Source organism: Heterocephalus glaber, unplaced genomic scaffold (assembly GCF_053883595.1).
Source record: "Heterocephalus glaber isolate CG9 unplaced genomic scaffold, H.glaber_assembly_v1.0 deba00001481, whole genome shotgun sequence".
NCBI lineage: Eukaryota > Metazoa > Chordata > Mammalia > Rodentia > Bathyergidae > Heterocephalus > Heterocephalus glaber.
In genome coordinates this window covers 5,566,288-5,627,235 of record NW_028258317.1, presented here as the reverse complement: position 1 = coordinate 5,627,235, position 60,948 = coordinate 5,566,288, and the positions used below count along the sequence as shown (strand labels likewise).

Here is a 60,948-nt window from a genome sequence, read left to right as displayed (position 1 = left end):
TCAGAAAAAGAGAAAAATGTCTAAATTCTAATCATGCCTCATGTTTTAAAAATATGCGAGAAAGAGCATGTAAAGGTTGGACTATCATATTAGTGCCACAAGGCATCCATTTATTAAAAGCTTGCTGCATGGTTCTTTAAGTTCTATACTATCTGGCACATTCCACCAACCCAATCTTGCTGCCATGCCTCATTCCTGGTGGGTGAGAGTCTTCGCCATTCTCAGCATCTGCTCTGACTTCTGCATTGTCTCCTATCTGCCTTTCCACTGACCATTCCTCTGCCTGGGATGTCTTTATTAATTTTTCTTCCATCTCTAAAGCTTTTCCAATGAGTGAGTAACCTCTCCAAGATATCCTTCAATCTCAAAGAACTAAAAAGTTTCTTACTGAGATCCCACTGTGTTCCTCATACTCTGTTAGGAACAGAATTAGGTAGGATATGGAGAAAGATGTATAATTATATATGCCAAGCATTAAAGTAGGTCATATGTATTAAGCATTAGCTGGATAAATTCTCATTCCTTGAACAATTTCTAGTTTGTAAATAAAGAAGTAGTAGTTATCCACTTAGTAAGTGGAAGACCTATTTCTGGAATCCATCTTTATCTGACTTCCAATTCTATCTCCTTTTATTATTATACCATCCAGCTTATTTCATTTAGTTGGGGTGCAAAATAGAAATATGTGGAGTCATTAAATATTATAATCTCAAAGTTGGGAAGGTTTTTTGACATCATGTAGTTCAATCCTCTTCTGGATATTGAATATTTTGTATAATATCATAAATATAAGAAAGTACCTTCTATCAGAAAGACTTAGTGATAGGGATTCCCTACTTGTCATGTTGGATGAGTGGGTCTGTGTCAAATTTAAATTTGTCTATATTGAATGTCATTTTGTCAGCTTTGTTTCTTTTTCAAGCCAATTCAGAAAATTTTGTAACTTTATTTGGTCATTCAATATTACTATTTTTCTCCAAATTGTATATGTTCCCAGGTACAGTATGTTATAAATATTACCATCCTGGCATTGACAAAGATGTTCTTGGGATGGACCTCAAAGCATACCACTAGATCTCTCCCCACTGATTGGTGGAGATATAGATTGACCTTCTTTAAGTGTAGTCATTTGATGATCTAGAAAGTCATCAAGCATATTACTGTCCTTAAATTTGAAGGAAGGAGTGACTTTGTTAAACACTTCATGAAATGCAGAGCATTGGACTCCATTTTCCTATTTGATTTTATTATTTTTTTTTCTTAATTTTTTATTTTTATTTTTATTTTTTTTTCATTTTCCTATTTTAACTTTCTAAAGTTCCAGAACAAAAATGAATTAAGCTAGTCTAGTATGGCCTGTTCTTAATGGGATCGGGTTAGCAACATGGCATCTTTTTATTTTTTTTTTCCAAGTCTGCATAAGCTGCCTATTTGATAATATATTCTAGAATTTGTCCAAAAATGATACAGATGACTTATGACATCCAAATTCTTGAAATTTGAAAAAAAAGTATACTGAAAAAACAATAAAACAGTGTTCTTATTACAGTCTATAATGTTTGCAATGAAGCACAAAATTATTTGATATTGATCCTATGTACTATGTACTTGAACAGAAGGGCACAGTGTCAAAAAAGTCTTTACAGAAGAGGTAAACATTGGGGAATGCTTGGAATTGAGTCAGGAAGTGAGAAGATGAAAGAGAATTCCAAATGAGCCATGGAGGACTAAGAAATGAATGAATTTGGCATTTGTGGGCTAAAAAAGACATTATTTTAGCTGGAATGGTGAGTATATGTTGGAGACTATCAAGTAAGCAGCAGGATGGGCATGGTGAAACTTGTTTGTGGGATAGTCTTACGTGATACAGACAATATTGGTTCTGAATACTGTCGTAGGATAAAAGGTACTGAAGATTTTTTTGAGCAGCAAAGTGATCTGGCAGGGTAACATTGAAAGAAGATGATCGTGTCTGCTATATGTAGGAGTGTATAATGTGGGGATGCTCCTGGGATCTAGGAGCTTAATTGGAACTGACACAGTGATCCTAGCACAAGGATGGAAGAATCTTGCTTAATATAAGGATATTGGAATCACATAAGCATAGACTCAAAAGAAACCTCAGTGAAAATTAGGCCACAATACCTGGTTTACTAACCCAGTGATGGAATGGCTGGTTGAGAAGATAAGAAGGAGGATGGAGAGTATGAGTCTAAATAAGTTAAAATTGTCCAGTCTTAGGGTCTAGGAGGATCCTGTTGTCATTAAGAGAAATAGCATGAGCATGTATACTTTGGTTACAAAACTGGGTTAACTGAAAAGGAAATCCTGTGCAAAAATGTTACTTTCATGAACATTCTAAATACCTCTCTATCAAAACTTACATTTGGAAGTGAGTCCATTGTAGATATCTCTTTAAATATATATGCAGAGGCAGCAAAATAACCTCCACCTAGAATCTTTAGAGGAAATAAGAGGCTCTGTAACTATTGAGGAAAAATACATTCACCTTTAAATTATATTGTTTTAGAGGTTAAAAGTATATAATTTCCCAAGGAACACATTGTGATTCAGCCTGCCGGGAGGCTATTGCTGAATTACTCTCAGCAGTGGCGAAGGTCCCTACAATTCCTTTAACTTTGTTTAAGCTGGTGGGAGCAGAGTCCTTGCCCAGGCTTCAGGCTGACAGGGCAAATTTGGGCCAACAAGGTATGTGGTCCTGCCCCTAAAGTCATGGTCTCTCTGCTCTGATATGTCAGGAACCTGCCTAATCACAGGTTCCCTGTACAGGTGGCCCTGGCCTCTGCTCTTCAGGGATGTTAGATAATTTGTCTGGCTGGCATATCCCTGGGCATATTCATGTACCAGGCAGCATCCTATGGGTATGACCAGGTGGGAAGATCTGTGGACTTTCTTGTATGTGTGAAAAGAGCCCAGATCTGGGATCAGCTGGCTGGAGGAGTTAGGATGACTGCTGGAATGACCCTGCATTTGCAGGTGTAGACTCTGTTACCTTTAACCCACAAAAACAAGATGAGCTGCAGACAGACTCAGCAGGCTCCAGCCTGAAGAAACTTCTTACAGCCACGGTTACTTGTTATTGGGCATTATGTGGGTCTGTGGCCATCTTAAATTTTTATTTTTATAATTTAATAATTTAGAGTCTAATGGCATCACATGGCATAATGGATCGTCCTATGTTTTTACAGGAACATGTGTAGATCATCAATACAAAGAATGTCTTTCTATATTATTGTCCAGGTATATATCTTGATGCTTTGAAAAACAGAACTGCTGAAATTCACTTATCTGGGATTTTAAGTCCATCTTTATTCCCACTGCCCTTCTTTAGTTTTGTCAGGTTGAATGTCACTTGGTATGAGCAGAAAAAGTGCTTGACCTGAGAAAAGGGTGGAGAAGAAAACAATCCTAGTAGGAAAGTGGTAACTGTGTGGGCCTGGGAAGCCTCATTCTCTCACATTTCATGTCTCCTGTCATTTCCACTAGCAATCCTCAAAAGATTGCTGGTTAAAATTCTGGAGAAATATGCAACCTGAAGAAATCCTCTGTAATGCATTCAAAGGTGATTCTGGTCTGCAGTTTAGATTTCAGAAGAGGATCACTGGCTCCTGTTAAAGATTTATAAACAGACCTCAATGTCAGGCAAAGGCAGAACCTCTAGAAAGAGAAACGCTACAATCTTTGACTCTTCAAAGAGCATATTCCAGCTCTCTTCTTTCTTTCTTTCTTTCTCATTGTCTTTCTTGGTAACAAGCAGAGTTTGGAAATTGTTTTTTAACAAATGCATTAGAGGGAAGGTGGAAGGGAAATGACACATTGACAGGTGACTGAGGAACAAGGCTAGGAAAGAATGGTTTAAAAAAAGGTGCTGAATATGAGGGCCTCCTGAAATCCCTTCCAGGTTTAATGGTAGGTGTGTGGCTAACCCATGTAAACTGGAAAGTGCAGAGAAAGTGGCCACATATCTTTATCCCTTGAAAGCCAAACAAGTCTTAAAACAACCCAGTAACAGAAGCAGCAGGCCAGCCTGAATTATTCAAGGCTTGTTTTGACAGTTTTGTCTCACTGCACTCCATCTGCAGGAGTTTATGGATCTCCACCCTCCACCTTTGTGCAGGTTTCCTCTATCATCATCATCATCATCATCATCATCATCATCATCATCATCGCAGTAGGTAACAATATCAGTGCTTAGTTGGTGCCAGTCACTGTTTTCAGGTATTGTTTCTTCCATGAGGTAAACTTTTAGAGTAGTTACTCTAATTATTTCCCATTTTATAGAAGGGAAAACATCTAAATTCAATTCAGGAAACTTGTTGCCAGAGCCATTATGTTCTAAATGAATATAGGGATGAATGAATGTAAGGATGCATAAATGAACAAATGGATGAATGACACTCAGTAGGCTCTCAGGCAGTGTTCTCTTTTTCCTACCTTTGAAATTCATAAGACCAAAGGGAATGTTTGTTGACATCCCTACCTGTGGGACCACCATTCTCTAGTTGGAGTATATGCCCCCCCTTTTCAAATGTGTAACCCTCCTGGGACAGGTTACAGATGCCTCTGGTTACCTAAATGATCTGTGGGCAGGCTGTGAGATTTCCTAGGAACTCCAGGGGAGGGAAACATCCTCTTCATGCACCTTAAATCTCTTGGTGGCACCCACATTCAGAGGGACCAAGGTCAAACATTTTTTCATGGGTAGCTATACCAAGAAGAGGGAAGGACCAAGTGGTAAATCTGATCTCTCGAATCACCAAATTTTTCTCTAAAGACATCCTCTGTAGTGGGTTGAATTGTGTCTCTGTCAAAAGTTATGTTGAAGTCTTAACTCATGGTACTTATGAATGAAATTTTATTTGGAAATAGGTCTTTTTCTTCATACACATTAAGATGAGGTCATAGTGGAGTAGGGTGTATCCTATATCCTGTGTCATTATAGAAAGAGAAGAAGCTACATGAGACACACAGGGAGAAAGATCATGTGAAGATGGGGCACAGACTGGAGTGATGCAGCTACAAACTAAGGTTTGGCAAGGGTTGCTGGGAGTCCCGAGAACTGGAAGAGGCAGGGAGGGATTCTTTCCTAGAGCCTTCAGAGGGAGTAGGATTCTGCAGCAACTTGACTCTGAGCTCCTAGGTTTCACTTTGATTCTGTGAGAGAATATATTTCTATCGTTGTAAGCGCCCAGTTATTGATAATTTATTGTAGCCCTAGGAAACATATATTCCCTCCTTATCCTCCTCTCTTACTTGCTTTCTGTGTTAGCATTCAAAGAATCGGTCACTTCTTTTGGTATTTTCACCTGTGTGTGTCCCATCATGACAAGGTCTTCACTGGGTCTAGCCTTTGATGTTCTGGATTGGAAGGTGATCTGGAGAAAAAGAGGGAAGTTTAATGTTTGGCATAAGAAAACATCACATTACCCATTTGCACGTGGTGTTGTATAGGTGGTCAGAAGTTGCCTAGTGAATCAAAGAAAGACCGAATAAAGATTCATCTCATGGAGCATAGCTTTCCAACTCCCACTTACTTCTCACTAACTACTTTCAGGAATGGATTTTTATGAAATAAAAGAGATGATTTGTTTTAGCTCTTCTTTAAAGTATAGAATCACTTACTTTGGAGTTTAAGCCAAGTAAAAGTACTCAGTGCATTAGTATTAATTGTCTAAATTTGAGAAGATAAGTGTGTACCAGGCATTATGCTAGGTTCTGACTTGCATTGTCTTGTTTACTTGCTATAACCCAGTAAGGTATCTACTTATTATTATTTAATTGATTAAGGGACTAGGAACCAGAAATAATCAATAAAAATATTAAATAACAAACCAGGCATAGTGTAGTGCATGCTTATAATCCCCACACTTTGGTAGGCTGAGCCAGGAAGGGAATCCGTTTAGTAAAGCAAACACATTTTGAGTATTTATGCTACATGCTAGGGATATTCCATACATCATTTCACATCATGCTTCTACTGACCCACTGTGGTTCATTCTATTATTTCCCTCAATTTTATACAGAGTCTGTGAGACCCATACCATGTTGCTTAGTGCCATGTTTATGGTCAGTACACACACACACACACACACACACACACACACAGGCACTACACACACACAGTGTTTCAAGATGTGTCTTCTGGCCTCTTGGAGTTCACAATTCAGATGGGAAGCCAAATTCTCTAGTGGACTGAGGTCCAGGCTGGCTTTGAGAAGAAAAAGGGAGGCTTAGTGAAATGGCTCAAATTAATTGTGTTGGAGGGTTGCAGAAAGACATAGGGCCTGGCAGTGGTAGGTCCTTAAGATTTATAAGAAGGTCCCCTTCTGAGAGGGACAGCTATACACATCAGTGCAGAATGAATGGGCTTGGCCATCTTTGTAAGAAAAGAACTAGAATCTGCTACTTAATCTCCATTAGAAATGTTCAAGTTGATTGAAAAAATCAACGTGTGACATTAGGTGTGTTGAGAATCCACTCTTCAAACATCTTATTTGTGGCAGTATAGCTTATGAGGCTACAATCTGAAGACTTACTCTTGAAAATTTTCTAGATGTGGAGCCTATGTCATTTGGTGTGGCCCTACTCAAGTGCTACATCACTCAGAGGACTTCAACACCCCAGCATTCAGTAAGAATCTCTTTTCTCTATTACAGTAATATTTTCTGCTTACTTTTGTCCTAATGATTATTATCCTATTTCACAATTATTCATGTCTTTTTCCATCTCACCTACTGTGAGCAAGTTGGTACTGAGACAATGCAGTCTTGTTTGCAACATTTTCATCCAGCACATGGCCCATAACAGAATCTCCAAGCATATTTGTTGACTCCAATTTTAAAATGGCCATTTAGTTTTGCTTAATTGTACTGTGAACCTAAAACTGCTTAAAAATAAATAAAACAGCAAAAAGCCTTTTAAAATGTCAGATCTGCTGGGACATCAGTTTGTTTAGAATGCAAGGTGAATGGCAAAATGTTTTCGGGCCTAAACAGCTCAGTGTCCTTAGATACGAGGCCCAGTGAGGTCCAGCTGATGTCAGTCGCTCCTTTTTGACATTCTCGTTTTTTATATTCAATGGGGTTTGAGGCTGCCTCTGTCCTGTCGGTCTGTGGAATTTGCAGATGGTGCTGGCATATGCTCAAATTGGTGCTTCTCTTCAGTGCTTCTTGTTCCTCTACAAGTGGCCACTGCCTGTCAGGCTTAAGACTGGCAGAGGGCTGAGAGCCTGAGGAGAGAGGCCCAGAATCTGATGTTCATACATAGGAGGAAAAACTCCCCTGGGGGCATGGAGAAGGCATTGGACCCTCTTTGAATTGCCTGTGCTGAGATGGTTGTGGTGCTGCCAGTTCCTTCTGACCCTGTGGAAAAGATTGCGGGCAAAGGCCTTTTGGCTTTACTCATTTTCCATCTCCAGGGTAGAAATATCTCTTGCTTCCACCCTCAGAACCTTTCTCTAAGCTTCTTTGTGAGGCATTTCTGAGAAGCGCCTGCATCCCGTTTCTGGTGGTGAATTGATTTGGAAGATCCTTTGTTGATAGTCCAGCTTCAAAAGCACTCAAGCCTGCTGTTTATCTTCTTTCCCCTTCCAACTGGGGAAACCCTTCTGCCAGGGAGAGAAAAAGTATAAAAATGCCCTTTTTATGGATTTATAAACTCATTAAGCCCTTTCCACATGTTTCTCCTCTGTTAAATGGAGGGTAATGGTAAATCAAACCAGTCTGTCTGCAAAGAGTGAATTTTACATTAAATGTTTATTGTTTTCTTTTGTTCTAGATGTTTATTAAATTTTATTTCAGCAGTCAAGGAGCTCTTAATGTGTGTTAAATGTAGATAAAGTGAGACCCACAGTTTTGAGGAAGCTCATGAGCTACTAGAAGAGAGAAGTAAAGAAACATCTGTAGTTTTGAGGGTCACCTGGGGTGCCAAACCTTTCCATCTTTAGCATGGAGGTCATATTTCCTCAAGAGCACTATGAGGGTGTAAATTCTCTTTACATACTCCCAGATTGCATGTATTTCATGCATTTAGCAGACATTAAGTCAACATTTACTGAATGGATAAATAAGTTAATGAATTAAATCTTGTATCTTTTCATTCTCATATTCTTTCATAAGGATGACATGTTTTCATGACTTGCCCCAAAAGAAGGTTGTTCAATTTAATATTAGTTGCAGTTTTAAAGAAAGCATGTAGTGATATGTGAATTCTGTTTAGCAAAGAAGCAGAGGGTGGCATTTACCTTGGGGAATTTTCTACAGCTCCAGAGTTGGATTTTGAGAATTCAGATATTCAGTGCTCAGCCAGCAACACATACAGAAGAAACACTCAAAGGGTGAAGTGGAAGATAGATTCCAAAAGTGGCCCCATTTCTCAACTCCCTAATTCATGCCTTTATCAATGTGATCCTATAACTGTTTCTATGGAGGGCTGGAGCCTGTTTCCCCACCCCTTAAATTTGGTTGATCTTGTGATTTGGTTTGGCAAATTGAATGAGGTGACAGTGGTGGTATTCCAGTTCAAACCCAGGCTTCAAGAGAGCAGGTACACTTCCGCTTCTTCAGATCTTTGCTGTCATATGAACAAGTTCTGACTAGCTTACTTTACTGGATGTCGAGTCACCCCTGCTACCCCAGCCAGCAGCCAGCCAGTTTCTAGAAACTAATGAACATTAGCCACATGAGTGAACCACACAGCCCTCAGCTGACCTACCAGCAGATTGTAGACCACGTGAACAATCCCAGCCATGCCTGGCCTAGATCAGTAGAACCATCCGGCTGACCTGTAGAGTTGTATGCAATAATCAGTGCAGGTTGTTTTAGGCCACTGACTTTTGGAATAGTTGGTATGTAAAGATAACCACCTTATACTGCAGAATTCCCAGTTATTCATCTATGTGTGAGAAAAGACTCTGCTGCCCTGCCAACTCACTCATGTTTATTGGCTGGACCAGAGGATTCTGTCCCCTTACTAGCTCAGAGGGGCCCCAGAACAAGGATTTCCTCATGCACTGGGGTTCAGGACAAAGGGAGGTACTTGGTGGGAAGACTGCAATGCTCTGAGGCTTTTAGCTTGGATGCACCCAGTTAGTGATGTTGAAAGTTCAGCTGTACACAACTGCATAATTCCAGTACAGGTCACTATATTGCCTGGAGTCTTAGAGAAAAGTACATAGAAACAGCCACCTAGAATGTCAGGTTTAGAGCCATGGCCAGGGATAGGCAGATCCTGGAGATGATCCCCTTTGTTTAAAAGAAAATTTCTGGTGACAATATTGTCTTCTGATTTACACTTTTTCCCTCAAGAATGTAATGTTGGAGAGGTCCTTGGCCGGCTGGACCCCACTTTGGCCGACTCGTCACACCCACCTGCAACCAGCGAGATGGTGAGGACCACTCAGCAAGCCCACCAGCCACCAGCTTAGTGCTTGGGCTCCTGGAAACCACCCCCCACCCCTGGCCTCCTGGTTGTGTCGCTACCTGGTTCCACACTACAGAGGCTCAGGGGGCATAAGGGCCATTGTCCTGAGCTGCAGAAGTGAACAACAGATAGAGGGCCTCTCTCAGGCTCCTTCATGAAAACTAAAGCTGACTGTAAAAGTGAAGAGAATCTTGGAAATAAAGGCACACCAGACCACCGTACTTGGTAAGTTGGAGGGATCATCACTTCCCATCGGAACCTGGAGTATCTTCAGGGGAAAGGCAGCTGGAACATGCAGTAGAGTCTAACAGAGTTCAACCCTGCAGGAGGACAGGGAGCTCAACTTGGGACTTGCAGGCAGAAATCTGCCTGAATTTCACAGGTCTGCGACTGGCTTGCTGAGACTCATTGACTTATATCTGCACACTGCTGCCCACATTGTCTATTGTGACAGCAGACACATACCCTGAAGGAAGCCCTCCCTTTTTATCTTTTATTTGTTATTTTCAAAATTATTATTAGTATTTTTTGCTCTTATTTTTAATTTTAATTTTTTATTTTTCTACTCTTTTCAAATTTTTATTTTTCTCTTTTTTCTTTCTTTTCTCTTTCCTTTCTCTCTCCCTCTCACTTGTTCCCTTGCTGTCCCACATTGTTCTTCATCTCCCTTTGTGTTCCTGTTCTTGGCCTAAATCACATTTCTTCTTTATTTTTCTTTTCTTCTCTTTTTCCGTCTCTTGCCTGTGTCCTCTGGCCTCACTGCTAACCTTCCCCTATCCTTCTACCTACCTATCCCTCCCTCTCCAACTCCTTCTAACTCCCCACCCCAAAGGGTAAAGTTGCTATATTGAAGAGTTTATTCACTATAAATATAAGTTGGGTTGGTCCTTGATTGTGATTTAATTCACACAGTTAAAAGTGATAGATTAATAACTATGACAAATTTTCATTTTCTAAGATGTACTTGATGCTATGGTGTGGCTGATTGTATCACTTGGGCTAAGGTGTTGTGATTGATCCAATCAGTTGTCCTTCCTGGTATAATGAAAATGAGATCACCACAGAGCCATTAGAAATTCAAAACCTAAAGACCAGCTATATCTGGAAGACACTTCTGAGAAGCAATCATTCCATAAGGGTTCTAAATACAAGCAACAAAGATACTTATAATAAGCAACTTCAAAGTATCAACCCCGGAATTAAACCAAGGACAGTACCAAAAACAAAAATGAGAAGACATTTAAGCAAGGCACAAACTCAGATTTCCACCCCACAAAAGGCAAATTCTGGGGGGAATGAGGCGCAAAAAGTCTGATAATCAACCACCTGGACACCCTGAACTGATAGCACAGGAAGTAACAAAACAGATGAATGAGGCTCTAGAAAAATTCCAAGCAGAAATAATCTCCCAGATAACTGCAGAGATGGTGAGCAGAGTGAAAGACATGACTACAGGCTCTAGAACAGAAACAGATAAAAAAGTAGATGAGCTCAGAAACATCCTGGAAGCCATGAATGCCCAGCATAAGAAACAAATGGAAACCATGATCGCCCAACATAAGAAAGAAATGGAACCCATGAGACAGATTCAAATAGATATTCAGGAGATTAAAAACTCCATTGAAAGTATGAACAGCAGGTTAAGGGAATATGCAGATAGAATATCAAATATAGAAGACAAGATTGTGGTTAGTGACCATGAAGACAGAGATTTCTTAAAAATAGTAAGGGACCACAAGAAATCAGTCCAGTAGCTACTAGATGATGCAAAGAAGAATAACATAAGACTGATAGGAGTCCACGAAGAAACAGGAGAAAGTACAATTGACATAAAAAACTGTTCACATTGGGCCGGGGATTTAGCTCAGTGGTTCTGGCGCCTGCCTTGAAAGCGCAAGTTCCTGAGTTCAATCCCCGGTACCAAAAACAAAACAAAACAAAACAAAAAACTTCACAGAAGTAATAGTAGAAAATTTCCCAGACAGAGGTAGAGAATTGGACATACAGATAAGTGAGGCATATAGAACTCGAACTAGCCATGATCAAAAAAAACTACACCTAGACATATAATAGTCAAGATCCCAGAAACCCAACAGAAGAACAAAATCTGACAAGCAGAGAAAAGAAACAAATCACCCACAAAGGAAATCCCATCAAAATCACAGCAGACTTCTAAACACAAATGCTAAAGTCAAGGAGAACCTGGAGTGAAGTATTTCAAGCCCTAAATGAAAATAACTTCCAACCTAGACTGTTGTATCCTGCAAAATTATCTTTCAAAATCGATGGGGAAATTAGATACTTCCAAGACCAAGAACACCTGAGAAATTTCATGAACAGCAAACCAGCACTCCAAACAATTCTAAACAATATCCTAGAAAATGGCAATGAAGTTCACAACTCCATGAGCCTCAACAGAGGGAAGCCACCAGGCAAGGTAAGAAAGTAAAGGGAAAGGGGGAAAAATAAGAACTAAAAGAGCCAACAACAGTAAACATCATGACAAGGATGAAGCAATATCTATCAATTATAGCCATCAATGTTAATGGCCTCAATTCACCAATCAAAAGAAATAGACTGGCCCTAGTCACGTGCAGAAGATGCTGAATCACCGCACTGCAGACAGGCAGCCACCTGGTTCCACACTGCAGACAGGCAGGTCTGCGCATGCCCTACCAAGGTCCTGAGTCGCGCGGAATGCACTGAATCAGCCCTCTGCAGACAAGCAGGTCTGCCCACACCCTGCCGAGGTCCCCAGTCCCACTGAACATGCTGAATCAGCCCGCTGCATACAGGCAGGTCTGTGCATGCCCTACCTAGGTCCCGAGTCACACGGAAGACACCGAATCACCCCGCTGCAGACAGGTAGCCACCTGGTTCCACACTACAAAGATGCAGAGGACACCAGACCACCGGACCAAGGTACTGAGTCCTGCTGTTCCTGGTGCAGAGGTAGGGGCTTCTGAGCCACTGTTCCATTGCTCCTGGTCCAGAGGAAGGGGCTTCCCAGTCACCATCCCTTCTGCTGCTCCTGGCCCAGAGGAAAGGGCTTTTGGGCCACCTTCTGTCCTGCTGCTCCTGGCCCAGAGGAAGGGGCTTCCAGGCCACCATCCCTCCCACCACTCCTGGCCCAGAGGTGGGGGCTTCTGAGCTGCCACCTCACTGTGCCTGGTCCAGAGGAAGGGGCTTCCCGGCCACCATCCCTCTGGCTGCTCCCAGCCCACAGGAAAGGGCTTTTGGGTCACCATCCCTACCGCTGCTCACAGCCCCTGGCCCACCTCACCCAGCTCAGAGGAGGTAATCTGTGCAGGCACTAACAGGCCCCTGCCCCAGTCAAAATGAGAAAACACATAAATAAGTCTCAAAACCAGACTTCCAGATCACCTACAGCAACCCCAAAGGGAAATCAGATGGAACACTCTGATACTCAACCACCTGGACCCACTGAACTGGCAAAAAAAGGGGATCTGGAAAAAATGAAACCAGAAATAATTTCTCAAATAACAGGAGAAATTGTGTCCCTAGTGCAAGACATGATTAATAAATCTAGAGAGGAGCTCAGGAACATGATGGAATCCCAACATAAGAAACAAATGGAATCCATAAAACAGATGCAAATAGATTTTCAGGACATGAAAAATTCCACTGAAAGTCTACACAGCAGAATGAGCCAATGTGAGGACAGAATTTCAGATATAGAAGATAAGATTGCAATTAGTGACCAGGAAAAGAAAAATTGCTTCAAAATTATAAGGGAACATGAGAAATCAATCCAGCAGCTGCTAGATGATGCAAAGAAGAATAACGTAAGACTGATTGGGCTCAATGAAGAAACAGGAGCGAGTGGAGATGACATAAAAAATCTCTTCACAGAAATAATGGCAGAAAACTTCCCAAGCAGGGGAAAAGAGCTTGACGTACAGATAAGTGAGGCATATAGGACTCCAAATAGCCTTGATCAAAAAAAATCTACACATAGGCATATAATTGTTAAGATTACAGAAACTCAACAGAAGAACAAAGTTCTCCAAGCACTGAGAGAAAAGAAACAAATCACATACAAAGGAAAGCCCATCAGAATCACAGCAGACTTCTCAACACAAACCATCAAGGGAAGAAGAGCTTGGAGTGACATATTCCAAGCCCTTAAAGAAAATAGCCTCCAACCCAGATTGATGTACCCTGCAAAACTATCTTTCAAAATGGATGGAGAAATAAGATACTTTCATGACAAAGAGCACCTTAGGAACTTCATGAATACCAAACCAGCACTCCAAAGAATTTTACACAATAGCCTAGGAACAGACATTGAGGATCACAACCCCAGGAAGCAAAGCAGAATGAACCCATCTGGCATGGCAAGAAATTAAATGTAAAGGGGGAGAACCCAACAACAAAAAAAGTCATGACAATGATAAGTCAATACATATCAGTTATAATCATCAATGTTAATGGTCTCAATTCACCAATCAAAAGAAATAGACTGACAGAATGGGTCAAGAAGCAAAATCCAACAATATGCTGCATACAAGAAACACACTTCATTCAAAAGGAAACTCATAGACTGAAAGTTAAAGTGTGGAAAACAATACTCCATGTGACAGGAACCCGAAAAAAAGCAGGAGTAGCTATCCTCTTTGCAGATCAAGTAGATTTCAAACCCACACTGATTAAGAGAGACAAAGAAGGACACTACATCCTTGTAAAGGGAAGAATCCAAGAGGAAGAGATGACAGTAATAAATATCTATGCACCAAACACTAGTGCACCCAACTATATAAAACAAATACTAATGGACATGAAAAGTCATATATGCACTAATACAATTGTAGTGGAGGACCTCAACACCCCACTGTCACAAATAGATAGATCAACTAGATTAAAAATAAGTAATGAAATACTAGAACTCAATCGAACTCTTGAACAAATGAACTTAACAGATGTTTACAGAGTCTTCCACCCCACAAAATCAGAATACACATTCTTCTTAACTGCACATGGGTCATTCTCCAAAATAGACCACATGCCCACACATGGAACATGTTTAAATAAGTGAAAGGAATTGAAGTTATCCCCTGTATATTATCAGACCATAGTGTGATGAAATTGGAGATCCATAGCAAAAGAAACTCAAAAAATTTCATAAACACATGGAAATTGAACAACACACTCCTGAATAACCAATGGGTCACAGAGGAAATTAAAGAAGAAATCAGACAGTTCCTTCAATTAAATGACAATGACAATACAACATATTGGAATCTATGGGACACAATGAAAGCAGTCTTACGAGGGAAATTCATAGCAGTGAATATGCATATTAGGAAAACAGAATGAGCCCAATTAAACAAACTGATTCTGAACCTCAAGCTTCTAGAAAAAGAAGAGCAGGACAACCCCAAAGTTCATACAAGGGAGGAAATTATAAAGATCAGAGGAGAAATCAATGCAATGGAGACTAAGAGAATGATACAAAAAAATCAATGAAGCCAAGAGTTGGTTCTTCAAAAGAATCAAAAAAATTGACAAACCTTTAGCCAACCTTGTCAGAAAAAGGAAAGAAAAGGCCCAAATCCATGCAATTAGGAATGAAAAGAGTGAAATTACAACAGACCCAGCAGAAATCCAGAGGATCATCAATATCTACTTCCAGAACCTATACGCCAATAAGATGGACAATACAGAAGAAATGGACAGATTCCTAGATACATATGAATTACCAAAGTTGAATGAAGAAGACTGAGAAATTCTGAACAACCCAATATCAACCAATGAAATTGAAAATGTAATTAAAAACTTATCAACTAAGAAAAGCCCAGGTCCTGATGGCTTCACTGCTGAATTCTACAAGACATTCAGAGAGGAACTGCTGCCACTACTGTTTAAACTCTTCAATGAAATTGAAAGGGAAGCAATACTCCCGAATTCATTCCTGGAAGCAAGCATCACCTTGATCCCCAAAGCAGAGAAAGACCCAACTGGAAAAGAGAACTATAGGCCAATCTCACTAATGAACATAGATGCAAAAATCCTTAATAAGATACTGGCAAACAGAATGCAGAAGATCATCAAGAAGATCATACACCCGGATCAAGTGAGATTCCTCCCAGGGATGCAGGGATGGTTCAACATATGCAAATCAATAAATGTAATACACTATATTAATAGAGCCAAGGACAAAAACCATATGATTATCTCCATAGATGCAGAAAAAGCATTTGACAAAATCCAACATGCATTTATGATAAAAACCCTACAAAAAATTGGAATAGATGGTCTCTACCTCAAACTGATAGAAACCATCTATGAAAAACCAACAGCTAATATACTAAATTATCAAAAACTGAAATCCTTCACACTAAAATCAGGAACAAGACAAGGATGTTCATTATCACCACTCTTGTTCAATATAATTCTGGAAACATTAGACACAGCATTTAGACAAGAGAAAGAAATAAAAGGAATAAAGATAAGTAATGAAGAAGTCAAAATGTCATTAGTTGCAGATGACATGATACTCTATATAGAAGACCCCAAGAACTCCACTAAAAGTCTTCTAGACTTAATAACCAAATTCAGTCAAGTAGCTGGTTACAAGGTCAACACACAAAAATCAATAGCTTTCCTCTACACCAATGACAGACTCACTGAGAGAGAAATAGGGCAAATAATTCCTTTCACCATAGCATCCAAAACACTGAAATACCTAGGAATTATCCTAATGAAAGAAATCAAAGACCTCTTCTCTGAAAACTATGGCACTCTGAAAAGAGAGATTGAAAATGATATCAGAAAATGTACAGACATCCCCTGCTTCTGGGTAGGGAGGATTAATAGAGTGAAATGGCCATAATTCCAAAACTGCTATATAGATTTAATGCAATTCCAATTGAGATCCCAGCAGCATACTTCATGGGCCTTGAGAAAACAATCCAAAAATTAATTTGGAACAAGAACAGACCCAGAATAGCAAAAGCAATTGTAGGTAACAGAGACGTGGCAGGGGGTATCACAATCCCCAACCTGCAACTATACTACAAAGCTACTGTGATAAACACAGCATGGTACTGGCAAAGAAACAGACCTGAGGACCAGTGGAACAGATTAGAAGATGCAGAAACAACGCCAGACACACTCAGCCATCTCATCTTCGATAAAGGAGCCAAACAGCCTCACTAGAGGAAAGATAGCCTCTTTAATAAATGGTGCTGCAAAAATTGGGCTTCAACTTGCCAAAGATTAAAACTAGACCTGTATCTCTCACCATGCACTAAACTAAAATCAAAATGGATTAAAGATCTAAATATTAAAATAGAAACTCTGAATCAGTTGGAACAGTGGCTAGGTAGAACCCTTGAAGACATCAGTGTAGGAAAAGATTTTATGAACAAAACCTCAGTTGCCCGTGAACTAGCACAAACAATCAACAAGTGGGATCTCTTCTTATTAAAAGGCTTCTGCACAGCAAGAGAAACCACCAACAGTGTGAAGAGACAATCCACAATGTGGGAAAAAATCTTCACCTGCTGTTCCTCAGACAAAAGTCTACTATCTCGAATCTATAAAGAACTTAAAAAGATCAGACCTCCCAAATTTAAAGACCCAATCCAAAAATGGGCAGCTGAAATGAACAGACATTTCTCAGACAAAGAAGTAGAAATAGCAAATAAATACATGAAAAAATGTTCACCATCACTAGTCATTTGAGAGATGCAAATGAAAACAATGCTGAGATTCCACTTCACTCTAGAAAGAATGGCTGCTATCATGACATCAACCAATAACAAATGCTGGCAGGGCTGTGGGGAAAGAGGAACCCTGCTCCACTGCTGGTGGGAGTGTAGACTGGTGCAACCACTGTGGAAATCAGTATGGAGATACCTCATAGAACTAGGACTGGAAGTCCTATTTGACCCTGCTATTCCACTGCTGGGGATCTTCCCCAAAGAATTAAAGGAATCATATCACAGTGATATATGTGTGCCCATGTTCATAGCAGCACAGTTTGTAATAGCTAAAACTTGGAAACAGCCCAAATGCCCATCAACTGGAGACAGAATAAAGAAAATGTGTTTTTTTAAATAAAATGGAGTACTACTCAGCCATAAAAAATGAGAAATTAGAGACAGTTATAGCTAAGTGGATGCACATTGAGCCAATACTCTTAAGTGAAATAAATAGGACACACATGAATAAATACTGAATAGTTTCTCTGGTGTGAGAAACTGAAAGTGTAAATAAGGACTAAATGTATAATAGGTAATGTGAAATAGGAAGAAAAGGGGCAAAGAGGAAGGAAGGCAGTGGGAGGGCTAGGGGAAAGGATAGAAGGGAATGGGATTAATATGAGAAAGTGGAAAAATAGGAACAAAATCTTTGTAAATAGGGAGGACTGGAGGGGTTGAAGGGAGGGCTGGGCAAGGGTGAAAAATAAGAACCAAGAGAGACTATGTAAAGGTTCAAATTTCCAATGATGAATGTACCTAAAATGTACCAATGATTAGAATGAATAATCGATAATGTAAAAATAGGAAGAAAAGGTCTAAAGGGGTAGGAGCAGTGGGAGGGACAGGGGAAAGGAAAGAAGGGAAAGGAAAAATGATGAGAAATGGAAAAAATGGAAATAAAGTCTTTGTAAATAGGGAAGGGTGTAGGCGTGAAGGGAAGGCTAGGAATGGGGTAAAAATAAGAACCAAGATGCATTATGTAAAGGTACAATTCCCAATGAGAAATGTAATTGTGTTGTATACCTACAATGTACCAATAAAAGAATTAAGAAAAAAAAAAGGAAGTAGACTGACAGAATGGATTAAGAAGCAAATCCAGCAATATGCTGTATATAAGAAACACACCTAACTCAAAAAGAAATTCATAGACTGAAAGTAAAAGGATGGAAAACAGTTCTCCACACAACAGGAACCCAGAAAAAAGTAGGGGTGGCTATCTTATTTGTAGACAAAGTAGATTTCAAGCCAAAACTAATTAAGAGAGACAAAGATGGTCAGTACATCCTTTTAAAGGGAACAATCCAAGAGGAAGAGATGACAGTCCTAAATATATATGCACCAAATACAAATGCCCCCAACTATACAAAACAAATATTAATGGACATGCAAAAGCAAATAAGCACTAATACAGCTGTAGTGGGGGACCTCAATACCCCAGTATCACAAATAGACAGATCATCTAGATGAAAAATTAACAACGAAATTCTAGAACTGAACCAAGCTATTGAACAAATGGACTTAATAGATATTTAGAGAGTGTTCCACCCTACAAAATCAGAATACACATTCATTTCAGCTGCACATAGGTCGTTTTCCAAAATAGACCACATGCTAGCTCATAGGACATGTCTAAGTAAATGTAAAAGAATTGAAGTTACCCCCTATATATTATTAGACTGTAGTGCAAGAAAATTGGAGATCAATAACATAAGAAACTGCAAAACCCCCATAAACACATGGAAATTGAATAACACACTCCTGAACAACCAATGGGTCACAGAGGAAATTGAAGAAATTAGACAATTTCTACAAGTAAATGATGATGCCAGTACAACATACAGGAATCTATGGGACACAATGAAAGCAGATCTATGCGGGAAACTGATAGCAGTTAATGCTCATATTAGGAAAACAGAGAGAACTAAAATAAATAACCTAATGCAGAACCTCAAGCTCCTAGAAAAGAAGAGCATAACAAACCCAAAGCTCGTGTAAGAAAGGAAATTATAAAGATCAGAGCAGAAATCAGTGCAATGGAGACTAAGAGAATGATACAAAAAAAATCAATGAATCAGAGTTGGTTTTTTGAAAGAATAAATAAAATCGATAAACCTTTAGCCAACCTTATCAAAAAAAGGAAAAAAAAAGGCTCAAATCTATGCAATTAAGAATGAAAAAGGTGAAGTCACAACAAATCTAGCAGAAATCCAGAGGATCATCAATACCTACTTTGAGAACCTGTACTCTAATAAAATGGAAAACACAGAAGAAATGAACAGATTCCTAGATACATGTGAATTGCCAAAATTAAATGAGTTCGTAGAAATTCTAAACACCCCAATTACAATGAGTGAAATTGAAAATATAATAAAAAATTTACCAACAAAGAAAAGCCCAGGATCTGATGGCTTCACTGCTAAATTCTACAAGAGATTTAAAGAAGAAGTATCACCATTACTCTTTAAACTCATCAAGGAAATTGAAAGGGAAGCAATGGTTGCAAATTCATTCCTGGAAGCAAGTGTGACTTTGATTCCAAAACTAGGGAAAGACCCAACTAAAAAAGAGAACTACAGGCCAATCTCCTTAATGAACATAGATGCAAAAATCCTCAACAAGATACTGGCAAATAGAATACAGAGGGTCATCAAGAAGATCATACACCCTGACCAAATCGGATTTATCCCAGGGATGCAAGGATGGTTCAACATCCGTAAATCAATAAATATAATACACTATATTAACAGAGTCAAGGACAAAAACCATATCAATAGATGCAGAAAATTCATTCAACAAAATCCAACACCCATTCATGATAACCCTACAGAAAATTGGAATAAAAGGTCTTTATCTCAACCTGATTAAGGCTATCTATGAAAAACCAACAGCCAACATCATACTAAATGGACAAAACCTGAAAACTTTCATGCTAAAATCCGGAACAAGACAAGGATGTCCACTATCGCCACTCTTGTTCACTATAGTTCTGGAAACATTAGCCATAGCAATTAGACAAGAGAAAAGAAATGAAAGGAATAAAGATAGGAAAGGAAGCAGTTAAACTGTCATTATTTGCTGACTATATGATACTTTACATAGAAGACCCAAAAAACTCTGGCAAAAGACTTCTAGACTTAATTGACAGATGCAGTAGAGTAGCTAGATACAATGTCAACATTCAAAAACCAATAGCCTTCATATACCCAAATAACAGACTCACTGAGAAATTAGGTAAACAGTTCCTTTCACAATAGCATCCAAAAAAATGAAATATGTAGGAATCAATCTAACAAAGGAAACAAAAGGCCTCTACACTGAAAACTACATCATTTTGAAAAAAGAGATCAAAGAGGCCATCAGAAAATGGAAAGACATCCCTTGCTCCTGGGTAGCAAAAAACCAATATAGTGAAAATGGCCATACTTCCAAAACTGCTATATAGATTTAATGCAATGCTGATTGAAATTCCAAAAATATACTTCACAGAGCTACATAAAAAAATCCAAAAATTCATTTGGAACCAGAAGAGACCTAGAATAGCAGAATAAGTTCTGGGCAACAGAGATATGGCTGGTGGTATCACAATCCCCAACTTGAAACTATACTACAAAGCTACTGTGATAAAAACAGCATGATACAAAGAAACAGACCTGAGGATCAGTGGAATAGATTAGAAGATGCAGAAACAACTTCAGACATACTCAGCCACCTCATCTTTGACAAAGGAGCCAACCACCCTCATTGGAGGAAAGATAGTCTATTTAATAAATGGTGTTGGAAAAACTGGATTTCAACCTCTCAGGGATTAAAACTAGACCCATATTTATCACCATGCACTAAACTAAGATTGAAGTGGATTAAAGATCTAAATATTAAGACAGAAACACTAAACTTGCTGGAAGATAAGTTAGGTAGAACTCTTGAAGATATTGGCATAGGAAAAGACTTTATGAACAAAACCTCAGTAGCATGGGAACTAGCAGAAAGAATCAACAACTGGGATTTCATCTTATTGAAAACCTTCTGCACTGCAAGAGAAACTACCAACAGAGCTAAGAGACAACCTACAATGTGGGAAAATATTTTTAGTAGCTGTAACTCAGACAAAGGGCTACTATCTGGAATGTATAAAGAACTGAAAAAAAATCAGACCCCCCAAATTCAAAGACCCAATTCAAAAATGGGCATCTGAAATGAACAGACTTTTCTCAAAGAATTAAAAGCAGCAAATAAACATATGAAAAAATGTTCAACATCACTGGTCATTTGAGAGATGCAGATGAAAACAACACCGAGATTCCACCTCACTACAGAAAGAATGGCTGCTATCATGAAATCAACCAATAACAAATGCTGGTGGGGCTGTGGGAAAAGAGGAACCCTGCTTCATTGTTGGTGGGAGTGCAGACTGATGCAACCACTATGGAAATCAGTGTGGAGATACCTCAAAGAACTAGGGATGGAGGTCCCATTTGACCCAGCTATTTCCCTGCCGGCTGGGTGTTTTCCCAAAAGAATTAAAAGAATCATACCACCGAGATATATGTGTACCTATGTTTATTGCTACACTGTTTGTAATAGCTAAAGCTTGGAAACAGCCCAAGTGCCCATCATCTGGAAACTGGATAAAGAAGATGTGGTTTTTTTCAATAAAATGGAGTACTACTCAGCCATATAGAATGAGAAACTAAAGTCATTTATAGCTAAATGGATGCATATTGAGACCATACTCTTAAGTGAAATAAATAAGATACACATGTCAATAGTGAATAGTTTCTCTAGTGTGATAAAGTGAGAGTGTAAATAAGGATTAAAAGGATTAATAACTAATAATTGATACTTTGAAATAGGAAAAGGTCCAAAGGGGTAGGGGTGGTGGTAGGGGAAGGGGAAAGGAAAGAATGGAAAGAAATATTATGAGAAAAAAATGGAAACAAAGTATATAAATAGGAAAGGGTTTAGGGGTGAAGGGCACACAGGTAATGAGGAAAAATAAGAACCAGGATACATCATGTACAGGTACAAGCACCCAAAAATAAATGTAAATGTATTGTATCCCTAAAATGTACCAATAAAAGAATTTAGGAAAAAAAAAGTATAAGGGAAAATGTTTATAAATTTAGGATGGGCAAGAACTTCCTAGGATACAAAAAGCATGATGTATAAAAGAAAAAAATTGATAAATGAGATTCCATCAAAATTTAGAACTTTAAATTACATCATTAAAATCAAAAGTAGCCCTTAAACAGACCATATTTACAATGCATATAACCTATGACCAGAATATATAAAGAACTCTTACAGCTCATTAATAGACAACCCAATTAAAAAGTAGACACAACATGATAAATAGCTAGTACAGCACAAGGAAAGATGTGCGACACTAGAATCAGAAAAATACTAATCAGTGTAATAACAAGAATGAAGTATACACTCATTAGGGAGATTAAATGTTTTAAAAGCCTTGTCATGACTTTTTCTTTTTTGTTGGATTCTCCCCCTTTGCGTTTAATTTGTCATGCCCAGTCATTCATTCTGCTGTGCTTTCTGGGGTTGTGATCCTCATTGTTTTTTTCCTAGGATATTGTGTAAAATCGTTTGGAGTGCTGGTTTGGTATTCATGAAGTTCCTAAGGTTCTCTTTATCATGAAAATATCTTATTTCTCCATCAATTTTGAAAGATAGTTTTTCAGGGTACATCAATCTGAGTATGAGGCTGTTTTCCTTTAGGGCTTGAAATACATCACTCCAAGCTCTTCTTGCCTTGAAGGTTTGCATTGAGAAGTCTGCTGTAATTCTGATGGGCTTTCCTTTGTATGTGATTTGTTTCTTTTCTGTCACTGCTTGTGAGAGAATTTTGTTCTTCTGTTGAGTTTCTGGAATCCTATTATATGTCTATGTGTCGATTTTTTTTTTTTAATCAAGTGTAGTTGGAGTCCTATATGCCTCACTTATCTGTATGTCAAGTTCTTTTCCCCTCCTTGGGAAGTTTTCTGCCATCACTTCTGTGAACAGTTTTTTTATGTCATCTGCACTCTCTCTTGTTTCTTCATTGAATCCAATCAGTCTTATGGTATTATTCTTTGCATCATCTAGCAGCTGCTGGATTGATTAGTTGTGGTCCCCTATAATTTTAAAGCAATTTTTCTTTTCCTAGTCACTAATTGCAATCTTATCTTCTATTTCTGAAATTCTGTCCTCACATTGGTTGATTCTGCTGTGTATACTTTCAATGGATTTTTTAATCTCCTGGAAATCTCTTTGCCTCTGTTTTATGGATTCCATTTGTTTCCTATGTTGGGATTCCATCATATTCCTCAGCTCCTCTATTTTTTTATCTGTGTCCTCTCTAGATTTATTAATCAGATCTTGCACTATGGGTACAATCTCTCTTGTTACCTGAGAAATTATTTCTGATTTCATTTTTCCATATCCTCTTTTGTTGCCAGTTTAGGGAGTCCAGGTGGTTGAGCATCAGAATGTTCCATCTCGTTTCCCTTTTGGGTTGGTGTAGGTGATCTCAAAGTCTCTTTTTGAGGCTTGTTTATGTGTCTTCTCATTTCCATGGGGGTAGGGGTGCTGCTGGCACCCATGCCGCTCACCTCCTCCGCCCTGGGATTGGTGGAATGGTGGCCAGGGAGCCTCTCCCTTGGTGCTGGGATTGGCTCACCTCCTCTGCCCTGTGAGTGGTGGAATGGCAGCCAAGGAGCCAAGATGTGTTTTTTTGTTGTTGTTGTTGTTGTTTTAATAAAATGGAGTACTACTCAGCCATAAAGGATGAGAAACTAGAGACATTTATAGCTAAATGGATCCATATTGAGGCCATACTCTTAAGTGAAATAAATAGGACACACATATGTAAATACCAAATAGTTTCTCTAGTGTGAGAAACTGAAAGTGTAAGTGTAAATAAGGATTAAAACAATCAAAATGAATAATTGATAGTTTGAAATAGGAAGAAAGTGTTCAAAGTGGTAGGGGAAGTGGGAGGGGAAGGGCAAAGAAAAGAAGGGAAAGGAAAAATCATGAGAAAAGAAAAAAATGGAAATAAAGTCTATATAAATAGGTAAGGATGGAGGGGGTGAAGGACACACAGGTAACGGAGAAAAAATAAGAACCAAGATACATGATGTACAGGTGCAAGCACCCAATGATAAATGTAAGCCTATTGTATACCTAAAATGAACCAATAAAAGAATAAAAAAATTGTAATATAACCTGTGAAGTAAAATCAAGTCTTATTCTCATCTAGTAGCTGGTCAGCATGGCTGGAACTACACATTTGGTGTGTGGTTTACCTCCCAGAAAGAACTTCCTTTTCCTCATCACTGTACTCTTTCCAGTCTTGGCAATGATGCCTGAGATGCTTTGTCACTGCTTTTGCCACTGCCGGGCCAGAAACTCCTAGATATTACTTTATGACAAGAGAAGTACATAAGTGAATTGTGAGCATTTAGAAATTTTTATATTGCAATGCTGTAACATCAAAGAGCTTGACTTGTTGCATTGTGAGGAGTATAGAAAAAGAGTTGTTGAATTCGTGCACCTGTTGCAAATTGTATCCTAGTCAAGTTCAAGGATTATAGGGCTATGAACCAATCTACAAAAGCTTGTAAACAAGCCACACACACACACACACACACACACACACACACACACACACACCAGTACAGAACAAGATTTTGCTATAGGAACTTTAAGAAAGAACTGTTTTGGAAAACTACTCAGCTTTGAAGTCTTAGCTTAACTTCCATAAAGGCCTGAAAGATGTCTCTTATGCTTTATGCACATGGTCCATATTTTTATTAACGAAATAATTTTATTATTTTTAATTTACTTTTCCCCCACATATGATTTGGATAATATGTATTTTTTATTTTTATCTGTGTGTACTATGAAATAACAAAACTCATTTTGATTTATCAGTACATGCATACAACATATTTTGATTATTTTCATCCCCACGAGTCACTCTTTCTCATTTCTCCTATTCCAATAATTTTCCTCATCTCTAAAAATCTACCTTCTACTTTCCTGTTGTCTTTCTTAATCAATTAATTAATTGATGTTTTAAAAACTATTTTTAGTTTGCTTATAGAAGAGAAAACATATTTAACTTAATATGATGCTATCCATTCCCATCCATTTTCTTGCATAAGATGTGATTTTGTTCTTTATGGCTGCATAATACTCCATTGTGTGTATATACCATATATTCTTTATCCATTCATTTGTTGATGGGTGGCTAGACTGTTTTTACATATTAGCTATTAGGAACTGCACTGCTACAGAATGGGTATGTGTGTGTTATGAGAGTATGCTGTCTTTAATTCTTTCAGGCATGTACCAAGAAGTGATATAGTTAGATCAAATGGTATATCTATTTTTAGTTTTTTGATGAATCTCTATACTGATTTTCATAGTGATTATCCTAGTTGAAGGGTTCTTTCTTCCTCATTCCTTTGGCTGAAATCATTGTTTCTGAATTCTTGATAATAACCATTCTAAATAGGATGAGATAAAATCTCAATATAGTTTTGATTTGCATTCCCCTAGTAGCTAAAGATGTTGAATATTTTTTCACATGCTTTTTGGTCTGTGTACTCCTTCTTTGGAAATCTCTCTGTTGAATTTATTTGCTCATTTATTACTAGGGCTATTTGTTTTATGGTGTTTTTAAAATTCTTTATGTATTCTAAATATTAGTTCACTATCAGAAGATTAGCTAGCAAAGATTCTCTCCCATTCTATAATTTCCTCTTACTCTGTTGATTATTTTGTTTGCTGTGCAGGAACTTTTTACTTTGATGCTTTCACAGTTTGATTCTTGCTATTGTTTCCTGTGCCACTGGGGTCCTATTTAGGAAATCTTTGCCTGTGGCTATGGCTTCAAGTGTTTCCTCCATGTTTTCTTCCAGCAGTTTCAAAGTTTGTGGTCTTATATGTAGATCTTCAATCCATTTTTATTTGATTTTACTACAGAGTGAGAGATAAGGGTGTAGCATTAATCTGCATATGGACATACAATTTTCCCAGCACTATTTGTTAAAGAGGCTGTCTTTTCTCCAGCAAATGCTTTTGGCCCCTTTGTCAAAAATCAGATGGCTGTAGGTGCTTGGGTTGTTTCTATATCTTCTGTTCTATTCTATTGGTAAATGTCTCTTTTTGTGCCATATTGTTTTTGTTGCTCTAGCTTTGTAGTATAAGTTGAAATCTGGTATTATGAAGCCTCCAGAATCACTGTTTGCTTAGGATTACTTTAGCTATTCTGGGTCTTTTTTGCTTCCATATGAATTTTAAAATTACTTTTTCTAGTTCTGTGAAGAACGTTGTTGGTATTTTAGAACAGATTGCATTATTCTGTAGATTCCTGTTAATATGTAAATTTTAACACTATTAGACCTGCTGATCCATGAACAAGGGAGGTACATGTCTTTAACCTCTTTGGTTATGTTGATTCCTAGGTATTCTATTTTTTTGAAGCTATTATGAATGGAATTGCCTTTCTGGTTTCTTTTTTTGGTATAGAAAAGCTATTGATTTTTGTGTGTTGATTTTGTGCCCTGCCACTTTACTGAATTTGTTTGTTAGAGCTAAAAGCCTTCTAGTGAAGCTTTTAAGGCATTTTAGGTAAAGGATCATATCATCTACGAATATGGATAATTTGACTTCTTTATTTCCTATTTGTATCCCTGGCTAAAGTTTCAAGTATTATATTGAACTAGAGTGGTGAGAGTGGAGATCCTTGTCTTATTGGTGATTTTAGAGGAAATACATTCAGTTTTTTCTCATTCAGTATGATGTTGACTGTGGGTTTGTCATTTATAGCTTTTCATCAATTTGAGGAAAAATCATTTTACACTCATTTTCTTCAGGTTTTTTTTTATCATGAAGGGATGTTGAATTTTGTTGAAAGTTTTGTCTGTATCTATTGAGATGATCAGGCAGTTTTTTATCCTTCATTCTATTTATGTGGTGTTACATTTATTGATTTATATATGCTGAACCATCTTTGCATTCTTAGGATGAAACCAACTTGGTCATGCTATGTGATCTTTTTAATGTATTGTTGAATTATTTTTAAATTCTTTTATCAGTACATTTTAGGTATACAATACATTTACATTTATCATTGGGTGCTTGTACCTGTACGTGATATATCTTAGTTCTTATTTTTCCCCCATTACCTGTGCCCTTCACCTTCTCCACCCTTCTCTATTTACATAGATTTTGTTTCCATTTCTTTTCTTTTCTCATAATTTTTCCTTTCCCTTTGAAGAAGGGGATGTATTGTTGAATTTTGTTTGCAAGAATATTTTGAGGAGTTTTGCATTTATGTTCGTCAAGAATATTGTGTGTATTTTTCTGTTTTTCTTAAGTCCTTTCCCAATTTCATTATCAGGGTAATTCTGGCTTTGTAGAAAGAAATTGGAAGCATTCCTTAAAGTTTAGGAAGCATTGGTGTTAACTCCTTTTTAAGGGTTTGATGAAATTTAGCAGCAAATCCTTTGGGTCCTAACATTTTCTTAGTTGGGAGAGGTTTTTTTTAAACAATTTTCATCTCATTGCTAGTTATTATTGATCCATTTAGATTTTTTTTATATCTCCTGGTTCAACTTTGATAGGTCATATGAATCTAGGGATTTATCCATTTCTTTTAGATGTTCCAATTTATTAGAATATACATTTTCAAAATACAGTAGTTTCTAATAATCCTCTGTTTTTTTGTGGTATCTGCTGCAATTTTCCCTTTTCATCTCTAATTTTACAAATTTAGGCCTTCTCTTTCTTTTAGTAAGTTTGGCTAAAGGTTTGTTATGGCTTGTGTCTAGATGTTGGCCCAAAGCTAATGCAGTCAAGGAGGGGCTTTTTCAGAGGTGGCTAGATCTAGAGTATGTGATTGATTCATGGTGCAATGTTAGGATTAAGGGTGCTAGGATTAAGGGTGGGTGTTTATTAGGTCAGTCCACTGATTGATTTGGCACTGCCCTAACCCTGGTAGCCTGGATACAGTATAAGGGACAGAAAGATGTTTGTCTTGTCCCTTGCTTGCTTTGTTACCTTCTGCCCACCATGAACTGTTTCTCTTCTGCAATACTTGTCTGCCATGCCACCCTGCCTTGGAACGAGCTTATGGACTGAAACCTTTACAAACTGTGAGATAAATAAACCTTTTCTCCTTTAAGTTGTAGACGTGAGGTATTTTATCTCAGCAATGAGAAAAGTAACTAAGACAAGGTACATAAATGTCATTTAGCTTTTCAAAGAACAATCTCTTCAATTTATTGATTCTTTGTATTGTTCTTTTAGTCTCTATTTCATTAACTTCTGTTCGGATCTTTATCCTTTTATTCTACTGGATTTGGGTTTGGTTCATTCTTGTTTTTCTAGGACTCTGAGATGCATCATTAGGTTATTTATTTGGGACCATTATGCTTTTATAATGTGGGCACTCAGAGCTATAAACTTTCCTTCATAATTCCTTTCATTGTGCCCCACAGGTTCTGATATGTTGTATTTCCATTATTGTTTGATTATAGGAATTGTAAAGTTTCTCCCTTGATGTACTTAATCCACTGATTATTCAAAAGTGTATTTTATTTAATGTCCATGTGTTTGTGTAATTGTTTATTTCTAGCTTCATTCCATTGTTATCTGATAGAAACCATTAGAGTATTTCAATTTTTTGTATTTATTAAAATTTGATTTATGGTTTACAATATGGTCTACTTTGGAGAAAGTTCCATGTGATGCTGAAAAAGAAGTATATTTTTCTGTTGTATAAAGCATTCTGTAGATGTCTGTTAAGTCCATTTGGTCTATAATGTAGTTGAGCTCTGATGTTCCTTTGTTGAATTTTTGTCTAGTTGACCTATTATTTGTGAGATTAGGGTATTAAAGTCATGCACTATTATTGTTTTGGAGCCTATCTGGCCCTTTATTACAGTTGTATTTGTTTTATAAAATTGGATGTGCTAACATTTGGTGCATGTATATTTACAATTATTATCACTTTTTGGTGAACTGTTCATTTTAATAACATATAGTGGCCTTTTTGGTCTCTTCTAATTTTAGTTTGAAGTCTACTTTCTCAGATATAAGTCTCAGATATAATATATAAGTCTCTTTGCTTTTGGGCTTCAGCTACATGGAATATCAGTTTTCATCCTTGTATTTTGTAGTCTGTGTATATCTTTGCAGGTGAGGTATTTCTTGCAGAAAATATATAGTTGGGTCTTGGTTTTGATCCAATCTCCTAGTTGATGTCTTTTAACTGGAGAATTAAGACCATTTACATTATGTTATTATTGAAAGGCACATATTAATTCCTGTCATTCTGTTGTTTTTCTAGTGTTTGTTTCACTCCTGATTTTTGTTCATTTATGTATTCTCCCAAATGAATTTATTCTTTCCTTTGATCCTGTGGTTGTGATTGTCTCTTTTTTCCCCCTATTTTTACAATTCCATTAAATACTTTGCAATGCTGGTTTAGTGGTCATGAGTTTGTTTAGTTTATCTTTATCTTGGAAGGTTTTTATTTTTTCTTCAACTTTAAATTATTATAGGTTGGATATAGTATTCTATATTGGCAATTAAGTTCTGTCCGGGTTTGAAATACTTGGTTTCCAGCCTTCATGGCTTTTAGAATTTCATTTGAGAAATCTCTTATTACTCTTATGGGCTTGCCATTATAAGTGATTTGGTGTTCCTCTCTAACTGCTTTTCATATTCTTTCTTTCTTCTGAATTTTTGTCAGCTTGTCTATGATTTGTCATATAGAGGTTCTTTTCTGTTCATGTCTATTTCTAAATGCCTTCCATACTTGGGTATCCAACTCATTCTCCAGATTTGGGAAATTTTCTGCAATAATTTCAGTGAATTAGTTTTCTATGACATTAGTCTGAACTTCTTCACTCTCCCCGAGACCAGGGAGTCTCAAATTTGTTCTTTCAGAGTTGTTCAAGGACTCTGGGATTTAAAAAATTATTTCTTATTCTTTTCTTCTATATTACTGAGTATTCTAGTATACCACCTTGTCTTCAAGCCCTGATATTTTTCTTCTGTTTCCCCTTGCCCACTGCTGAGACTTTCAATTGAGCTTTTATTTGACTAACTTACATTTTATTAACAGAATTTTTCTGTTCAGTTCTTTTTAAGAAACCATATCTCTGTACTGATATGTTCTTTCATATCTTGTATTGTCTTCCTTGATCCAGTCAGCTGTTTATTTGTATCTTCAGTTCCTTGATAATTTTAATAATTGATTCATTCAGATGTTTATTTGTATGTTCTTTGATCTAATTGATCATTTTAATTATCTATTTTAAAATTCTTTGCTTGGAGTTTCATCCACTTCAATATTTATAGGTTCAAATTTTTGAGAGTTATAAAAATTTTGGAGGTATTTTGCTGTCTTGTTTTCTCATGATTCTTGTATTTCTGTGTTGAAGTTCTCAGATCAATTTGTGTGGGTGTCCTTACCACTATTGTGTGGAGATCTTTTTAGTAAGTGTTTTTTTTCTTTGTGATATGCTCTTGGATGTGTGTGTATCTTAACATAAAAGCACCCACTCAATCTATTCAATGTACTAGTTTCAATCCCTAGGACTGGTTTGCTAAGAGAGAATAACTCTCAATAACACCAATATCTAAAGAACCAAACACATATAAATATATAATCTAAAATATGCTTAAAAAGTTCTTTACTATTTTACTAACCCAAGGAAAGAAAGCAATAGTAATAATGTAGGACAGGCTAGGAAAAAATAAGCTCATAGAGAGGGGAATTTTGAGAAGGTAGGAAAAGGGAAGAAAAGAAAGAGGAGAGGGGAAGGGGAATATAAATGAAAAGTGAGATAAGGTATAGGGAGATCAAATCCAATTAATGAAGTAGTAGAAACACAAAGTTAGAAAACCATATGAGACAACCCTTAGTGTGAGAAAACATGTTTTCATGGTAAGACATTATAGAAGTGAAAGCAATAACTAACACTTATATATTCTTGGATACAAACACACACACACACACACACACACACACACACACACACAAGGTCTGATATTCCTCCTTGTGGGGTTATATATATGGGAGAGATAATTATTTCTCCTGGACGTCTATTGTTGGACCATATCTGGTAAAAGGAGGATGTGAAAATTTTTTTTCTCTTTTCTTTTCTTTTCTTTTTTTTTCTTTTCAGCATTCTACTTCCTCACTTCTGTCCAAGTAGGGGAAGCCATTTAAGTCAGTTCAGAGGCTTACAACTGCTCCTCTGTGATTGTAAAATGGGTACTCGGGCAGGTCTGCCAGTGGCATGACTAGCCCACTCCTGTCAACTCTATCTCCTCCTTACCTGGGAAAGAGAATTCTGGAAGAACGTGGGTTGTACTGCTAAATCTCCCACTCATGTGAGTGAGATCACAGGCATGTCTGGACTGTGGGCCAAAGCTCTGTAAATTACTAGACCTTGTTCTTGGAGCATGGCAGACCAGTGTCTGCATGCTGCCGTGTTTACTTTGAATGCCTCCAAGCAGAGCAGAAGATTTGGGATACACAGGGTCTATATTGGGATTGGAAGCTATGAGTGCCCGGTCTTCCACTGGTTCCTGCAGTAGTACCCCCAGAATTGGACCCCTTCCCACTACAAAACTCAACACTGCTGAATTCTTTTCCTGCCATAATACAATGTTTGAATCACCATTGCTTCCTGCTCCCTGCCCTTTTCCTTCTTGACATTTCCCTCTGCCTGGCTGGTTGTGCTCACTGGATTTCACACTATTCATTCTGCTGAGGCATTCCCTGCCTGGAGTTTAGTCTCCTACAAGCCAGGTTCTGGGGCATTTCACCTAATCCCATGATTTTAGTTTTCCTGTGTCACTCTTACTATTCTGGGCCCAAGCTAACTAATCAGGTGGGTGCCAGCTGCCTTCATGGAGCAAAGTGACTTTTGGATCCTGGAGATATTAAAAAAAATGTGGAGGTTTTCTGTTCCCCCATGCCATCTACTGAGGCCAAGGGAATTAGTTAAGATGACTTCTCACTCCAGTTCTGTCCGTATCTGTCTACTGGTGTTCTATCCCAAGCAGGGGGAGAAGGAGATTCTAAGATGGCTAAATCTGGAGGGAAAATCTGGGAATTGTCACTTCTATCCTTACTCACTTGGCTGAACTCAGATCTCTTTTCTGCTCAGGTTGTATCTCTCTCCTGTAGCAAAGTGCGCACTCACAAGTGTATGCTGAGGTTTTACTGCCCCAAGGGAGGGGAAGTTCCCTTAGGGGTGCTGCAGTATGAACTTCTGTTACTTTACTTATCTTTCTAAATACCAGTAGTTTTGAGTTTTCTCTGGTTGCTAGTTCACTTGCGTTGCAATCCAGTGACTTCCTATGGTTCCCCTGTCTCAACACAGAGCAACAAAGCTGTTTATCCAGACAAATATTCCAGAGTGACTTGTGAGTGCTGGCTGCTGTAGTCTACCATCATGCCCTTTCAATTCATGTTGTCTTCTGGACCACGAAGATAGGGACAATGTTGAATTCTCTTGAATTCATACATTGGTAATAGTAAAAGTTTGTAGTAGTTGTTGAATGAGTGACTAAAGAGATAATGAAGAAATGCTGTCTTCCTTGTCCCCACCACCAAAGTCTTTCTCATGAATATTTCTCTCATTCTGTGCTCTGAAGAGGTAGAAACATGTGGTCTTGAATCTAGGTTGTCCTTTAGTAAGATGAATGACCACTGTAGTAGTCAGCATAGTTGAGCATGACAGACTGATTTAACTGGCACAGGCAGAAAGGAAAATATTGTTTCTGATAACCAAACTGTAGGATGGGTGAGTGGGCTGCAACTGGCCTCAGGGATGTCTGAAATCAAGAACTAAATTTTCACCAGGCCCTTTCTCTTTTTTGCTTCTTTTAGCTTCTGCTTCACTCTACATATCAGTTTCTTTTGCTAGGATCTGTTTTAACCAAGAGACTTCAGTTTGGGGCACAGATAGATTGTAGGCCATATCTTTTTAGCATTGACATCTAGGTGGAAAAGTCTCTCTTCTCTTGGTTCTGGTTTGGAAAATCCCAGGCAAGGACCTGACTAGTCAGACTGGGTCACATGGTCCAGGTGGTATAGAGAAGTATTGCTAGTCAACCTCACTGCAGCTGGATAGATATGGAAGGAGACGCAACGTCCTTATTAAAAAAGGGAGTGCTATTCCCAGAAAGAGGGAGGTATTCTAGGCAGACAAACAATATGACAGCTGAGAAGTACTGATTAACATTTATTTCTGTCTGAAAAGAAAGTCAAGCCTTATATTCACTCACTTTAGATGTCTTCAGCCAGTCACCCCTTCTGCTTTGGGATATGGTAGGCTAACCTCATGCTCATCATTACATTTATTTAGTGAGCAACTGTTATATGCTAGGTACCAGCACAGGTGCACCAGATATATTATCTTCTTTATTTTTTGCAACAATGCAATAAGGAAGAAATTATTTATCTATTTTGTTGAAGTCCAGCCACACTAAGTGACTTACACACAGCCACACAACCTAGTATATAGGGGAGAAAGGATTTGGACTCTAATCTCTCTGAATTTAATCCTTGTTTTCTTTCTGCTACCCTATTACAGAATTTGTACATCTCTAGAACAATACTTAACAGAACTCAGACTTTCAGCCTCCATTCACAGCCTCTAAAATCTCTGCTGGAAATTTTTTTGATGGTACGTATTCTTGTCTTTGTCACAGCTGAAGGTAATAGGAAGCATGTTTGGAACAGACTTGGAGGAAACAGCTCTTCTGGCATGTCCAATAGCCCAGATCTCCAGGTGGTAATGGTTAGCCAACTGGCAAAGAACGACTTCATTGATTATTGATTGTTGATGGAATCAATTACAGTGTTCATGATTACTACATTTTTAGAGTGTTTGGAAAAATAGGCCAAAGAAATGCCATAAAAATGTGTTATGTTCCCAGGGTAATGTTCTGTTTAGCCCTAGGCCACTGCAGAGACTCAGTTTTGGCTGACAAGGCAGTTGTTATAACAGTAATGGGAATAACAGTAAATGTGCAGTCTGCCACTGATTCTTATTTTCCTCAAGTAATAAAGTACATAAAAAACAAGGTAAATTTCAGTCTTATTTTGAATAATAGTATCAGGATATCCTAAATCCTCTTAGCATGATGTGAAAAGGTTACTTTAGCATTCTTTCTTTAGAACGAATGACGTTTATCCTTGTTATAACATTGATGGTAAAGATGAAAGTAACGTTCACCTTTCTGACATTTTTCTGCCCCCAACCCCCAAGGAAAAGCTATGTTCCACTATGTGAGGAGAAAATCCACATGGAGGTTTGTCTGGATTATTACTTGTTAAGAGCCAATCATCTATGTCAATTAAATTAAACTATGGTACTTTGTCATTTCTAAGGCCATTAGTATATGTTGCTTTTTTCAACTTCTGCAGCCTTGTAGTTGGACATTGATTATTATTCCTGGTTTAAGAGGAAAAGAAGTGTAGCACTGAGGTGTGCTTAAGATCACACAGCTGATAACTAGGAGGGGTTAATCTAGAACTTAGGAGTTTGTTTCCCTTTGAGTGCTCAGGTTACTGGTTTAGTGGTACCAGGATTTAGTTTTCATGGACCAACTAAACCATTGGGGAAAAATTATGCAGGTTATTCCACATTCTCCCTTCCCCCTATCCATTGTGCTCATCCTTGACCTGTTCTGTGCCCAGAAGGTTGACCCTCGTGAGTTGCACACTTGTTATTAAGCTTCCAGTAGGTTTGGATCAATAGGATTCCCTGGCAGGAGACTGGGGAATGACAACAGATACTGCGCTTTGGTGCTGCATTTTGGAAATTGTGATGTCCTTCCAAAGCTGTAGCTTTTGCTGGTGGCTCCTCCATGGCTCCAGTGATACCATTTTTCCTCTGGACCTCTCTGGGCATCTCACCACCCTTGTTTATTCTTCTAACCCTTTCAGGCCTGTGAGTGGTCCCTTCATTGAAGTCACTTTGTTTAAGCCATTCGGGGTGAATTCTGTTTCCAGCTGAGACCCTGACTATTACAAAGACCAATATTGACTTACTTGTGTTTAGATTGCCAAGCAAGGGCAAAAACAAATAAGCAAAATAAAAGACAAAGCTAATATTTACTACCACTCCACTTCTTAAAGCAAAGCTAACTTAAGACAGAGAGGGAGAGGAAGAGAGAGATGGAGGGAGAGATGAAGGAGGAGGAGAAGGGAAAGGAGGAAAAGGAAGGGAAACAAATGGAGAATGGTAGAAAACTTCACTATATTACTGTATTCCTATTTTATTATGACCTAGTACATTTTAAAAATCAGAAATTGTATGTAGTCTATGGGTCAATATTTGGGAGCAAATGGGTGAGCTCATTTTAGCAGTGTAGCAATTTGTGTCCTTGATTTTTAACAGTTTGAAAGAGATCCTAACATTTTAAATATGCAGTTCCTGATACAGTCTACAACATACTTATGGAATTTCATAAATACTTCATGAGCTGTTTCCAGCAAACCTCACAAACATTTATTCTGTGTTCTCCTACACCCTCCCCAAACTGAGGATGTACAGGTGTATAAAAGACATGATTCTTGCTCTGTCGGTCGAGTTGGAATGACAGCCAGGAAAAGAGGCAATTGTAACATATTGAGGACAATGCTAGGAAAAGGTCAGCACAGGGCTGTAAAAGCACATGGCAGAGATAGCAACTAATTTTCCTGGAAGGGGATGGGATGGTGATGCCTGAACCAGGTGGCATTTGAGCTGAAGCTCTGAAGCATTATAGGAGTTTGTCTAATGGACAGCGGAAAAGGGCATTTCAAGCAGAAAACCTGGCTTGAATGAATCCCTGGGGACACGAGAGAATATGTTACCCCTGGGATTATGTCCTGAAATTAACTTGGTGAGGCTGAATTGCAAGATTGAGGGTGAGACACAGAATGGAGCCAAAGGATGCAGAACTTCGGATTCAGCACTGCGAGGTGTAGATTTTATCCTGTAGGCAGCTGGTGTTTATTGGAAGATTAAAAAAAAAAACTTATTAAAGAGTGTGACGTGGTCAGATTGGTATTATCTAGTTATCATTTAAGAGATAGATTGGAGGGGACTGAAATTAGGGACTCAGATTCTAGTTTAGATGTTACTGCTGTGGCTTAGGAAATTTTAAAAAGTGAGGTTCTTGATTAAAGTGACAGAATAGATGTGAAATTCCTAGGGCAAATCCCCTCAAATCCATTTGCTAATCAAGGGGGAGATCAAGGAGCAGCTTCCTTTGGATTTTGCTCTTAGCTTTAGCCTCTCCGCCATCTAGTAACCTTAAACCTTGCCAAGTCTGTGAAAAACAGCAACTGAGAAGTTTCCACCCTCTCAAAAGTTTTTGGACTTGCACGGAGTTAGGAATCTCATAAATGCTATAATGTTACAATACAGTGTATTGGTGAAATAAAAGGCAAGCTGTATATCCCAGGAAATATCCCAGGGCAAGTGACACTTCCTTTGATTTGTGACTACTTTCCCTGTGTGTTTATACAATTAGGGCCGGAGGGTGTGGGGAGTTCTCTGCTCTGTGTATGTGTGTCCTGTTGTTCCTATGCCCACTTGCCCACTGTCCCCTTGGAAAATGAAACCTTATTTGTTGCCTGCCTAGGAGCAAATCTCCTAATTGCAAAGTTGGACTCAGTGTTTTCAGATACTGCTGTGTGATTGGGGCTACATTTCTCTGGTCTTTTTGTCAGGTTTTCCATTCTAAAACAATGAAAATTTTATACACACGCACTAATCATTTTCATGAGCTCTGTAGCATAGGGAGTTTCAGTTTTATTTATCACATGCATCACTTTGTCTATGTATTTATATCTATGTTTTAGAAATTTTCTTACTTGTTCCATGAGAAACTGGGAAATTTGCTTTATGCAACTCTAACCTAAGCATTCCTGTCTTACTGGGCTGTGAAGCAATGGGCAGATTACTTAACCTCTCTGAGACTCAGTTTTATAACTGATAAAATATGTCTATTAAAAACTCTAAAGTGCAAGCTGAACTATTGTTGCTGTTATTATTAATAACAGTTTGTATGTATTTCAAATGTCAGTGTAATCTTTGCCAAATTTTCTTTCTTACCTTGGTTATGATGAGTCTAGATGGTTCTTAGAGATTTCAGATCTGGTGTCTTTTATAGGTGAATATAAGGAGTACTGCTTTTTTTTTTTTTAACTAAGGGTGCTAGATTATTTGATTAGTTATATGATTAAATTCTAGAGAAACTTCTACAGGTCTTCCTGTCCTATAGCCGGCTACTATTATAATAGTTTTTATAAGAACTTTTTAAAGTTCTTGACAGCTGATACTGCCTTTTCATATGCATCAGGTAAATTGATCCTCTGAATTATCATGTAGATTAATTTAGATGGCCTTCATTATTCCCACTTTACATATAGGAAAATTACCTTGCATTTCATCCATGGTTAACTTTCTTGGGGACTTCAACATCCTTGCTGACGTCCCTTCCAAGAGGCTGGTGTCACAATGCTCAGCCTCTTGAAACTTATGACTTTCAATTGTACACCATCCATAAAATGTTTTAAGCCTTAGAAAAAACTATAATTTTAGCCCTTCAGAGTGGGGGAGTGGCCTTAATAATCAGTGAATTTGACCCCATGATTTTTAAAAAGGGACAATGGAATAGGGACTTGACCAAAGTTAGTTATGAGCAGAGCTAAGACTAGAACCCAAGTGTCTTTCTTTTGGTCTAGAATTCTGTGCCTTCCAGGCAACCTCTTTAATATTTGTTGTAGAGTCAACATTAATGTATAACCACAGTGCATGTGACACACCTGGAAGTGAACTTGAACCAAAGCACATGAGATCAGTTTCAATATGGAGACTATGTCCATCTGTGAATTTTCTTAATGTTTTATACCTATAGAAAAAAACCAACAAAGACTTGGTTCTAGTTTAGATCAATCCACAAGATTTCCACAAACACAATCTTTGTTTCAACTTGCACTTTAGTAAGTAAAAGACTAGAATGAATTTAGTTAAATTAAAAAATATTTCTTGGATACCTATGTGCCATGTACTGAGAACACAGTGCCTATGTTTTTAAGGAATTTACAGATCAGAAGTAGAGACAGAGACATAGAGTCAAGCGAAATTTAAGGTGTAGAGAGGTGTTGCTGAGGTGTGCACAAAGCACTGCCTAGATGCCTTGAGGAGTTACCCGGTCCAGAGAGGCCTGGGCTGAATCACTGAGAAGGGGCTTCTTAAGCAGAATCCTAAGGGTAGACAGGTTCTTTCCAGATAATCAAGTTGGTGGTGCTGCTGAAAATCCCAGAGGTACGAGTCACAGAGGTGAAGATTCAAACACATAGGAAATGTGGACCTCACATATGGTTTTGGTGAGAGCATTCTAGGGGTTTGAGTTGAGAAGTGGATGATCAGATCTCAGTACAGTGAAACTGTGTGACTTTATAGATAGTGTCCTGTATCACATCACAGCATTTCAGTCAACAATGGACCACGTATGTGGTGGTGTGCTATTAAGTACTAATGGAGCAGGAAAATTTCCACTGCCTAGTGATGTTGTATGTAGCACAATACACTCCTTGGCTATTTATGGTGATGCTGGTGTAAACAAACCTACTATACTACCAGGCATATAAAAGTATAGTACATATAACACTTGATAATGATAGTAGATGGCTATGTTATTGGTTTCTATATTTACTCTTCTATACTTCAAAGCATCATTTTAGAGTGCACTCCTTCTATTTATAAAGAAAAGTTTACTGTCAAAAAGTCTGCTCTGCTGTTTCTGCAGCAGCCTCATATATCTACTGTTTAGCATGTCTCTTGATTGCATCAAGAGGAGATGGGGCATGGTTGACTGGTACCAAATAGGTTTGCCTAAGTACTCCATGATGTGTGCACAGTGATGAAGTCATGGTGGTTCAATCATTAAGCAATTGTGAGTGTACTGGTTCTGAGTAAGAGTGAAGGACAGGAAAGTAGCCACTAGATAGGAATATAGAAATGGGAAAGGACACCAGATTTGGGAAACACTTGGTCATATTTCCCAGTGGTGAAGGGAGGATCCAATAGAGAGGGAGAATTTCAACTATCAAAAGTTGAGGGATCACTGATGAGAAAGGATAAGATAAAGAACAGTAAGGAACAATGTGTCTGGAGTAGGAGGAGGAGCAGCTCTTCCTTGATTATTAGAGCAAGAAGATCAGGGTGTGCTTGTGGGATGGTTGCTGGTGTGAAATAAAGAAGATAAGGGAGTCCAAGCTGAGTCATCTGTTCTGTCTGTGAGATAATTTTATGTGAGATCATCGAAAACGGCTGCAGGGGAAACATAGGGGGCTAAAGTGAGTACTGAGGTTTGGAGCTGCTGTTGAAGAGGATGGAGAAGAATCTGGTCACATTGGACAAGGGAGATGAGTGTCTGATAAGGCAGGTGGAGGGCATCTCCTATTAAAGAACCTCGACCTCCCCTAGCACTGCCACAGGAGCTGTGGTCCTTCTTGGGCTCCATCTTGGATGGTGTTTGGTATGAAATGGTGTTTTATTCTGCTGCGGTGTCTATAAATCTGTGTGTTTGGTTTAGGATTTTGTTAATGTTATGTTCTAAGCACTTGATTCTTACTTCATCTCTTAGGTTAGCTATTCCAATTGCTTTTTGGTCCTGTAAATGAGGTCAAAGGATAACAAGAAATTCCCCGAATTCCCCAAGAAGCCACAAAACTTGATTAGTACTTATATGGAAATACCACATTCCTAATAAAAATAAGACTCAGAGACTGCAAAATTGGCACTAGAAATAGAAATCCTTTAAAAGGAAGGGGAAATGGATAAAAAATGTCAGACTTTCCTTTTGAGCTTCACCTTTCTACTGCTGCTTCTCCTGTCTTACTGCTGCTATGATGCTCTTCTTCTTTTCTGTCTTTTGTTTGTTAATTTAAAACTGTTTTTTCTTTTAAGAGGAGGAAAAATTTATTGGGAGAAAGAAAGCTTCTGCCTAAGAGAGACAGAAGGGGGACTGGAAAGTGGGTTGCCCACCCACCCCACTTTTCAAAGATATTTTATACAGCAAAGCCATGTGGTGTGGCAGGTATAAAGTGGGACAAAATGTAAGACCCAATGGAAATTTACAAGGTGGGCATGAGGTGGGGCAAAACCATGACCAACCAATATCATTACAAGTACAGTCACCCAGGTAACATTGATTAAATGGGGATCAAATGGGGGAGCAATCATGTAGCAAGCATACAAGGATTTTCAGTAAGGGTGGGTCCAGGCTTGCTATGTGGCTTGCTCCTGCATATGATGCTGTCTTCTAATGAACCTGTTGTACCTTTGACACCCATGGTAGCTGTACTGTATAAGTAAAAGACTCACCCAGGGGCCTAGCTGAGATGTGCAACAAGACTTGCTTGAAGATGCCGATGGGAAAACAATGGGAAAACAAATGGAGCATTTGTGAATCCAGAGCTTCCTTTAGGTTATCTATTGCTAGCTTGAGGTCCCCACAGGAATGCTTGTTGTCTCACCCCTGCACAGAGGGGGTCACCTTTCTGTTAGCAACCTTTAAGGAGAACAGCTGCAGATATCCCTACTTCTGGACATTAGATCCAGAGAGAAGGGCAGATCTCCATGTCCTGCCTGCTTAGCACCCACACTTATAACTCATTTTTTTTTTTTTTTCCTGAGCAACTGCTCACTTCTTTCGGTGGTTTCAGCTTCAGGGACATCTCTATATTTACCCACAGATCAGCAGCCTTCTTTGTAGGTGGTAATCAGATAACAGTAAGCCTATAGCAGAGTGACCTCAAAGGTCAGAGGACGAGGTTCACACAGAAGGAATTTTTTTCCTTATAGGAAGCATGGTGAGATGTGGTAGCAGGAGGAGTAAGAGCAACACAGTTACTTTTAGTTCCGTCTACTAGGTGCCTATCATGTGCTCTATGGTTTACATACATTACCTTTAATCCTTATGTGCATCTTGTTGAAAGGAATATTGTAATTCCAGTTTACAGATGTTAAAAAATAAAGTTCAGAGAGATGAAGTAACTTGTCATGGTCACCGAGCAAGGAAATGGCAGAACTGAGATCCGAATCCAGTCTGCCTAACCCCCAATTCCTGTCCTTTCCTGGCTCTTCCCACATGTAGGCCCCAGGTTTAAGATCTGTACCTATACGAATAGTGAGAAAAATCAGGGATGGGTCTGTCTGTGATAAGTGGAAAAGAGAGTAGCACAAGATGCTAGGCATCATCCAGGAGCAAGTTTGGAGAGAATGTCTGAGGCGTGGCCTGGCTTACAGAGGACACTGGAGGAGGAGAGAAGTATTTATTCTGAATTCTTACATGGTTTGCTCTTCCAAGGAAGTTGTTAGTCTTTTCTGCCACTTTTCCAGTAAAGTTTGATTTTTCAGTAAAGTTTGTTTTGTTGGATTCTGAAGGGGTTCCAGTTGTGCATTTGTGTTGATGTAGACTGAAAGATAATGTGCTTGGGACTGAGGAGCTGGAGGGCAAGGAGAAAGCAGACTTTGGGGACATATGTGTGTTAGGAAGATGATCTTGGCTGCAGTACATGTACTAGGACAGATGGGGGGTGGGAGGGGGGGAGGAGAGAGATAGGAGAGGGAGAGGGAGCAGGAGAGGGAAAGGTATAAGATGTAATTGCTTGCTTAACAGATGATGAGTTCCAAATCATATCAAAGCAATGGAGAATCAGATTTGAAGGGTGTTTTTGAGGTAGAACCAAGAATTCTTGGTCATTTAGTATGAGAAAGAAGATAGAGTCAAGGTTAATTCTAAAGTTTAAGGACTGTATGTATGCTGAATTTACAAGAATGCTGAAGAAAAGAAGATTGAGAACCCCAAAAGAATAAGTAGATGAATCTGTATCGTAAAACAAAATAGCAAAAGAAGTGTTTCATACAAAGCCCAGTGGGGAGTTGTCTTGGTTAGGGTCTACATGTCCCCCAAAACCTCATGTGGTCATAGATGGGGCTTTTCAGAGGTGGCTGAATCTAGAGTGTGATGCTGGGAATAAGGGTGTGCGATTACTAGATCAGTACAGTGATACACTGATTGGTTTGGGATCACTCTAACCCCGGTAGTCTGGATAAGATAAAAGGGGTAGAAAGATGTTGTTCAGGTTCCCTTGTTGCTTTTGCTACCCTGTGGGTGCCATGAACTGTTTCTCCTCTGTAATACCCCTCTGCCATGTGCCACTCTGACTTGGAGCCAGATGATTATGGACTGGAACCTCTATAAGCTGTGAGCTAAACAAACCTTTCCCCTTTAACTCTGGGTGTTGGGTATGTTGTCTCAGCAATGAGAGAAAAGTAACTCACATAGTACAGTGTGATTTTCATAGTTATTGAGGACTTAGACTCAGAATCCTTTCTTCACAAGATAGTTTAGCTGGAGCCCAATAAATGTCTAATACAGTTGAAGCTAGGGAAAAGGTGGCAGCTTGTGATCATCAGTCTTGATATGTCATTTTAGCTGGATTAAGAAGCACCTTGCAGGGCCAGGGATTTAGCTCAATGGTTCTGCCACCTGCCTCGCAAGGCTAAGGTTCCGAGTTCAATCCCTGGTGCCAAAAAAAACAAAAACAAAAACAAAACACCTTGCCGATTAGCAAACCACACTTTTGGGCATGTCAGGGTGGGTCGTGGAGACATGACCTTGGCTAGTGGATGTGGGCTCTGACCTATTTTCTCTTGGGTCCTATTCCTCTGCTGCGTTTCTTGGCTGCCATGAGCTAAGCATGCTTGCTCTGCCACACCTTTCTGCTATTATGTTTCTGCCTTGGACCCAGCCTACCTGGACTGAATCCCTTGAAAACATGAGCCAAATTAAACTCCTCCTTTAAGCTGTGGGTATCAGGCATTATATTCCAGAGATGGGAAAGCCAGCATATAACTTCAGTCACTGCTCCTTCTATGGCCTTTGTGGGGTTCTTAGCAGTCCTCACTAATTCTCAGAGCACAGGTTGAAAAATTAGCAAATAGACAATAAAGAGGCTAAATGTCCATGTTAAGGTGCAGAAAATGAGAGCTGAAGAAATAATTACTAAGTATTATGTATAGCTGTTGCTTCTTCAGGAATTGCTGTTCCTCCTAAGGAACTTGGAGGCTAGTTGGGGAGACAGTGGAGGAACTGGGTGCCGTGTGCCATGTCATCAACTGGTAAGAACCAGGCAAGCTGCAAGCTGGGAAAAGTGTGCAAATGGGGAAAATGTGGCCCTAATTGGGTTTAGAGGTTGGAGGGGATACTCGATTGGAGATTTCCTTAGGAGTAAGATGTAGCGGGTAAACAAAGGGAGTGGAGGTGGGAAGCATATACATGGACTGGGAAAGGCTGCAAAGGAGCCATGACCCCTGAAGGAACTATTGAGCAGTGGGTGTGGCTGAGTATGGGAGGATGTGGCAGAATATGAAGCTAGAGGGTTTATATGAGGCCAGTGTGTGGAGAGCCTGTGGTACTGCTGGCTTGAATTTTATCCTTGAGGAAAGAAGAATCACTCAAAAGCACATCTGTTCCCTGTACCATCAACTGTGTATCACCAACCCTGTATCATGGTTGACTGTAGATTGCATGATCTAATTAGCCAGAATCCAGCTGTGAAACTTGGAGCATATGTCACTTCCGTGCTTCTGCCTCAGCTTCCTTACCCATACAATGAGATATTACTAGTATCTACTTCACAGGGCTAGAGTTAAGGTTAAATGAAGAAAGAGTGCTATACACTTGATATTATTGTTAAAGCAAATTTCTCTTTCTTTCCTTCCTTCCTTTCTTCCTTCCTTCCTTCCTTCCTTCCTTCCTTTTTTCTGAGGATTGAACCCAGGGTCTTTGCATCAAGCTGCCTCCTCAGCTCTTTTTATTTTTAAATTTTGAGACAGGGTGTCATTAAGTTGCTAAGTTTCCCAGGCTGAGCTCAAACCTGTGATCCTCCTACTTCAGCCTCCCAGAGTACTGGGATTGATTACAAGTATGTGGCACCACATCCAGCTTCTTTCTGCTTCATACACTACCTCGTTTCCAGTGACAAAAATCATGTAGAAAACACTTTGAATGTTGTTTTAGAAATGAGCATTTTGGTCTAGAAACACATTAAGGAAAGTTATCCTTTTAACTTTCATTTTGCCCTTTTACAGAATTTGAGCAAACAAGGAGTAATTGAAAAATACAGTAAATGTTTAAATATTTGTTTATTTATTTATTTAGTACCAGGGATCGAACTCAGGTCCTTGAGCTTGCAAGGCAGGTGGCAGAACCACTAAGCTAAATCCCCGGCCCATAAATTTTTTAAAAATATTAAAATTTTAAAAACCGCATTGCCATCAATCTCCCTCAAAGTATTCCTTCTCACTTCAAACACACTTATTCCATTGTTCTTGCTAGTTTCTGAATAAGTTCTGAAAGTCCTCTTTTGTGTCTTTAGGAGGTGTGATCAGAAACACATGAATGGTGCTGCTGAGTAGCAGCCAATGGGAAAGCAGGCTTTAACAACATTCTGGTCTATCCCGATCCACCTTATTTACCACTGACATCCACTGCAACTTCTAACTCTTCCCAAAAGTCAAAATAACCACGAAAAGTAAATATTGAATCGATTCAGTACATCAACACAATAGCCACTACAATCACAACAGTGTAACTAAAGACACAAAGGAGGGCTGGAAACTGGATAAAGAAGATGTGTTTTTTATAAAATGGAGTACTGCTCAGCCATAAAGAATGACAAACTAGAGACATTTACAGCTAAGTGGATGCACATTGAGGCCATACTCTTAAGTGAAATAAGTAGGACGCACATGTGTAAATACCGAATAGTTTCTCTGTTGTGAGAAACTGAAAGTGTAAATAAGGATTAAAATGATTAAAATGAATAATTGATAATTTGAAATAGGAAGAAAAGGTCCAAAGAGTTAGGGGAAGTGGAAGGGGAAGGGGAAAAGAAAGAAGGGAAAGGAAAAATTATGAGAAAAGGAAAAAATGGAAACAAAAAATCTTTGTAAATAGGGAAGGATGGAGGGGTTGAAGAGAGCATAGGGAATGGGGAAAAAATAAGAACTAAGATACATCATGTACAGGTACAAGCACCCAATGATAAATGTAAATGTATTGTATACCTAAAATGTACCAATAAAAGAATTTAAGGAAAAACAAAGACACAAAGGAGGACTTCCAGAACTGCTTCAGAAAGTGGCAGCAATGATGGGATAAGTGTGTTTGAAGTAAGAGGGGAATATCTGAGTGGGATTAATGATAATGTGTATTTTACTGTAATAAATTTTAAAAATGTAAACATTCACCGTATTTTTCTGTCACACTTTGTACTCAGGTTAAGCAAATACCTCTGAGGTTACTTTTTGGAAGTAGATGGCACAATAATGAGGTGGGGGCTGAACCTCCCCTTAAATTAGGACAAGCAATTGGAGCATTTTAGTTTACCTACATGTCATTTAATGTGCATAGATTTTAAAATTATTATTCTGATTTTCAGGGCGAGGAGGCTGATACATAATCCATATTCATTGATGGGAAATTTTTGATGCAGATCCCCTGATTCCACATCCTGTGCTCTTTCCACTCCCCCCATTGGGTAGGAATTAAATGGAGAAGCTCAATTTTCCTTCGAGGTCATGGAGGCAGGAACTGGCCGCTCACTGCATTCCTTATTGGAGAACTGAGGGAAATGCTGGCCAGTGGGAAGCTTCTTTTTGTACATTTCCTAAACCCAAGTGTGAAGATGGATGAAATACAGCCTAATTTATTGTCTAAAATTCAGCAAGTTTCCAGTTAACACCATAAGTTGCCTTGAATTTTTCAAATGTGTAGATGGCTGGTGGGTTGGATGAAGTGGCCTTAGGGTTTTTAAAATAACTTCCTCTCTTTCTACTCTTATCTATTCATTTTCAACCTTCCTAATCCTGTATCATCTGTCATTTGTTTTGTGTATAACCACATCTATCCCTTTTTAATACTTTATGTATAAATTCCTAGGATACTGACTAAAGTGAAAAGGGAGAGAACACAGTGGGAGAAATGCAACGGTGCTAGGGGAAGCTTGTAAATCATCATGGGGAAACTTAAAAGATTCTGCAGGTGCTCTAGTGTATTTGCATCCAGAAAAATACTCGGGAGGAAAAAGCAGCAATTTCCTGCTGAGCTGATTGTTCTAAGACAAAGCATCTCTTTAACTTCATACTTTCTATTTTTCTTTGGAACATTCTTCTTTCTCCACTTCTTCCCTTCTTTTACCCCCTATTTTCTATCTTGGATATTGAGGTTTTTTTCCTCAAGTGTATTTATTTCAATAAAAGAAGCCAAGACCTAACAAACAGCTATGAAAGAAATAAAACTACTTAAGAAGAAAAAACCACACTCACTTCTTAGAGGAAATAGTGATTGGTTTCCCTTGGGGAAATTAGAGACAAAATAAAAATCACATCCACTTCTTTGCAAAGTTGCAGATCAAGGTTATGTTGCTACTTACAGATAATTTGGAAGCAACATGAGGGCTTGAAAAAGGAACCCTTCCTTCATGGGTGAAATTTAGACTATCCCCTTTTATCATAATTATTGACAGATTTAGATTGAAGTGATTGTGGAACGCATTGTCCTTAAAAATATTCAGGGACGTGACCACGATGAAAATGATGGAAAACAGTGCAGTTCATCATCGCAGCCCCTGAAATGGCTGAGATATGCAAAAGTACTGGTTTGATCCAAAAGGCATAAATAGCACTTGAAGCGGGGAGGCTGAGCTGGGCTTGCAGACTGCTGTGTTTGAAGAACAATTTGACAGAGACAGAGCAAGATGATGATAACATGGAGAAAGGATAATTTGTCATGATTACCTCTTCCCCTCCTCCTCCCTAGAGAGAATAGTTTGCACCCACTGGAATTCATGCGTAAGGGGGGGAAAAAGCAAATTGGCACTGTAACAAAGAAAACATATCATTTTATCTTTTCCTTCTCCAGGTCAACATTTTGTGTGCACAGTGACATCAGATTGTGAAGGTTCTACTAACGAGCTGTGGCATGTTGATCGGCTTCCTTCGAGGTTTTAGATATTTTAATTTGAGCAGCTTCTTCCTTAGGAAGTGCTGCTCCTGACTGCAAGCCTTCAGGTTTATTACCACCCATGCAGAGTCATTACACAATGTAGTCTCCTCTACCAATTTGCTACAAATTCATCTGTTCCCTATATGCAAAGGGTGCTACCTGCTGTCATTGGTTTGAAGATAAATCTTAAAATTTTTGCAGCAAAAATTTTGAATAGCCTTCTTTGTTTTCCTTTGTGAGATAACATTGGCTATTTTTAGTAATAAAAGTAAAACTTACTGAGTGTAGCCCTTTTAGAAGTACAGAAATGTATGAAGATTAAGGAGTAGAAGAGCCTTGGTAATTTCATTACCCATGTTGAGGCTCCACGAGGACCTTGGAGTCTTTGACCTGACACTTACCCCATGAGGTTTTCTTTGATCTGCCTCTTCTGTCTTTACAATTGCTCTTTCTGTCCTGTTCTCTCCCCTTTTGTGTGTGGGATTTGAGGCCACTGGTTTATGAGGAATATGGTTATAGTTTCTTTACACCAAAACGTGTTTTGCCATAGGAACACTACAGGACAATGACTCCACTGATTTGCCAATAGAATAGTGTTTATGGATCCCTACCCTGTAGTAAGATAATGCTTCCTTTCCTTCTAGGGCTTAAGAAAAGGTTAAATTCCTCACTCCTGAGAGATGTGGTAACAGTCGAGAGCTGTGGAGGAAGCAGTGGGGCTGAAACCAGGGTTGCCACCATGGCAAATAGGAATAAAAAGTGCTCAAATGTTTTATGGAACATACTTAAATTAAAAATAATTGTGGTTGATCTGAAATTCAGATGAACTGGGCATCCTATATTTTATGTGGCAAACTCTAGTGGAGGGCAAGGGATTGTGAAAAGAAAGGTGACCAGGGAGGGTGGCCTCATCTTGCTTCACTGGGTTCATATTCCTATGACTGGCCCTATTCATGTCAGTACTGAACCATTCTGGATTTAAGTCTGGCCCAATCCCTCCTCTCTCTGAAATGGCTACCCTATCTTGGTGATTCTGCTACCTAAAAACTCCTTATTCACCATTTCATCACCACTGTCCATTCAGGCCTTCACTGGTGGATCCTGGACCATTGAGATATTTCTTAGCCTCCAATATATTTTCTTCCAATTCATTTCTTCCTCATTTTTCTTGCCAAAAGAGTTCTTATCTAGTCAATTCCCCTTGGTTAAACCTTTCATAAAATTCCCATGCCCTTAGGCAAATCTCATTCTAGAAAATCTGCCCAGACCTTCCTGATTTGACCTTTACCCTCCTCTTTATTCTCATGTCAGGATTCTATTCACTTCTTTACATTCATCCTAAGCACTTCCCCACACCAATTATTGCAGTTAGTTGTGGTCTCACATTTTAGCCATTGGACATTTTTTAAAAATTCACCCCAGAAGCATTTTCTTCTCTACCAAGTGCCAAAAACTACACCTGCTGCTGAACCCATAGAAGTAAATAGATGTGATTCCTACTCTCATGAAAGTCTAGACCAGAATCTCAGCCCTCAAAGGCATCCATGTGTTGGGCCAGCTATACTGATACAAAGAATAGTGTAAAGCATGGATTTCTTGCTCTTCCCTATTCTTTTCATGTTTGACCACAGCTTATATGTAAAAACATTTTGCTTTTCCTTGAACTATGCTATTGGCATGCAAAAGCACAAGCTTGGTCATAAATGGCAGCTAACCTCAGCCTCACTGCTGGTGGCATGTCAGTCCATTCTGGCTGCTATAACAGAGCATCCTAGACCAGGCAATTTATAAACCATCAGAATTTCTTTCTCATCATTCTGGAAACAAGGAAGTTCAAGATCAGGGTGCCAGCTAATTTGGTGTCCAGTGAGGGAGTCTTCTTCCCGTGGAGCCTCACATGGCAGAAGGGATAGGCACTGTGTCCTCTCAGGGCTTCTTTTATGAGGGCGCTAATCTCATTCATTAGAGTTCCACCCTCACAATTGAGTCACCTCCTGAATGATCGTACTGGCAATGACATTTTAATATATAAATTTGGGAGGAAGGCATTCAGACCACTGCAGGGCACAGGAAGGAGTGGTAGACTGGGGCAAGTCTGTCCCTGCTTAAGGAGGCAATCACTTTTTAATTCCATCCATTGTTACCATGAAGGAATTTTAAGATAAATCAGAAGTCTAAATTTTAAGGTGAAAAATCTTCCTCATAGATCAGTAATTAAAAGATGGTGACAACTACAACAAACCCACAGAAGTCTGTAAGTCTGTATCCCTCGGTTTGCCTTTTCTCTTGGGCCTCTGATATAAGAACTCTATTCCACTTGTTCAGTTTGCTTTTCTCATCCTTTCATGTACGGGAACACTGCATTGTACCCTATAAATGTATATAATTATTATTTGTCAATTAAAATGCAGGGAACACCACAGGGAGCCTTTCTTTCTCCATCACAGCACTTATTCCACTGCATTATATTTGCACATTATATTGTCCCTTAGTCCGTAGTAACTGCCATGCAACCAGTAGTTCTGTCTCCATGTTAACTTCAGTCCTCACAGTGCAGGATGCCTGGAACATCATAGGTGCTTAGAAGTTAATGGTTGACAGAGGGAACAGGGCAGGACTGATGTTCGTGTGCTCCCTCATGCATAGGCACGAGCCTGCTTCATTTCCCCTGTTCCTTTAGTAATATGGCTGTGCGTTCCTTTGCAGAATTCTACCCCCTCGGCTTTTTCCTCATCTTCGTGCTCTGAGTTTGCCCAACCACCACCATTGCTATTGTGCTCCTCTCTCATGACACAGATGTGTGTGTGTGTGTGCGCATGCGCACATGTATGTGGTGTATTGGGGGTGGGTTAGGAGTTGAAGCCTACTTGCTCCTTGCCAGGAAAATCAGAATATGAATTAAAAGGAGATCCCTTGTGTGGAATCACAAATGCATTGACACTTTTTGCATAAGACCATCCTATATTCCTGTCTCACCAACTTAGAAAACATCAGTTTGCCCATTCTGTACCCAAAAGCAGCTGGCTCCATTGATGCTCCTTTGTATTCAGTGAAATGTACAAAACATTTTAATAACTAAAGACAATGCACTCAGAAGTTTATTACAATAAAAACTTCAGGTAAGACTTTGATATTATTCTAAGTCAATTCTTCAGAGTAATATTCTATTGTGTTTGTTTAGAGGCCAAATATGGTCTTCCGTCCATTGGCAGCCACAAGTCTATTCTTAGCCTCTCTGTTTCACACCTTGACCGATGGCTTTTGAACTTAATCTTTAATAATATGTTCTCTTGGTCTTTTGGCCTCCTTTACATCCAAGGAGTAGATGATTCACATTTAGTGTCTGGAAGAAAAGAGGGATGTCTTTGAATTAATAGTGTAGAAATTCCATGACAGCAGATATGAAGGGAAAACTCACTGATCACTATTTCAAAATGTTGTGTTATACCATGAAAGTGTATGTTCTATCTTACTTGCTTGTAAATCTGTTTAGGATTTTGATAAAATAATATCTCTAGGAAGTAGACTTTTAAAAATTCAAGTATGCTTGTTAAGCTGACCTGAAAAAATAAAATAAGTATTATATCTGGCATCATCCTTAGTTTGGAAAGTGCTTTTACATGGGAAGTTATCCTGTGAAACCTAGCCTGTGAAACTGGCAGGATGGATAATATTTTCTTCTGCCGCAGATAAAAACTCAAAGGGGTTGTATGACTTCTACAGAATTGCAAAATAAATAAATAAATAAATATCAAAGGATCCAGGCCTTTGGACTCTAGTCCAAGTCTCACTCTGCTACCTACTGGCTGCTTCTCCTTGATATGAAAGTGCTAAGGAGTCTCTGTCTCTGAGAAGGCTCAGGAGATGCCCACCTAGGTAAGAATGCCACCTGATATACCATCCTACATCCTATGTAAGTTGAGTTTTAGGCAGATGACCCACTCTCAGTGACTCTTCATGAAGAAGATTTCTTGGACACCTTTCCTACTATGGCTTATAGGACTGCTCAAATCTCTTCAGTATTTAATTAATTGGTTGATTCACCTGTCAACTATTTATTGATACCTAGTCCTGGATCAGGCTGTGGGGAATGAGCAGAGGAAGGAGGCTCATTTCTACTATGTGGCTAACAGCTGCGACCAGTGATAGAGGTGACTTTGTGGTGTTGTGGAAAGACAGGGGTGGGACCATTAACCAGAACCAGAGTCAGAATGCTTTCATGGAGTGAACTGAGCTGTTGATCAGGCCAAAGTAGGGGAAGGACATCTCAGCAGAAGGGTCAGCTTGAAGAAAGTCAGGGAAGGAAGCCCAAGATTGAGAAGGTCGATGTGACTGGAATTGAGTTTAGGGGGTGAGTGAAGGGAGAAGAACCATGGAAAATGGACAAAGGTCAGATCCTGAGAGTTCCTAGAACCTGGAATAGGTCTCACCTTTATGCTGCAGCTAGGGGTGGGTGAAGGGTCAGTCACATGGGGATGGTAATAAAGAGCATGATAATAGCAATTTAAAAAAATCCTTCTTACTCCAGTGTATCAGGTGAATATGAGGGAAATGAAACTTGTGGCTTATACCATCAGTTAGGAGATGAAGAAGGCCCAGATCTGAGTTCCTTCAGAGTTGGAGGATAAGGATGCATGAACTTCGAGGATACATTTTCCAGGTGGATAGAAGAGAATTGACATCAATAGAAATGGAGTGGATGTGGTGGTGTATAAGGGAGGAAAATTCTAGGTTCACCATCTCCTGGGGAAGAAGCAGGTTGTCAGGGTGGCCAGATATATCAAAGGGTCAGTGGCAGTGTTCAGTGGGGAGGAGGGAATAGTGATCCAGTATAGCAGAGATGGGGCAAGCAGAAATGCATACAGTGTTTCCATCCCTAGTGAGTTCACCTAGGGAAGCTCTTGCTATCTTCCACCACAGGGAGACCAATTTGAGCTCTAAGAGGGAATCTGGAGTAGCACTGAGGAGAGTGAAGGCGAGGAGGGTGTTCCCAGCTGTGCCCACACTGAAACAGACCTTCCTCTCATGAGCTTCAGGACTGCTAGGGAGCAAGGAAAGAAGAAGGAGAGGGAGAAGCTTGTGACAAAGCTGCAATTAAAATCAAGAATTAAAAAATAATGCTCTTTCCAGAGCTGTCAGGGAATGAGAGGGCCAACTTCAAATCAAACCTCAGTTGATCCTGGTATGAAATAGATTTAAACCAGCTCACCAAAACATGGGAAGTTTTTTTTTTTTTTTTTTTTTTAAATCAAACCCTTGTTTCAGGTTCCTTTTGTTAAAGAAATGCCCTTACTTGATAGAACACCAAAATCTCATTAAATTGCAAACACTGGACTATAAAAGATGGGGAATGAGCAATTCCACTTAAACTGTGGCTCTGCCCGTGTTCACCCAGAAGGACAATGAGTTCTAAGGGTCAGGGCCACATGAGGCATGGTAAGTGCTTTTCCCCCTTGTAACACTAAATAGGCCTGGAAAATTGAGAGGGAGGGAGGAAGAGAGAGAGAGAGAGAGAGAGAGGGAGCACTGCAGTCAGTCTCTCCTTCAAGAATGAAAAAATCTTTTTCCCTCCTGCAGGAAAAGAAAAAAAAAAACCTGAAGAAAAGCAGAAAGCTGCTAACTAGTTGTCTAGCTGTCTATTTGTGGACACTTCCTTTCATCTTGTCATATCTTTTGTGGTGTTTGAAATGTTTGGAGCTTAAGAGTGGAAGAACACTCAGTGGAATCCTAACTTTTATTAAAAGAAAGGGAGAGGGAGACAGCAAAGTTCTGACAACAAATGTGTATTTAGATGTCAGGGCCATATTCTGCCCAAATACCAAGCAGAGGGGGGATTTATTTTTAGCTAAATAAAGCAAAAAAAAAAAAAACTTCTATTAAAAAATACACAAGAAGATAACATGTAGGAAACCAAACTATTTTGTGGGGAGGCTACAGATTGACAAATGGACCTTAAGAGGGGGCCAGGAGGAGAGGAGCCTGCTTCCCAGGATTGGCCAGGGTCCCTTTGTGCTGGTCCATTGGAATGCTAATTTCTGCTCCTTTGTGGTAGGGGAGCCACTCTGCTTTCTCTCACTGGAAGCCCTTTCTCACTCTCTTGTCTTTGGTGGTCTTCACCAGCTGCGACTATTAGTTTAGAGCCTCAGGAGATTTTAGTTCCAAGACTGTTGTGCCCAGACCTGTTTTTTATTTGATCGATTCTTCAACTTGATTTTCATTCCTTCGTGCATTCTTCCTCAGGGGTTAGACCACCAGATTATGGCTTCCTTGTCAAAATCAGAAACCTAAAGTGGATTGTCATAAGGATCCTGGGGTTTTCGCCTTTGACATCTATTTTGGAGGAAACAGAGATTGAAATCTTAGCAGGAGAATCTCTTCAGGGACTCTGATTTTCCTTTCAAAGGAACTAAGTTCTGAATTAAAATAAATACCTAGACTTCAGATGAGGCATCAGGGAGAATCAACAGAAGGCCTGAGTCTTTGTTTCTTTGGCTGTCTCTGTGCACCATAATTAGGGGGAAAGAGCTTAGGGAATTATCTGCCGCTCAGTTTTCATAGCCAGTTTTCTTTTCAAACTGGATACTTAGCATGACGCTCAGAAAAAGCATTTGAAAGGCTGCTCTGGGTGCCCATGGTACGCGGTGGTACTGACAGATGGGCAGAAGCTGGAGAGGCAGATGGGCCCTGTTCGTTCATGTCCTGAAATACCAACAGCGTTTGGTCGGCACATCTCTGTGCTTCTTACAGCTTTGTACCTGACACTCCAGTGAGCTGTGCTCGTCTCTCATTTCTTCTGGCATTAAGTGGCAGGCTGTACAAGGTGGCAGGGTAGCCTGGTGGAAGAACCAAAGCAGATCAGCTGGATCTGACTTCTGTTGTGTATCCTCTCCGGTCTCTGTTTTCTCATCTGCAGGACAGACCTTTTTCTAACACACAGCATTTCCCAGAGAGAATCATGCTCACATTATTTAATAAGCCCCATCTAACTGTTACTTTCTTATGCTGAAGATGTTCTGAAATTAGATTTATAATTATCACAGTTTATAGTAACATATAATTTGTTTATGATTTATGGATAGATGTATCTTTCATGAGACTGCCATTTTATTAACTGCCATGTACCCAGTACTTAGCATGGGGCTTAACTTGAGCAGGTATACAAATCAAGTTTGTTGAACGAATGCAGAATTTCAGCCATTACCCTAAACAGCTTTGATAAATGTGACTAAGATGCCGTCTCCATTATTGTATGCTCAGGATAGCATGGATACAGAAACTATCTCTGTATATAGATGTCAGCTCTCATCTTCTGAGAAAGTTTGGGACTCATTTGTTAAGGACATTCAGACCGTTTCCTTCACTTTCCTTCAAAGAACCCCTGGCTGCAGTGATGTAGCTTTGTCCTTGTGTAATGGAGATGAGAGACCCATAGGGTTTTTTTTTCCCAGCACATCAAGGCCCAGCAAATTTAAGCACAATGATTTTATGCTTAAGTTGGGATTTAGAGTTATAGACTTGAGTTTGGCTCCCAGGTCTACCATCAATTCACTGTGATTTTGATTAAGAAACTTAGCCTCCTTAGCCCCAGTTTCTAGTCCGATATCTCTTTTGATATTGACAGTAGCTCATAGGCCTTTATAAGCCATCTCCGGGATAAACAATTTCTTTGATTTTTTGTACTTTTTTTGCTATGGATTTAAGTCTTCTTACCTTCGCAGTACTCTCAACTGGGCACACCTGGGTTTTTGCTCTTTCGTGGGAGAGTGGAATCCAGAGCTGAGAGCAGTCAGCACACAGGATGTGGTCAGAGGTGAGCAAGGCTGATGTTCCCCTGATCTAGGTTCAGGTCCACCATTGGCCACCGGGGCCATGTTAGCTTTTGTGGTAGGCACATGACCCCACACCTTATCAACTAATTCTCCTACTCCCTTTCTTCACGTCAGCCATTATATTTTTATTATTGTTAAATTCAGTTTTAAGTGCTCTTGCCATGCTGGTTAGTCTAGAGATAATTACAGTTATTTCCCTATTAGTTCTGAACTTATCGACTTTTGGTGAAATTATTCCCCTACTTCCCAGGAAAAAAAATAAGGCCCAAACTACCCATTCTCGTTCTTCATCCACTCACCTCTGTGGGAGAATCCTTAGGGCAGGATCATGTAGTGTCACTCCCGAGCTGTTATTGTGCACCTTATACTGCATCACATTCAGCCAGGAAGTCGGAGAACTGGAAGATTACACTGCAGCATGAGAATAGCAATGCAGGGCCTCAAAGGGCAGGAAGAAAACCAAACCATGGAGACTGGAGGGGAGGGCAGCAGTTCAGTGTCCAGCAGGGAGGATATGCAGCCTTGATCCCTGGGGGATTAGTGTCTAGCTCTTTAAATCCTTTGCACTTTGAGGCCAGTGTACTTCCCAGGCTTCCAATGCCATACAGTTGGCACCATAAAAATAACTGCACACCATGATGATGCATTCATTCACTCATTCATTCAGTGAATATTGGAGGACTTTCTTGGTATGGAGTAAAATAAGGAAACAAAAGATACATCTCTGTCCTTGTGGAAATGGTGTTTGTGTCTTTGACCTGCTTGCTTTAGACCATTTTATTCCTTTCTTCTAACCTGTGTTCAATATTTTTGGATTCTGACCTCTTGGTTATCTGCTTGTTGACTGCTTCAGCTTAACTGTGCAACAGGGACTTGACACTGTTTCTCTGGATCATTCTCATTGATGTGACCCTGACTCTTTCTCTGAGGAATGAAAAAAATACATATTTCAAGATATCTATCTATCTATCTATCTATCTATCTATCTATCTATCTATCTTGAAAACATATTGTTTTCAGCTTGATCAATGCTTGGGACCTGTTACCTTCACACATATACCTCTGGTTACTTCTCCATGCAAGATCTCAGTGGATTTGTTTTAGGCACATAAGCCAAAGCTAGAGATCTGAGAACTAAGCAAGTCCAATCAAGTGTGATGTTTGGTATTAGAGTGTGTTGTGGTTCAGAACTCCACCCAGGACTGAGAATAAAGAGAATTTGTTGTATCCTTCATGTCTAGGATCTAGTGAGATGGGCTGTGATTTTGAGAAAGGAGCTAGGCTCAGGAGGATTATCAACCCAAAGCCCCTCATGTAGCTCATGACAAGTGGTGATAGTGATGGAAAGAGTATGGTGATGATGATGATGATTATGACAATGATGATGATGAAGAAAATTATATACATCATTCTTTACAATGGACTGAAAACTGTTCTAAATATTTAGCAAATATTAACTAATTTAATCCTCAGAGGAATAGATTTTAATTTTACTATTTTTTGGTACCGGGAATCGAACTTGGGACTTTGCATTTGCGTGGCAGGCACTGGAACCACTGAGCTAAATCCCTGGCAGATTTTAATTTTAAAGATGCAGCTTCTGAGGAGTAGAAAGTTTAAAAAACTTGAAGTCACTGCTCAGGAAGGCTAAATGTTGAATGTCTAGGCCCATTCTGGAGAAACAGGCTCTGTTTCCAGACCTTAAAGCTGAAGTGACTGAATTGTCCTTCTGATTAGAATTGGAGCAGGTAGCATTCTTGGTGCCTTCAGCTGGGCAGAACTTGAGGGAGGGTTCCAAAAGTGCATCCTGAATGGGAAGTGCAGTGACATATATTGGGTGTTTAGGTAGGATCTGAATACAAAACTGCTGTGGTCAGTTCTGTCTGTCTTCTCCAGATGAGTTATTGATGCAACACTCCAGCATTCTCCATATTCTAACCTATACATGGGGCCACCTCATTATGATCTGTACTCTCTTTAGCCTTGAAATATCTGCAGCTACAGATCCCTTGAATGTTCGTATTTTGTTAAGATGAGCTTACTATAAAATGTGGTGATTGTCAAATCCAGTGATGCTGGATATGGAGATATATAGATCAAGTGATATGTCTGGAATATAAAGCTACTTCAGTTGGTAAATTCTTTGGTTTACTGTGGCGTGTTCTTAAGGATCTTGTAAGGGTGCAATTAATTCATCACAAGGTGCCATCAACTCTCAGAAGAATCTAAGATTTACTAGGTGATACCACTAAGGACAGACTCTGTACATTGAGAACAATGTCCCTTCTGTCTCTCCTGAAAGTGAATCTTATTTTGTCATGCTTGAGTCTTTTCATGGATGGATGCTGAATTATAAGGCCAAAAGAGTGCTGGGAGTTACCTTGTTTTAGCAATTATTACTTACTTCCAGGGTTTTCTAATGATGGGGAGCCCTACATCCCTCTAACCGACAGTTCACACCATCTGAAGGTCTGAGTGCCTAGCTTGAAAAGATATGTGATTTCCTTGGAAGCCAGGGTGCTCAGTAAGTTTGGAGGAGCCACCCAAGAATGTCTAGATCAGTGCATCAGCACAATCCCTACTATAGAGAAAGGAGACTTACAAATGTACCGCCTACTTTTCCTCCTCCTTCATTCTCTCCAAGCTTCCTGACATGCAAGAAGCATAAGCTGAATCCATAAGTAGCTTTTTATTCACAGGTCCACAATTTTCTTCATTCCCCAAACTCTTCCATTGATGGATATTAGCCTTAAGTTTTGTAGAAAACAACCTTGCTATGTTCAAGATGTTTGGACATGGAGCCGAACAAACCTGTTTTTGAATCTAGTGTGGTATATGACTTTGAGCAAATTCTCATTTCTGAGTTTTATTATCTCTAAAAGTGGAAGTAACACTAACTTAATGGGTTGCTATGAGTGAAAAGAGATGCGCAGTACTGGTCATGAGGTAGGCATACAAAAAATAGCTGTCCCTTCCTTCTCTGTTGCTGTTTGTTTCTTACTCTGCCATTCCGTTTCTTTGTTACTTTTGTCAGAGCCCAGCGTATGGAGCTTGAGTAAAGCCTGGTTGCCTTGTCTTTGTTTTTGCCTCCCCTACCCCATAAATGAAGCATCACCTCCCGGGTCCTTGTTGATTTTCAGAGACATGACTGTGACAAACCATTTCAGGTGCCATCTGCAGGCGGCCTAACGAGGCCTCATCTTTCACATCACTGACTGTTCAACTGATTTAGGGAAAAGTGCCCCCCGCTGCTGTGTAAGAAACAGATGCAGCATAATTGTTCTGTATCTTTATTCCTCTTCTTTTCCTCCATCTCCACTTATATCTAAGTTTTCACAGGAGATCTGATAGTTTGCCTCACTATTTCTCTACTGGGAATAATGCAATTTATTCGTCACTGAGGTATCACATTCATTAATATTTTGAATCTAAAAAGATCGATTTGTTGCTGCTTTAGCTAGCATTTAGTATTTGATGCTTAGTTTCTCATTTCTAGATTACTTTAAATCTTAAAAATGCTTTTTGCCTGCCTTGACTGTCACCTTTATTTCTCCCTGGGTTGGTGGCTCTTCTCTTCTTGTCATTCCTTGTAAAGTTGGTAAATAGAATGCTTGTGTGCCTGTAGTTAAAAGCAGCTTTAGAAAACTTCCTTAGCTGTGTGATTCAAAGTAGCAGCACTTGACTAGAACTTACACATTTTCTCAGCAATCTTATTTCCCCCATAGAGTTGTGGTTTAAATCTTAGAATGGCAAATCACACACTCAAACCATGGGCTCCCAGGGCTGTATGTGTTCTGAAAAGAAGTTGTGTCCAAATTTCTATCTGATGCTTTGCTTGACTTCCTCAGGTGACACCAAGATATCAAAATCTCTTACCTGCCTATGTGTGTGGGACAGGCTAGAAAAAAAGAGATGTGTGGTACTGAATTTGGCAGACCATTTCCATTTTGGGGAATACATCTGTGGCTGTGTTAATTTCAGATCAGAAGACTTTTTTTTGGTTGCTGTTGCTAAATTAGAATGTGTTGACTGTATGAGTCTATGAGAATTGGTGGTCTCTTGCTGCTTTGTGGATAAAGCCTTCATACACTCTTCTAGCTGTGTTATTTGTCTATGATAGCAGTCTTCCCCACAGCTGGGAGAGGAACTTGGTCAAAGTGATTCATTAAATCCTGTTTTGTATCTAGGATGGAAAAATTCAAGGGAAACTCAACTGCTTCTGCCAAATTCCAGAAACTCAATACTAAGGAGCTGCTTAATTGTGGTGGTTATTTTAGGTGCAATTATTTCAACCAGAGATTCCCATCTTCTTTGGAAATAAATTTATATCCTGACCTCTTCCACAAAGGATTTGAGGCAGCTCAAATATTTTGTTTCATTACACAGCAACTGTTTTCCTCAAAGAGCTGAATGGAATACATTTACTTTTTGAATTAACATAAATTAAACTAAATTGTGTTTTGAACATTTTTCAAAAATTAGGGGGATGTTGTAGGAAAAGCTCTAGAATTGGAATAAGAGGATATGGGTTCTTCCACCAGCTTTACAGATTCATAGCTGTATGGCCTTGGGCAAGTCATTTTGGTTTTGCACTTATAAAATGGGGACATATTATTGATGATATAATAGTAACAGCTTCCATTTATTAATATGTCAAGTACATATTTAAGTTCTAAATCCCTCTATTTTTCTGTACAACTTGTTTAAAATCCTCTCTTTTATTGGTACCAGGGATAGAACTCAGGTCCTTGCACTTGCAAGGCAGGCGGCAAAACTACTGAGCTAAATCCCTGGCCCTAAAGTCCTCTATTTTAAAGATGAGGAAAATAGAAGTCGATATGATGGAGTTGTATAACTAAGCCACAATAAGTAAGAGACAGAACTTGGGTTTCCATATGTCTTTTTGTGATGTCAGACTATCTTTAGGTAGAGTGAGGAGACAAGTACATCTGATTTTGCTGACTGTGTGTTTCTCATATTCAAGAAGGGGTGGTCAATGAACAGGGCTGCTTCAGTGAAGGGACCATCATCTCCCATTGAGGCTGCTGAATTGCTCCCACCTCAGTTAGGGTCACATTTGATAATCTGCATATGTAGCTCAGTTCTTACTCCTGCAGCTGAAGAATAAATAGTTTGTGGTAGGATAATTTGGATTGAAGTCCAGCTCTGTTTGTATTTGCTGTTTTAACATAGTGGCTTAAAACAATGTACATTTATTATTAATATAGTTTCTAGAGGTCAGAAGTCTAGGCATGACTGAGTTAAGGTTCCCTGCTCAGGATCTCAAAGGCTGCAGTCAAGGTATGTGCCAGACTGTATCCTCACTAGGAGGCTGGATTGGAGAACACTCTTCGAAGCTTATTGAGCCTGTTGACAGAATTTGTTTCTTCATGGCTTATAAGGGCTTAGGGTCTTGGCTTCTCAATGGCTGCTGGTTGAAGGACACAGCTTGCCTTAGACATAACCTACAGTTCCTTACTACCCTCTCTCTACACAGTTCACAACACAACACCTTACTTCTTCAATTCCAGGAGAGATGGACCGAGTCTGCTAACAGGGTGGATAGAGCCTTACATAAACCAACATATCACAGGAATGACATCCCATCCCTTTGTCATGTTCTATGTTTAGAGGAAAGTCAAAGTTCCTAACCACATTCAAGGGACTCTCAGATTTGGAGTTTTCTGTGGGAGCTGTAGCTATCATTTTTACCACTGAAGTGCGGTGGTCTTTTGGCTGGGAAAGTCTAAGCATTTGTGACCATAGCTTCAGAGGAGGATAGTAAGGGGCAAAAGTGAAACCTGCCTAGGTGATATTGGCCAAATCAATTTGGGATACCCATGTTG

At 39.2% G+C, this 60,948-nt stretch overlaps 1 long non-coding RNA gene across 1 annotated transcript; it reads left to right on the top strand.

The window, feature by feature from the left end:
* Positions 1–3,214: 3,214 nt before the first annotated feature.
* On the top strand, positions 3,215–48,136 carry LOC110349977 (uncharacterized). Its single transcript, XR_002396211.2, has 4 exons — positions 3,215–6,651; positions 9,327–9,666; positions 33,788–33,880; positions 47,190–48,136. It is a non-coding gene; the product is annotated as an uncharacterized LOC110349977 (long non-coding RNA).
* Positions 48,137–60,948: the final 12,812 nt, after the last annotated feature.